Below are 72089 nucleotides of genomic sequence, written 5' to 3'. Positions count from 1 at the left end.
GGGAAAGCTTTAGAACCAGGCTGAAACTATAGGCTACCCCACCATTTTCAAACGTACCGGACGCGTCTCCAGGATCAAAATTCACATAGGTAAATCCAAACTCTCATTTTTCTTAATTATCTAGTGCCTGATTTCGATTAAAAATCTATAAAATATTCATGATAGGTTAGAAATATATAATTCCTTTTGCGTTAGCTTTATAATATTTCTAAGGACTGCAAGGCAAAATTTTAGAATTTTTGGAGCTCAAATGGATAGTTTTTGCAAAAGGGGTAATTATAGGGACTAAATTATAATTTTTCAAACTGTGGTTGTTGACTGTCTGGGTGAGCCCAGGAGGGGCCATGTGATGTGATTGAGTTGTGGATGTGTGACTTGTGGATATAGAAGTGCATTTTGAACCCTTTTGCAAGCTGGGTAGGTCCTAGGTATAGGGGAGACTCTGCCGGATTTTCGACATGATTTTGAGTGTCTTTGGTCTTTTCCAAGCTTGTATTGAGTAAAATATATTAAATAATTGTAATAAAATTTGTCAGGTAAATCGGGACAGTCTTCCTCCTCCACCCAACCGCTGCAGTGACCTTAGTTTAAGTCTGTGAGTAAAATATTAATTTTAATTATAATTTCAATATTATTATATGTTCAGACATGCCTATGCATCACTTATACATGTCTCTATGTAGTTAAACACTAGGCACGTTTTATATTGTATTCTTAATTGATGAAGTGCCATGGATGTGTTTGTGGTAATTTGGAGCAGTGTGCGTGTGTTAGCGTGCGTGTGGTGTGTGGTATCGGATATGGATAGGACGAGTAGACGCGGCTTGAGAGACACTTGCTGGGACCCGGTCCTTTATGGATAAGTCGGGGTAGGCACGGCTTAAGAGACATTCGCTGGCCCCCGCATTTGGTTTATTAAGCGAAAGTTCAGCTTGAGAGACACTCGCTGGCAGAAGTTGAATTAAGAGAGCTGTATAGGGGATCAACTCCCATATATGTACTGTTTGAACGTATTGGGTGTGTGAGTGCTCCAAATTACCTTTTTACTGTTATGATGTGATTTGTATGAAATTTATGATGATGTTGCATTCCATTCCTTAGGATGCATTAGCTTTAGATAGCTATAGAAATTGTGGTTAAAATCAGTATTTTACTCTCTGAGTCGAATGCTCACTCTTATTCATCTTACTTTTCTAGGCTACAGGAGGATTACTTAATGCGACTAACCTGCTCTTCTTCTTCACAGGTCAATTAGTAATATCTAATGTATTTTGTACAATTAAGTTAAATTTTAGACTCCGCATGTGTTAGAAGTATTTTAATTAATTTGGGTCTGTAATATAATATTGTATTGAATTTGTAAGAATATTAATTACATGCGTGACTGGATTGGATGAGGGAGTTGAGCTCCCATTGGACTTTATGAAATTATGAGTATGTGGAGGGTGAGCTGAACTCCCCAATTTATTATATATTGTGTTTATAGGTCGGGTGAGTGAAAACTCTCCGTTGAATGGTTCATTTTATGACCGGACTCTATCTAGTTAAATTCTTGAAATTGGGCCCAAATGGGCCTTAGGATTGGGTTGAGGAATAGTTAGGCTTACTACGAGCCTCGAGGGCTTTAGGCTAGCCTAGGTCCTAGTATCGGTCCGACTCACACGTTGGGTCATAACAAAATAAATAATAGAAAAAAAAAACACATTATTTTATACTGATTGAATATATAAAATGTACTATATTCATTTTCAAAGATTAATTAAGCAAAAGCCAAATGAATTATGGGTAGAACCGTAGAAGCATCTCTTGATGCTTGCATTAATCAATTCATAGAAAGGATCGATGAAACGCATCTTAACTAATTAATATAATTTATCATTACGCTTGTTCCTTTCTTCAACTTGACCCTCAAAGTATGCTTAACTTTTCTAAATTTTGGCGACATGCTCACCTTTTTCCACCAAATAATGATAATAATTTATTTTTCGTATTTTTGGCTTTTGGATATTGATAAGGTCCATATCTAATATAAGTTGGATTTCCTACGAAAATCAATTTAATAATTATTATATTAAATATTTGTATCAAAATTTTTATAAAATTATTAAAGTATATATAATAAATACTCAAATTTATTAAGATTCATATATATATATATATATATATATATATATATATATATATATATATTTCTTCTTTATTTATAAAAAATCAGATTGATTAAATAATAATTAATGAATTATATAGTTAAAAATAATCTTAATTTAATTTAAATTTTTATTTTTATTTTAACAATTATTGGGATTAGATAGACCCGATTAGTTTTAGTTTGAAGTTTCTAAGGTCCGAGATTGAATTAAAGGATATTTCAATTTTACTATCGGTTTCAATTGATATTAGTTTTGATTTGATTTTGGTTCAATTTAATCTGATTTAATTAAATTTAATAATTTTTTAATTTAAGTTTTCTTTTTTTAAAGAAATTTTATAATAATTGAATAATAATTAAGTTCATGCATAAAAATTCATATAAGAGAATATATATATAGTTTGAAAACATTACATCATTTCATTATCAGCTTACACTAAATACATCAATATCCATCCCTGTATAATAAATCATATCATTATCCTTTCATAAGATAAAAGATAGATTATTTCACACTTTCAATAGAAGACATGTATTCCTATATAGGAACTTACCAAGTCCATCTTAATTCAATATGCAATATATAAGATAAAATTTATATCTAGATTTTATGAGAAACTAGATTTAGATAAGTTTTTTCTTTCGCGTTTGGGAAATTCTTGGCAGTCTCATGAGTTTATTGCAGAACATATTTTCCTAATTTCACCATCAGTGCCTGTCTTCACTCCAGTGTTACTCATCTTAACCATGGATCTTCCAAACTCAACATTGAATGCAGCTAAACCAGTAATACCCAGGAAAGTTGAACATGTTAGAACCTAATTCAAATATGATTGATTTAGTTTTCGTAATATTCTTCAAAATTTTAGAGATAATAGGTTTTAAGGTTGTTGCATTTTAATTTTTAAAAATAATGGTCTAATCTTGACTAAGTGTTGAGATTTACATGGGATTTTATTATATTTAGTTAGACTTTTGCTATATAAATAGCACAATTAATAGTCTTTGGATTAATAGAGTTGTACAGATTGTTACTTTCTATGTTCTTTATTTTTCAGCATTTATTTTTGTTCTAACAGAACAACTGCTCTCGTCGAAGCATCAGTCCACAATTTCTGATCAGACTCGAGTATTCCTCGCCCATCTCTCAGGTTGTCGAAGAAAGATGCATCAAATCTGTTTTCACTACCTGTATCAAAAGCAACTCACTTTGTCCCATCTCCGTTCTGTGGACACAGTGCTTGTAGTTGAGGAAGTAATGAAGCATTAATGGCAGGATCAGAACTTGCGGTGCCATTGAAGTTGTATAATCTGTAACTAAAGAACTGGCAAGCTGTAGTTCCTATGGTGTCCTCCTGTATATAGAAGAAGACAAGTGTTACATTACTGGATCAAGCGCGTACATAACCATAGCAGAATCTAGGAAGGACATATTATAATGTTAAAGCTTACCAAAAAGTACGACAAGATCTTGTGTGTTAAGACCCTTGGCAGAGAACTTTTGCTTTTGGGAATCAATGGATTCTCTGAAGCCAGGCAAATCAGTTGTTTCAGATGACAATGACACCCGGCCGTCTCGACGTCCGGTAGGCACTAGCCAACTTCGTCCACCAGTCTGCATGAAAATTGAAGAAGCTAACTTGAGCAATAAGCATATGTATTTATATGCACATTGATCTATAACTCTGCTAAAATAATCATTTATAGTTTGAATGTCCTGATGAATTGCAGCATTATGATTAATTAGATGTGATGATTACCAGAACAACAGAGTCACGGGCTGCAAGTGCAAGAATATCAGCGCAAGAAACAATTCCAGGACATGCAGCTTCAAGCTGAGTCTTGGCATCGTCAATAACTTCATAGCCTCTCAACCCAAGATTTGGTGGGGCAGTTTTCTTAGTATTGGAACCATCAATAAGGACAGAAGCATCGCAACCTCGAACAAAGCAATCATGGAAATGCATCCTCAGCAAAGCAGGAGCAATTGCAGGGTTAGCTCGAAAATGTGTAGCAACAGTTGAGCTTACAATGGATTCAGCTCTAGGACAAGTAGTAGCATAGAAACCAACACGAGTGCCTTGGCCATGCACCAAGGTCGCAGACATAACAACAAAGACGCACATTAATATAATAATGTGTGTAATTTGGCTTGAAGAAGAAAAAATGTATCTCTCCATATCTTGGGTTTTGCTAGGTTTTAGTTTTGGTTGGTGGGTGTCCGATGCTAGTGAGTATTTATAACTGAATCAGGAGGTCAACATCATGAGACGATGGCCCCAAGTAAGAAAAGGCAGCTGCGAATTTTTCTCAATAAATACAAATGATGCCAGAACTGCGTTTACTTTTCTTTTGCGGATCAATATCCATTTCCTGTACCTCTCGTGAACAGCAAAGGAGATAATAATTGCTAAAATTCTTTATTATTATTATTATTATTATTATTATTATTATTTTGGCTTAGATTTGAGAATCAATCTACCAAGCTAAAACTAAGGAGAGATTATTAAATGCGTTCGGTGTATATGTATTATTTTTTATAATTATGTGAAATATACTCTCTATATTACAATGAGAACTTTTTTTTTTTGGTGTGAGATAGCACTATTTTTACATGCACCGGTAGTATTTTATAATCTTTCAAAACTAAGTATTTGTTTAACATTGAAAGTGTAAAGGCAAATCTAATTTTGAAAGAAAAAAATATTATTTTAGATACTGTTAGAACAAACAATTTGAAAAAAGTTATTTTGTTATTTTAGTATTTTTATGACTTATTAAATTTAATTTTAAATTATTTTTTAATACTTTCTAACTAGTTCTCAATAGTCATTTTAACGGTAATACTAAACATACCCTAAATTTGAAATCGCTAATCGACAGTTGACGTCCCCAATTAAGACATTTCCATAGAATGAATTGACCATTAAACATTGCTGGGAGAGGTAAACATCTTTTTAATTATTGATCCATACTTCATAATCCAAGTCCCAAGTACCAAAGTCAAGGAAAAAAACTTGCCTAAATCTAATTTATCATATATAAAAGAATTATAAGAATTATTTTATATGTGAATTTCATCATATATTTACGATAGATCGGACTATAAAAAAGAAAAGAAAGGACATATGAAACACATCCTATATAAATGATCATGACATCAATTAATTAGATTTTCTTATGTTTATATGAATTATTGAAATTTTATTAAAACATAATATTTATTTTTATAATTTGTAAAAACATCTTTGCTAGGAACCTTACACTAGTGTACTAAATTTTGACCATATTGATCATATGGGAATCATTTGAAGAATATTTTAAAATAATTATAATAATAATTTTTATTATTATTATTTTCAAATTATTGGAGAATTAAAATGCATTAATTAACTAGAAGATTCGAAACTTAAGTTAAATGATATCTAAGAAATATATTAGTTAAATATTATTAATAATTCATGTAAAAATAAATTTAACATATTTTAATTAATAAAATATTAAAATAATAGACCAACAAGTAGTTTGATGAGTGAAGTGAAATTGATTTTTAAGCAAATTTTACCTATAAGATTAGACCGAGAATAAGCAATGAAAGTATTATAATAGTGATAAAATTCATAATTAAAGACGAAATAATAGTTTATCTTATGAAATATTAAGGTATTTTTATTTTTTATTAATAAAAATTAAAAAAAATATGGAAAATTGAAAGCATACAATAAAATCAAAATTTATGAATATTTTAACATATTTTTTAAAAAATAAAGACATAAATATTAATTACGATATATTATAAAATTAAAAAATTATTAATTTACCCTAATTAATTTGCATGCATTAGATGAAACAAATTGTATTTATATATAAATAAATCTAAAAAATTATATTTATAAAAAGCGTTTTTTTATTTAATTCGTAATATTAATTTAATAAAACTATTTATTTACAATCAGTTAATGTTAGAACATTCACATATTGATTAACATTTCTATTTTTTTTAGTGAATTTAATAATGCAATTTATTATGGTATAATTTATTTAAATATTGAAATAAAATGAAAAACTATATTAATTTAATAGTATTGAAATTATTTTTTAAATTTATAAAATATTAAATTTAAATTTAAATTTAAATTTAAATTAAATTAATAAAAATAAAATAAAATACCAACAAATGATTGATCGGTGGCGTGAACATTCCCAACTCTCGACCAGTTGTGGATTTGTAGTCACTGTTGAGCCAAAAAGGGGACAAGGAATCTTGTCTAATTTTGACAAGTTGAGATCAAACGGCGACAATCGTAGGCCGACAAAGCCGCTAATCTGCGGGCAATATTTAGAACGGTGTGCGGTTCGATTTTATTTTAGGAATCAGAATTAAATTAAATTTAGGTGTAATTTCAATTAAATTATTTAATATTTTAATTATTTTTTTTTAGGATGACAGTATAAATCAGAAACAAACTAACTAAAAAATCTGCTTGTGAGAAACACTCTAGCAGTATTAATAAAATTAGCTACGAAAATTATCAGCCAAATATACTAACATTTTATAGGTAATCAGTAATTATCAATAATTTATCGACGAAATTTTTTTCTTCACAAATACTAATATACGTAATTTTTACCAACGAAAAAAATATTATCGCTAAATTTATCGAGGAATTATTTTATAACTAAATTTAAATTTTTTTATAGGTAATTTCATAAAAGATTTTAGTCTTATAAATTACCTACTATTTATCGATAAAATTTTTCGTTGATAATTATTGATGAAAATAAATTTTCGTAGCTAATTTTTATTTAATATTTTTAAATTAATTTTTTTTACTTTTTAATTTAATTTTTAATTTAAATTAACTTTTAAATTTAATTTAATTTAATTTAAATTTTAATTTAATTTAAAATTTTCAATTTAATTTTTTTAATTTTTAAAATAAATATTAAATATTAATTATTTTAATTTAAATGCAAAATTAATTTATAATTTTTTAAGATTTAATTGATTTAAAAAAAAAATTACTAGTGGGACTCAAAGTATGCCTCACATAGTGGCTATTCCATAATTGCCTTTATGTTGGGAAGCGATTTTCCTTTTATAGACAAACTCCCTCCCCTCCTAATGTGGAAATTTCAGAATTTTTTGTGATTTACCAATGAATTACCAACTAAACATATTTTGTTGGTAATTACAGATGAAAAAATTTTCGTAGGTATTTTTTTAAAATTTTATTTTCTATTTTCTCCTTAATATTACCTATGAAAAACATTTTGTTGGCAATTGCCGATGAAAAAAATTTGTAGGTAATTTTTAAAAAAATTTTCTCTCTATTTTTTCTTTAATATTACCTATGAAATGCATTTCGTTGCTAATGAAAAAATTTCATAGTTATTGTTTTTTCAATTTTATTTTTATTTTCTCCTTAATATTATCTACGAAAAATATTTTGTTTGTAATTACCGACTAAAAATATTCGTAGGTAAAATTTTTTGACCTTTTTAGAATTTTTTTTTTCTTTATTTTCTCCTTAATATTACCTACGAAAAGTGTTTCGTTGGTAATTACCGACTAAAAAATTCATAGGTAAAATTTTTTTACATTTTTAGAATTTTTCTTCTCTATTTTCTTCTTAATATTATTTACGAAAAGCGTTTCGTTGATAATTACCAATGAAAAAAATTCATAGGAAAAATTCTTTGAGCTTTTTAAAATTTTTCTTCTCTATTTCTCTTTAATATTACCTACGAAAAGCGTTTCGTTGATAATTACTGACGAAAAAAATTCGTAGGTATTTTTTTTAATTTTATTTTCTATTTTCTCCTAAATATTACCTACGAAAAGTATTTCGTTGATAATTACTAACAAAAAAATTCATAGGTATTTTTTTAAAATTTTATTTTTTATTTTCTCTTTAATATTACCTATGAAAAATATTTCATTGGTAATTACCGATGAAAAAATTTTTATAGGTAAAATTTTTTGAGCTTTTTAGAATTTTTCTTCTCTATTTTTTCCTTAATATTACTTGCGAAATGCATTTCGTTGGTGATTATCGACATAAAAAATTCATAGACATTTTTTCTTTAAATTTTATTTTCTATTTTCTCCTTAGTATTACCTACGAAAAGTATTTTGTTAGTAATTATCAACGAAAAAATTTTCATAGGTAAAATTTTTTGAGTTTTTTAGAATTTTTTTTCTCTATTTTTTCCTTAATATTACCTATGAAATGTGTTTTATTGGCAATTACCGACAAAAAAAATTCGTAGGTATTTTTTCTTTAAATTTTATTTTCCCTTTTCTCCTTAATATTACCTATGAAAATTGGTAATTACCGACTAAAAAAAATCGTAGGTAAAATTTTTTGACCTTTTTAGAATTTTTTTTTCTCTATTTGCTCCTTAATATTATCTACCAAAAGCTTTTCATTGGTAATTACCGACTAAAAAAAATTCGTAGGTAAAATTTTTTAACCTTTTTAGAACTTTTCTTCTCTATTTTTTTCTTAATATTATCTACAAAAAGCGCTTCATTGATAATTACAGACGAAAAAAATTCATAGGTATTTTTTTAAAATTTTATTTTCTATTTCTTAATTAATATTATCAATGAAAAGCATTTCGTTGGTAATTACCGACGAAAAAAATTTATAGGTATTTTTTAAAAAAATTTATTTTCTATTTTCTCCTTAATATTACCTACAAAAATCATTTCGTTGATAATTATCGACGAAAAAATTTTCGTAGGTAAAATTTTTTAAATTTTTTAGAATTTTTCTTATGTATTTTCTCTTTAATATTACTTATGAAATGTGTTTCGTTGGTAATTACCGATGAAAAAAATTCGTAGGTATTTTTTCTTTAAATTTTATTTTCTATTTTCTCCTTAATATTACCTACGAAAAACATTTCGTTGGTAATTGCTAAAGAAAAAATTTTCATAGGTAAAATTTTTTAAGCTATTTAGAAATTTTTTTCTCTATTTTCTTCTTAATATTACCTACGAAACGCATTTCGTTGGTAATTACTGACAAAAAAAATTCATAGGTATTTTTTCTTTAAATTTTATTTTCTATTTTCTCCTTAATATTACCTATGAAAAGTGTTTCGTTAATAATTATAAACTAAAAAAAATCATAGGTAAAATTTTTTGGCATTTTTAGAAATTTTCTTCTCTATTTTCTCCTTAATATTATCTACGAAAAACGTTTCGTTGGTAATTATAGATGAAAATTTTAGTCGGTATATTTTTTATTTGGTCGCTAATTTTATCGTCAATGTTAGGCACCACTCTACGAAAAAGATAGATTACTTCACACTTTCAATAGAAGATATGTATTCCCATATGGAAAGTTCTGGCGTAGACCTAAGTCCATCTTGAATTTAAGATGCAATATATAAAATAAAATTCATATATTTATATCTCGATTTTATGAGAAATTAGATTTCGGGTATGGGAAATTCTTGGCAGTATCATGAGTTTATTGCAGAACATATTTTCCTAATTTCACCGTCAGTGCCTGTCTTCACTCCAGTGTTACTCATCTTAACCATGGATCTTCCAAACTCAACATTGAATGCAGCTAAACCAGTAATACCCAGGAAACGTTGAACAATTGCCCTTGTCGAAGCATCAGTCCACAATTTCTGATCAGACTCAAGTATTCCTCGCCCGTTTCTCAGGTTGGCGAAGAAAGATACATCAAATCTGTTTTCACTACCTGTATCAAAAGGAACTCGCTTTGTCCCATCTCCGTTCTGTGGACACAGTGCTTGTAGTTGAGGAAGGAACGAAGCATTAATGGAAGGATCAGAACTTGCAGTGCCATTGAAGTTGTATAATCTGTAACTAAAGAACTGGCAAGCTGTAGTTCCTATGGTTTGTCCTCCTGTATATAGAAGAAGACAAGTGTTACATTACTGGATCAAGCGCGTACATAACCATAGCAGAATCTAGGAAGGACATATTATAATATTAAAGCTTACCAACAAGTACGACAAGATCTTGTGTGTTAAGACCCTTGGCAGAGAACTTTTGCTTTTGGGAATCAATGGATTCTGTGAAGCCAGGCAAATCAGTTGTTTCAGATGCCAATGACACCCGGCCGTCTCTACGTCCGGTAGGCACCAGCCAACTTCGTCCACCAGTCTGCATGAAATTTGAAGAAGCTACCTTTAGCAATAAGCATATGTATATATATAGACATTGACCTATAACTCTGCTAAAATAAGCACTTATAGTTTGAATGTCCTGATGAATTGCAACATCATGATTAATTAGATTTGATGATCACCAGAGCAACTGAGTCACGGGCTGCAAGTGCAAGAATATCAGCGCAAGAAACAATTCCAGGACATGCAGCTTCAAGCTGAGTCTTGGCATCGTCAATAACTTCATAGCCTCTCAACCCAAGATTTGGTGGGGCAGTTTTCTCAGTATTGGAACCATCAATAAGGACAGAAGCGTCGCAACCTCGAACAAAGCAATCATGGAAATGCATCCTCAGCAAAGCAGGAGCAATTGCACGGTTAGATCGAAAATGCTTGGCAACAGTTGAGCTTACAATGGATGCAGCTCTAGGACATGTAGTAGCATAGAAACCAACACGAGTGCCTTGGCCATGCACCAAGGTCGCAGACATAACAACAAAGACGCACATTAATATAATAATGTGTGTAATTTGGCTTGAAGAAGAACAAGTGTATCTCTCCATATCTTGGGTTTTGCTAGGTTTTAGTTTTGGTTGGTGGGTGTCCGATGACAGTGAGTATTTATAAATGAATCAGGAGGTCAACATCACGAGACGATGGCCCCAAGTAAGAAAAGGCAGCTGCGAATTTTCTCAATGAATACAAATAATGCCAGGGCTGCGTTTACTTTTCTTTTGCGGATCAATATACATTTCCGGTACCTCTCGTGAACAGCAAAGGAGATAATAATTGCTAATAATTGCTAAAGTTCTTTCTTATTATTATTATTATTATTATTATTTTGGCTTCCATTTGAGAATCAAATTACTGAGTTAAAACTAAGGAGAGATTATTAAATGCGCTCAATACATATGTATTATCTCTTATAATTATTTAAAATCTACTATATTATAAGGATGACACTATTTTTATATACATTGAAAATATTTTACAATCTTTTAAAACTAAGTATTTATTTAACATTAAAAGTGTAAAGGCAGAATTACTTTTGAAGGAAAAAATATTATTTTAGATACTATTGAAATAAGTAATTTAAAAAAATTATTTTTTATTTTAATATTTTTATGATTAAAATTTATTAAATTTAATTTTAAATTATTTTTTAATACTTTCTAACTAATTATTAACAGCAGTTTTAACGGCAATACTAAATATACCCTGAATTTGAAATTGCTAATAGCTATTGACGTCCCGATTAAGACATTTTCATAGAGCCTAAATCTTATTTATCATATATAAAAGAAATATATGAATTATTTTATATGTGAATTTTATCATACATTTAGGATAAATCAGAATATAAAAAAGAAAAGAAAGGACATATGAAACACATCCTATATAAATGATCATGATATCAATTAATTAGATTTTCTTATGTTTATATGAATAATTGAAATTTTATTAAAACATAATATTTATTTTTATAATTTGTAAAAACATCTTTGCTTGGCAGATTACACTAGTGTACTACATTTTCACCGTATTGATCATATGGGAATCATTTGAAGAACATATTAAAATAATTATAATAATAATAATTTTTTTTATTATTTTCAAATTATTGGAGAATTAAAATGCATTAATTATTCATCAAAATTTATGAATATTTTAATATATTTTTTAAAATATAAAGACATAATTATTAATTATTACATAATATAAAATTGAAAAATAATTAATTTACCCTAATTAACTTGCATGCACTAGATGAAACAAATTCTATTTATATATAAATAAATCTAAAAAATTATATTTATAAAAGCCTATTTTTTGTTATTTAATTCGTAATATTAATTTAATAAAACTATTTATTTACAATTAGGTAATGTTAGAACATACACATATTGATTAACATTTCTTTTTTTTTTTTAATGAATTTAATAATGCAATTTATTATGGTATAATTTATTTAAATACTGAAATAAAATGAAAATCTATAGTAATTTAATAGTATTGCAATTATTTTTAAATTTATAAAATATTAAATTTAAATTTAAATTGAAACTAAATTAATAAAAATAAAATACGAACAAATGATTGATCAGTGGCGTTAGCATTCCCAACTCTCATCGACCAGTTGTGGATTTGTAGTCATAGTTGAGCCAGGAAGGGGACAAGGAATCTTGTCTAATTTTGACAAGTTGAAGAACAAATGGCGACGATCGCAGGCCGACAAAGACGCTAATCTGCGGGCAGTATTTAGAACGGTATGCGGTTCGATTTCATTTTAGGAATCAGATTTCAATTAAATTTTTTTAATATTTTATTTTTTTTTTAAATGAGAGTATAGATAAAAAACAAAACAAACTAAAAAATCTTCTTGTGGGAAACACCTTAGCATCGCACAATAGTAAGGGGCAAAGGTCTACTTATTAGATACATCGGGAGCAATAAAAAATAATGTTTTCTCTCTTACAAAAAAGTGAATTCTCTTTATGACGTGGAGAGTAAGTCCCACATAATTGTTAGAGATGATATATGTGCACTGAGTGCACCTAATAATTTCTCCGAGCAAAGCCCTGCTAGAAGAACATCCAAAATCTGGACAGCAATAAGAAGAGATAAAATTGAACCAACAAGCCAATCAGCACAAGCATTAGCTTCTAGAAAAATATGAACAATGCTAACATTCCAATCAAGCTGAGGAAGATGAAGAATGGGATGAACCATAGATCGAAGGGTAGCAAGAGTAGGAGAAATACCCTCGACGATTTAAATAGCAGGCAAACTAAGTATCACTCTCAATAGAGATCCGACGATAACCACTTTGCTAGGCTAATTTAAGCTCCTCAAAAATAGATCATAACTTTGCCGAAATCCTCCCATATGAAGCTGTGAATTTTTTTAACCAATTCTGTATAGTTTTAATTTAAATTTCCAATTCTGTATAGTTTTAATTTAAATTTTGATTTTTTTAAAATAATTTTGTATATAATTATTGTCATAAAAAATCTTTTCTCATTTAAGTTTAGAGTTTTATATTAAAATAAATCTATCATATATAATATAAATTTTAGCAATTTTTAATTATATGATATTTAAATATGAAGCACACACACATATATAATTAAAGACTAAATATACTCTTAATTAAGAATTTTAAAGTGATTTAATAAAAAAATAACTAAAATTATTAAAAAAAAAATGGAACTAGAAGTCCACCTTGCTAATGATTTAGTTATGATTTATAATTACAATGATCTAATATGAAATTAAAATTAAATAAAAAAATTGGAATCAATTTAACAATATTTAATCTTAAATTGAAATAAATTTGTCACAATGAAATAAACAGACAAAATCTTACCATAAATTAGACTATCCAACAAAGAGTTTTTAACTCACCCCGACCTGTTATCATAATATATTAATATCTGGGGCGCTCAAGTCACCCTCACAATCCCCAAACAAACAGATATTAATCCAATGGGAGCTTAGCTCCCTAATCCTAAGCAAAAACTCATTCCATACATACTAACATAAACATACAATATGTTTACAACTTCAAAGAAATAAATTATTACAGTCCCAAATCAAAATTAGAACACTACTAACACATTCAGAGTTCTAGATTAGAAAATAAGAAAATAAAATCATAATAAGACTTTTACTGGTAAACCTGTGAGAAAGAAGGAAGTTAATTTCAAAGAGCCCTCCTGTCACCTGGGAAAAATAGTTGAACAGGAGTGAGCGATCGTCTCATAGGGTAAAATATTGATTTTAAATATAATTTCTATAACTATCTAAGACTAATACATTCCTAAGTATGAAGTACAACATATGCAAATATATTCAACTAAATTCAAAAATACTCGTACAAAAGATAATTTAGAGCACTCATACACCTGTATGTCACATCAGTATATATAAATATGCGAGCTAATTCTCTATACATCTCTCTTACTCCAATACCTGCCAGCGAGATCAACTCAAGCTGGATTTTCTCTTAATAATCTAAATGCAGAGGTCAGCGAGATCAACTCAAAACCATACTCACCCAGACTTATCCACAAAAAAGATTGGGTACCAGTGAGTCAAGGTCCAACCGTTCTACTTGTCTTACCTATATCTAATATCACACTACACGCACACCGACACATGCACACAACTCTAAATTACCTTAAGGTGACACTCACAACAATTTCATCTAATAAAGATGTAATACAAACCGTGCCTAAGATTTAGCTATATGTAAATATTTATAGGTGAATGCATGGGTATGCCTTAAATATACAATAATATTGAAATCATAATTAAAATTAATATCTACTCACAAATTAACTAGAGATCACTGAGGTGGCTGGGCTGAGGAGGAGGGTTGATCCGGATCACCTAAAAAATTATATTCATGAATTTATTAATATTAAAACAAAACAAGAAAGTTATACCAGAAATTTGACAGAATTTTCTCTGTACCTAGGACATACCTAACTTGTAAGGCAACTCAAACAACACTTCTACATCCAATGACCTCAGGCCCACATCACAACAATATCATATTGCCTTTCCTAGGCCCACCAAACCAGTCAAAAACATATAACTACACATAAAATAATTATTTAAAAATTCAGGATGTTACAAAAATTAATTGATCTAATATAATTCAATATGATTTGTTATCAATCTTAATTTTTTAAAAAAATTAATTATGAAATTTAATCAAAATCAAATTAAATTTAAATCTAACTTAAATTGAATTAAAATCAAAATTAAAGTAAGAACAAAAGAAAATCCTACAAATTGATTTAATCTCTTTGGATAGTTTGAAATTAGATCTTCTATGTTTGCAAATATTACGTCCACTATTTAGTCTCTTTAAATAAAAGAACTAAAATTATTGATTTTTAATTTGAAATCAGTGCAAACCATGGTTTTTAGACACAGCTTGGTCTAAAAATTGGTGTAAGCAGGGAGTTAAGAGTTTAAGATTCTTCTAGGATTGATCCAAACCACAACATAAAATTCTATATAAGAACATTATCAATTTAATGTAAATTGTAATACCCCTACATGCATAGTCCTGTGAATTTTACTGTTCCGGTGACCGGTGTCAATCCGGACAATTAAGAGGATTAGAACTATGTTTAAGTCATCTAGAAAAGTCTTGAATGAAAATAAATAGCCACTATATGATGATAAAATGAAAATTCAGAAAACAAAGCACAATGGGTTAAATGAGCCGGGGGTCACAGCGATGGGTAACCGTACCAGGAAGTGACTGCGAGATCAGTTATAACCTTATTTTCATACGGAGCATTGTGATACCGCGGGCCTAAGAATTATTGCAAAGTTAGGGAAAATATGAAAATCACATGAAAAGGTAGAGAACCAGATCAAATAATTAGATCAGAGTTCTGAAAGAAATATAGAATTATTGGTAAACCGGATTAGATCGGCGAGGGACAAATTGGTCAATTCACCCTTAGAGGTGACTCTTGGCCTAATTGTCCAATAAAATGTGAGAAATTAAAATTTTGAAATATAGAATTAAATTGAAGAAGTTATGGAAAAATAAAAGAAAAGAAATGAAAATTAAAACAATTTATGACATCATCATGATGATACAACTATGACTTCATAAATAATTATGAATTTAATTAACTAACTTGACTAAGTCAAAATAAGGATAAATACAATTAAATGAAAAAAAAAATGAAAAGGAGGGTCTTCTTCTTCCTAGTCGTTGCCCTCTCTCATCTCTCTCTCTTTTTATTTTCTCCACCATTTTTAAAGGATAAAAGCTTGAATTTCTTTGGTTCCGTTTCATAAATCCCCCAAATCCTAATACTAAATCTCACTCTTAGACCTAGATAAACTCTTTGGGAGTAAGAAGGAAGAGAAAAATTGGAGAATTGAAGAACTAGGGAATTCACAAATTGAGGTAAGTGCAACTTCAAGCTTAGATTCTTATCAAATTCATGGATTTAAGTTTAAATGTGATGATTTCATTAGAAATAAAGAAAACCATGCTTGAATAATGGAAGTGACAATTTGGCAGCCATGGGGTTAGGAGATGTTGAAGTGTTTTTGTTCAATTAATTATGTATGTAAGCTTGATTAAGCATGTAGAGATGATTAGAACACCTTAATTGCAAGAATTGAGGAATTTAGGAAATTAGGGTTCTTGGCCAATGAGGAATTGGAAAAAAAATTTGGAGATTTTTGAGATTGAGGCAAATTGACCTAATTGAGACTCAAAATGGTCAATTGGGGCCAATTAGGGTGTGTTGGAATGGTGAGGAATGACCTTGAATTCAGATTGGTAAGGGTCCAATTCTGGACAGCTAGACCTTGGTCCACTCCAAGGATCAAAACTGTAATTCTGGTACTCTAATTGGTGTGAGGCCAATTGGAGATAAAATTAGACATATAATGCCACAATTTTCATGTAGTAACCCTGCCCTGAAAATGACTTTAAGTTAATGAATAATTAGGTCAAACCCGAAATTGACACACTACCATTGTAGAAAAATGATCAAATGAACAATGGCCATAACTTGGTCTAGGCAGGTCTAAATGACTTGATTTTTAAACCATTATAAAGATGTGACATAGTGCTACAACTTTCATGAAGAGCACAAACTCAAATTCTGTCCATAACCAATTCAATTTGGAGTCACCAAAACTGCCAGAACCAGAAATTTTCCAGAATTTCTGGGGGGTTTATTACCAATCCGGCCAGTCTTAGAAAAATAGGCATAACTTGGGCTACAAAACTTCAAATGGAGTGATTCAAAAAGGAAATTAAAGCTAAGACAATAACAAACAACTTTTATTAAGGGTACTTAGCCAAATTCCTACAGTAATCAGATCAATGGAACAGTAAAAAATAGTGATCCAAAACTAAAAATTTACAATTTCTCTTAGAAAGCTTTGAATTTGAAATGACAATCAATGCTAACAAATTTGACACCCGAAATATGATATGTGGGTGCAATTAGAGTTAATAAACCTATTTAGTATGAAAAAGTCAACATTTTAACTTGAATAGTGTAATAAATAGTGCTACTACAAACAAAAATGTAAAGGACCCGAATTTATAAACTGTAACGGTAAGTCTACTGGATTTTTCTTGTTTTTAGTGATATGCGAGTTTTAAAGATAAATCAAAACGTTTGATAAATTGATTTAAAATTTTTACAATTCAACTGATTGGGTAGGTTTGTTTTTCAAAACCATGGTCCAGACCAAACCAACGGCCAGGTCTAACTAGAGGAATAATGCAAAATCAATTGGACAGAAACAAAAGAAACAAAGAGTGTTCTGTCTTTCTCACTTTTCAACCCAAAAGAAACCAAAAATAGATGTGTCTGAATTGCATTAATTATAATTATAATTAATTAATAGAATTGAATAATCGAATCTTATCTCATTATACTCTGTCCTTTTTTCAACTACGTCCTCAAATTATGCATAACCTTTTAGAAATTAGGTGAGATGCTCACCTTTTCCACTATATATACACCTTATGATATTTCAAATCTAATTTTTTTTAATAATTTTAATATTTAAATATTTTCTAAATTTAATTAAAATTTATTTTAAATTATTCTAAAGTGCTATTCAAAATCATTTAATTTTATATAGTTTTATTAATAATGTATATTTTAAAATTTAATGATACATACATGATACATCTATTATTGAAATAATTACATTAACAAAATTGCCAAATATATTTTATTTTGAATTAGGAGAGTGTTTGGCTAAGTACTTATAAATTAATTTGAACTTATAACTATTTAAAATTTTAAATAGTTTTGTATTTAATTAAAGTATTTATAAGCGGATGATAAATGGTTGACACGTTTCATAATAAAAAAAATTACTTATAAATATATTTATTATTAAAATAACTAAAAAAATATTAAATGATTTTCTCAAATAATAAAGTATATTAATTCGATATTTTATTATAATATTATCAAATTATATTTTATATCAAAATATATTTCAATAATATTAAAATATAATTTAATTTTAAATTAAATAAGCAAATATTTTATAGACCAATATTTTATTAAATTTAATAAAAATAATTTTTAAATTCATTAAAATTAATGTAAATAATTTATTTAAATTATAGCAAGAAAATAATTTTTTTAATATCAATATAAGAATAAATGCAATAAGGATGTATATGGTATGTTCAACAATATTAATTATTCTAATAGTTGTCAGCTATTTTAATAACTGTTAATTATTAATAGTTAGCTATTTAAAGCAAAAGTGTCAATTAAAATAACTGTTAAATTAATAGTTAAATGTAGAAATAGTGATACTTTTTTTAATAGTCAAAACACTGCATCAACCTTTAAAAATTAAGAGAAGTAATGTTCCATAAACCACTCTATCAATATCTAAACGTTAATATAAATATTATACTACCGAATAGCATAAATAAAAGAAACAGTGTTGTAATTTGAGTCAAAATACTAAACGTTAATTTAAAAGCTATTATTGAACAGGGCCATAATGAAATAATAAATTTAAATAAGGGTAACACAATAAAATATTTTTTCAAATTAACTTATAAATATCAAATTTATAAGCACCAAAACGAAAAGTTAGATCCCTCATTTTTTTTCTTTTAGCTTATAAGCTCTAAATATGTTTTAAACAAACAAATCGGCTTTGACCTACTTATTAGCTAAGCCACACTCTTAAAAAATGAAAGTATTTTTAAGGTATAAGAGGGGATGATATTCACACAGTTTTAAAAAGATAACAATTGGATTCAAATATCAAATAGACCCATGAATCATGGAGATCAAACAAGCAAATCAATAAGTTTTTCAACACATAAATCATATATAATTAAAATAAAATGTTAAAAAATATGTAACACCTCTAATTTTTAAATTAATTATTTTATGGGTAGATATTAATATTTTATTTTATTTAAATTTTGGAAAAAATTATTTGAAATTTTTTCAAAATTTTGAAATCGGATTCGATTTTTCAAAAATATAAAACTTTGATGATTTTTAAAAATTTATGAAATTTTTTTGAAATTGTTGGGCCTTGTTTTTGGTCTCAGGGCAGAGTGAAAATTCAATTTCGGGTATATTGAATCGAACCGGCCGAATCAAACCGGATCGGATTGGACCGATCAAATCGGACCGGCCCTTTTTCCTTTTCTTCTTCCTCTTCCGCCGCCCCCGACGCTCTCTCTCGTTTTCTCTCTCCTCTCTCCTCCTCTCGTCGCCCCACTGCTGCCCCAGCCTTCCCAGCTCGCTAGCGCACCTCCAGCACCCCTCCCTGCCACCGGTCGATGCTCCAGGCAGCCGGAAAATCGGCCAAAGCTCCCCCTATGCACTGCGCGACTTTTCACCTTCTCGCCCAAAATCTAGACGATCCGGCCTCCAATCGAACCTGGTCTTATCCCAAAACACATATACACCTCGAGAGCTTTCTATAGACACCAAGGACATAAAAATCTATCAAGTGGTTTTTCTAATTTTTGTCTGAGAAGTTTTAGCCTATTTTGACTTTCGGGCTAGATTTCTCGAAAACCGTAAACCCCACCAAAAATTTGAGAGTACCGAAGTGCTCCACTCGTCAAGAGCTTCGTGGCAATACCCATTTCAAATTTTTTCGATATCGTTTTTTGGTGGGTCCTGCGAGACTTCACAGTATTTTTTTGAGTATTAAATGAGTTTAGAAAATTTCATAAAAATTATATACTAACCCCCGTGTTGTAGGCTTCGCATAGGTACATTCAATTCCCTAAAATTCGACAGTTGCTTGGGTTTGTAATTTCAGGCTGGGCAGATAGACTATTGGAAAAGTTTCAAAACCGGGCAAAGAGTATAGGCTTCCCCACCATTTTCAGACGTCTCAGACATGTCTTCAGGGTCGAAATTGACATAGGTAAACCTGAACCCTCATTTTTCTTAATTATCTAGTGCCTGATTTCGATTAAAAATCTATAAAATATTTGTGGTAGGTTAGAAAAATATAATTCCTTTTGCGTTAACTCTATAATATTGCTAAGGACCGCGGGACAAAATTTTAGAATTTTTGGAGCTCAAATGGATAGTTTTTGCAAAAGGGGTAATTGTAGGGACTAAATTATAATTTTTCAAATTATGATTGTTGACTGTTTGAGTGGGCCCAAGAGGGGCCATGTGATGTGATTGAGTTGTGGATGTGTGACTTGTTGATATAGAAGTGCATTTTGAATCCTTTTGCAAGTTGGGTAGGTCCTGGGTATAGGGGATACTCTGCCGGATTTTCGGCACGACTTAGGATGTCTTTCGTCTTTTTCAAGCTTGTATTGAGTAAAATATATTAAATAATTATAATGAAATTTGTTAGGTGAGTCGGGACAGCCTTCCTCCTCCACTCAGCTGCTGCAGTGACCTTGGTTTAAGTCTGTGAGTAAAATATTAATTTTAATTATAATTTCAATATTATTATATGTTCAGGCATGCCCATGCATCACTTATACATATGTATCTATGTAGTTAAGCACTGGGCACGTTTTATATTGCATTCTTAATTAATGAAGTGTCATGGATATGTTTGTGGTAATTTAGAGCAGTGTGCGTGCATTAGCGTGCGTGTGGTGTGTTGTATCGGATATTGATAGGACGGGTAGACGCGGCTTGAGAGACACTCACTGGGACCGGATCCTTTATAGATAAGTCGGGGTAGGCACGGCTTGAGAGACACTCACTGGCCCCCGCATTTGGTTTATTAAGCGAAAATCCTGCTTAAGAGACACTCGCTGGCAGAGGTTGAATTAAGAGAGCTGTATAGGGGATCATCTCCCATATATGTACTGTTTGAATAGTATTGGGTGTGTGAGTGCTCCAAATTGCCTTTTTACTGTTATGATATGATTTGTATGAAATTTATGATGATATTACATTCCATTCTTTATGATGCATTAGCTTTAGATAGCTATAGAAATTATAGTTAAAATTAGTATTTTACTCTCTGAGTTAGAGATGGCAACGGGTAGGGTACCCGCGAAAATACCCTACCTGAACTCAAACCCGATTAATATTCTCAAAACCCGAATCAGTCCCAAACCTGATCAAAATTTATTCTCAACTACCCGAACCCGTCTCAAACACGATTGTTATTACCCAAAAAATACCCGAACCCGTTTAATTTTATATATTTAATTAATAATCTATATAAAAAATTATTTTTATTAATAATTTATATTTTAAAAATTTAATAATTTCAAAAAATATTTCAATTTTATTTTATTTCAATTTTATTTTATATAAAATAAAATTTATAAAAATTTATAAATATTATTAAAAAAAACATATATTTTATATTTAATTAAATATTTATGTAAACGGGTTCGAGTAATGAATACCCAACATATAAAACCTGAACCCGTCACAGGTATTAAATTTCAAATCCAAACCCTTCCAAAACCCGATTATATACTACCCAAACCCGTCCTATTAGGGTTCGGTTGGATCGGGTACCCGCAAAAACCTGACCCATTGCCACCCCTTCTCTGAGTCGAATGCTCACTCCTGTTCATCTTATTTTTCCAGGCTATAGGAGGATTACTTGTTGTGACTAACCTGCTCTTCTTCTTCGCAGGTCAATTAGTAATATCTAATGTATTTTGTATAATTGAGTTAAATTTTAGACTCCACATATGTTAGGATAGGAGTATTTTAATTAATATAATATTGTATTGAATTTGTAAGAATATTAATTACATGCATGACTGGATTGGATGAGGGAGCTGAGCTCCCATTAGACTTTATGATATTATGAGTATGTAGAGGGTGAGCTGAGCTCCCCAATTTATTATATATTATGTTTACAAGTCAGACGAGTCAAAAACTCCCCGTTGAATGGTCCATTTTATGACCGGACTCTGTCTGGTTGAATTCTTGAAATTAGGCCCAAATGGGCCTTAGGATTGGGTTGAGGAATAGTTAGGTTTACTACGGCCCTCAGGGGCTTTAGGCTAGCCCAGGCCCTAGTGCTGATCTGGCCCATAGGTTGGTTCGTGACAAATGTGGTATCAGAGCTTAGGCTTCAGATTCATATAGAGTATATGTCTAAAGTTATGGGAAGAGTCTAATAGGAGTCACATGCAGAGAATAGGGTTCCCATTTGTCCTTGCATTGTCATCTTTGCTTCTAGTTTCTGTTTTATATAATTGTGTGTAAATATGAGTCTATAGAGCTATGTAATATGCCGTTTTGAATTTTTGTGGGCTAACGCTGTTGAATTTCAAGAAAATGCATAGAAGTAGGAGAGCTGCCACTGCACTAGAATAGGATGTGCCAGACGAGGTGTTAGCACGGGATGAGGCACCTATCCCGAGGACGCAGGGCAGGAGACCTAGAGATGCTTAAGTAGAAAAGTAGCCGCCACCAGTACAGGAACAGTCTTTTGTGGCCCAAGGTCCTATGGACCCAATGGCAGCTACCCTAGTCGGATTACAGAGAGCCATTGATATGATGGCACAATTTATGGTCCACTCTCCATAACAGTAGTAGCCCACCACACCAAGAGGGGAACCTTATAAACAGATAATTAATTTTAAGAAGTTGGCGCCTGGTATCTATGATGTAACTGATGATGGTTATCGATTTTTGGACTCCTGCAAACAAGTAGGAGTGGAAATGCAGTTGATTGACAGGAGATTGGTAGAGTGTGTACAACATGTATTGGGGCCAGTGCCAAGGCAGTGGATGACAGACTACGTACTACCTCGCATTGAGGGATTGTCTTGGAACTAGTTTATGGAACTGTTCGTCAACAGGTTTGTGCCAGAAAGCTTCAGAGATCAAAAATAGTTGGCCTTTGAGGCCTTAAGGCAGAATGACAGATCCGTAGATGAATATGCTACAGAATTTTTGGAACTGAATAGGTATGCCCCACAGCAGTAGCTACGGAAAGTATGAAGGTAAAGAGGTTCCTAAAGGGGCTGGACAGGAAGTATACAAATCTGGCCATGATGTCTGATCAGTCTTTCGATGTGATAGTTGATCGAGCCCCACATATTGAAATTAGCTATACAGGGATAACAGCAGAAAAGGCAAAGTAGAATAGAGCAGAAGGTTCTTCAGGTGTTCCCTAAATGGGTACCACGGATAGTGGAGGCCAAAGTCATTATAGAGGAAGGAGGAAAAACAATAAGAAGGGTGGTTTTAAATATAGATCTCGAGGATTCAGACCAGGGTAGGGATCCAACAGTAGTCACAATTCGGGTTATAGCAGTTATGTCTGGTTCAAGATCCTCCGTGACACCTTGCATACAGTGTAGAAGAGGACATTCAGGACCTTGTATGATGGGTTTAGGAGCATGTTTCTGATGTGGCCAGTAGAGTCACTTTGCTAGAGAATGTCCAGTGTTCAGCGAGCCACAGATGGGGTCATAGGGTTCTGTTGCGAATGTTCCTCATCAATTGTATCTTGGTGCTTTCAGCATGGCAGGCAGTTAGTTCAGTGGCCAACAGGGCCGAGGATAAGGAGGACGTGGATTTGGAGGCAGGTCAGAAGGTAGAAGTCAACTTCAGGGATCTGCAATGCAAGGTAGGGGTTAGGCTCAGGTTTTCACTTTGAACCACCAGGATGCTCAGGCTTACAATGTAGTTGTGGTAGGTATTCTTCTAGTCTGTTCCTATGAGGCTCGTGTTTTGATAGATCCAGGTGCTACGCACTCATTTGTCTCCCCTAGTTTTGCCATGAGATTGGGTAGGAACCCTACAACTTTAGAATGCCCCTTTTTATAGCAACCTCTCTTAGTGACAACATAGATGTGGATATGGTTTTTCCAGGTAGACTAGTGGTAGTGGATGGAAGGGTCCTCTCCGCAGACTTGGTTCCTCTACTCATAATGGATTTCGATGTAATTTTGGGAATGGATTGGTAAGCAACTCATTATGCTACTTTAGACTGCAAGAATAAAAGGGTGTACTTTCATATACCTAGTGTGGAAGAGTTTAGCTTTGATGGTGATAGGAGCGTGGCTCTATATAACTTAGTGTCAGTAATTAGTGCTAGAAACATGTTGAGGCATAGGTGCCAATGGTATTTGGCATTGGTGAGATACATCTGTAGAAGGTGTTAACATTGAGAATGTTCCTGTTGTTAAAGAATTTATGGATGTCTTCCCTGAGGAGCTTCCAGGGTTACCACTAGGAAGGGAAATAGAGTTTTGAATTAAAGTTGTGCCAGGTACAAACCCCATATCAATGCCGCCTTATAGGATGGCACCAGCAGAATTGAAAGAGCTAAAGGAGTAGCTACAAGAGCTTTTGGACAAGGGTTTCATACGTCCGAGCACTTCACCCTGGGGCGCTCCTGTGACTCTGAAGACAGCTAAACAAGGTGACTGTGAAGAACAAGTATCTATTTCCTCAGATCGACGATCTGTTTGATCAGCTCCAAGGGGCTAGATTCTTTTCCAAAATTGACCTACGATCAGGCTACCATCAGTTGAGAATCAGGAATGAGGATGTGTCCAAGACAACATTCAGGACAAGATGTGGTCATTATGAGTTCTTGGTGATGTCTTTTGGACTCACTAATGCACCAGCGGCCTTCATGGACTGGATGAAGAGGGTGTTCAGGCCATTTCTAGACCGTTTTGTCATCGTATTCATAGATGACATTTTGGTATACTCTCGGACCGAGGAAAAACATGTGTGGCATTTGAGGATGGTGTTGCAGATTTTGAGGGAGAACCAGCTATATGCTAAATTTTCGAAGTGTGAATTTTGGCTAGAAAGCATCTCATTTTTAGGACACGTGATTTCTAGTGAAGGCATTCAAGTGGATCCCAAGAAAATTGAGGCGGTAACTGATTGGCTTAGGGCTATCATAGTCACTGAGGTGCGGAGTTTTCTAGGCCTAGCTGGCTACTATAGGCATTTTGTGTAAAATTTCTCCAGGATAATAACTCCTTTAACTAAGTTGACTTGGAAGAATGTTCTGTTCATTTGGACAGATGATTGTAAGGAGAGCTTCAAGAAGCTTAAGGAATGTCTAACTACAGCCCCTGTGTTGACATTACCGATGAGTGTGAAGGATATATCGTGTACTGTGATGCCTCCACAGTTGGTTTGGGATGTGTTTTGATGTAGCATAGGAAAGTAGTGGCTTATGCTTCAAGGTAACTAAAAAGGCATGAGTAAAACTACCCTACCCATAATTTAGAAATGGCGGCTGTAGTCTTTGCACTAAAGATCTGGAGACACTTTCTGTATGGTGAAGTGTGTGAGATATACGCCGACCACAAGAGTTTGAAGTACATCTTCCAACAGAAGGATTTAAACTTGAGGCAGAGGAGATGGATGGAGCTTTTGAAGGACTATGATTGTACCATCCAGTACCACCCTAGGAAGGCCAATGTAGTAGTAGATGCTTTGAGCAGAAAATCTTTTGGCAGCTCAGCGCACATATCAGCGGAGAAGAGGCCGTTAGTTGATGGATCAATGTCTGATCTTAGATATTTCAGATGAGGGGGCATTATTAGCCCATTTTTCAATGAGACCAGACCTGCTAGATAGAATCAGAGTTTTCCAGCACAGAGACTCGCAATTGATGAAGATTATAGAAAGAGTACAGCAGGGTGAAGGTGATGAGTTTGGATTTACCAATGATGGCGTTCTTATGCAAGGTTTCAGGATATGTGTGCCCAACGTAGACAATCTCAGGAGTGAAATCATGCGAGAGGCACACTATACACTATACAATGTCTGCCCAGGCTTCACCAAGATGTACCATGATGTGAAAGATAGCTACTGGTGGAATGGCATAAAGGGAGACATAACAGACTTTATGTCCAATTGCTTGACTTGTCAGAAGGTGAAGTTTGAACACCAGAGGCCGTCAGGGAAGCTGCAAGAGCTTCCTATCCCAGAATGGAAGTGAGAAATGATCACTATGGATTTTGTAACTGGGTTGCCTCGTACCACGTGGGGATATGATTCGATATGGGTAATTGTAGATCGTCTTACTAAATCAGCTCATTTCTTGCCTGTGAGAACCACCTATTCTATTGCACAATACACCAGGCTCTATGTTTGAGAAATAGTCAGATTGCATGGAGTTTCTACTTCCATAATATCTGACAGAGGGCTCCAGTTCACTTCTAGGTTTTGGAGAAAGCTACAAGAGGCACTTGACACGCAGTTAAACTTTAGTACCGCGTTTCACCCTCAGACTGACGGGGGGTCTAAAAGGGCAATTCAAACACTGGAAGACATGCTTCGCATGTGTGTTTTGGATTTTGGAGGTTAATGGGATGATCAGCTACCATTGGTGGAGTTTGCCTACAACAACAGTTATCATTCCAGCATCGGGATGACACCCTATGAGGTGCTATATGACAGAAAGTGTAGGTCTCCTCTATTTTCGATGGAAATGGGAGAAGCGAAGGTGCATGATGTAGACCTAGTGAAGTACACTTTAGAGATGGTTCCTTTAATCAGGGAACGATTGAAAACGACTTTCAGCAGACATAAGAGTTATGCAGATCCCAGACGAAGGGATGTAGAGTTTGCTATAGGCGCTTGCGTATTCCTGAAGGTTTCTCCATTGAAGAGAGTCATGAGATTTGGAATGAAGGGCAAGTTGGCACCTCGGTATATTGGACCTTATGAGGTTACTAATAGAGTTGGAGCAGTTGCCTATCGGTTAGAGTTACCACCTAGCCTTTCTCATGTTCATCCTGTATTTCACATCTCCATGCTCAAGAAATACATACCAGATCCCTCTCATATGCTACAACCAGATACAGTAGAGCTGAAAGAATACTTGACATTTGAGGAGCAGCCAGTAGCCATAGTAGACTACCAAGTGAGGCAACTAAGGTCGAAACAAATCCTTATGATTAAGGTTTTATGGAGGAACCAGTCAGTGGAAGACTGCACCTGGGAGTCAGAGCGGGATCGGACCGATCGTATCGGACCGACCCTTTTTCCTTTTCTTCTTCCTCTTCCGTGCGCCCTCGACGCTTTCCCTCTCTCTCTCATTTTCTCTCTCCTCTCTCCTCTTATCGTCTCCTCATTGCCTCCCCAGCCTCCCTAGCTCGCCAGTGCACCTTTAGTATCCCTCCTCACCGCCGGCCGACGCTCTAGGCTGCTGAAAAAAGGCCCAAAAGCTCTCCCTCCGTGCCGCTAACCTTTCTGGCCAAAATTCGACCGATTCGACCACCAATCGGACCGAGTTTTATCCCAAATATCTACACCTCGAGAGCTTTCCATAGACACCAAGAACACAAAAATTCATTGTGCAGTTTGTCCAATTTTTGCCCGAGAAGTTTTAGCTCATTTTGACTTTCGGGCTAGAGTTCTCGAAAACCATAAACCCCACCAAAAATCTAAGAGTACTGGACTAGTGCTCCACTCATCAAGAGCTTTGCGGCAATACCCATTTCAAATTTTTTTGACACCGTTTTTTGGTGGGTCCCGCGAGACTTCATAGTGTTTTTTTCAAGAATTTAATGAATTTAGAAAATTTCGTAAAAATTAAATATTAACCCTCATGTTGTGGGCTTCACGTAGGTATATTCAATTCGTAGAAATTTGATGGTTGCTCGGGTCTGCAATTTCGAGTCAGGCAGACAAACTACCGAGAAAGCTTTAGAACCAGGCTGAAAGTATAGGCTACCCCACCATTTTCAAACGTACCGGACGCGTCTCCAGGATCAAAATTCACATAGGTAAATCCAAACTCTCATTTTTCTTAATTATCTAGTGCCTGATTTCGATTAAAAATCTATAAAATATTCATGATAGGTTAGAAAAATATAATTCATTTTGCGTTAGCTTTATAATATTTCTAAGGACTACAAGGCAAAATTTTAGAATTTTTGGAGCTCAAATGGATAGTTTTTGCAAAAGGGGTAATTATAGAGACTAAATTGTAATTTTTCAAATTGTGGTTGTTGACTGTCTGGGTGAGCCCAGAAGGGGCCATGTGATGTGATTGAGTTGTGGATGTGTGACTTGTGGATATAGAAGTGCATTTTGAATCCTTTTGCAAGCTGGGTAGGTCCTAGGTATAGGGGAGACTCTGCTAGATTTTCGACATGATTTTGGGTGTCTTTGGTCTTTTCCAAGCTTGTATTGAGTAAAATATATTAAATAATTGTAATAAAATTTGTAAGGTAAACCGGGATAGCCTTTCTCCTCCCCCCAGCCACTGCAGTGACCTTGGTTTAAGTCTGTGAGTAAAATATTAATTTTAATTATAATTTCAATATTATTATATGTTCAGACATGCCTATGCATCACTTATACATGTCTCTATGTAGTTAAACACTAGGCACGTTTTATATTATATTCTTAATTGATGAAGTGCCATGGATGTGTTTGTGGTAATTTGGAGCAGTGTGCGTGCGTTAGCGTGCGTGTGGTGTGTGGTATCGGATATGGATAGGACGAGTAGACACGGCTTGAGAGACACTCGCTGGGACCCGGTCCCTTATGGATAAGTCGGGGTAAGCACGGCTTAAGAGACATTCGCTGGCCCCCGCATTTGGTTTATTAAGCGAAAGTCCAGCTTGAGAGACACTTGCTGGCAGAGGTTGAATTAAGAGAGCTGTATAGGGGATCAACTCCCATATATGTACTGTTTGAACAGTATTGGGTGTGTGAGTGCTCCAAATTACCTTTTTACTGTTATGATGTGATTTGTATGAAATTTATGATGATGTTGCATTCCATTCCTTAGGATGCATTAGCTTTAGATAGCTATAGAAATTGTGGTTAAAATCAGTATTTTACTCTCTGAGTCGAATGCTCACTCCTATTCATCTTACTTTTCTAGGCTACAGGAGGATTACTTAATGCGACTAGCCTGCTCTTCTTCTTTGCAGGTCAATTAGTAATATCTAATGTATTTTGTACAATTGAGTTAAATTTTAGACTCCGCATGTATTAGAAGTATTTTAATTAAGTCTGTAATATAATATTGTATTGAATTTGTAAGAATATTAATTGCATGCATGACTGAATTGGATGAGGGAGCTGAGCTCCCATTAGACTTTATGATATTATGAGTATGTGGAGGGTGAGCTAAGCTCCCCAATTTATTATATATTGTGTTTACAGGTCGGGTGAGTGAAAACTCTCCGTTGAATGGTTCATTTTATGACCGGACTCTGTCTGGTTAAATTCTTGAAATTGGGCCCAAATGGGCCTTAGGATTGGGTTGAGGAATAGTTAGGCTTACTACGGGCCTCGAGGGCTTTAGGCTAGCCCAGGTCCTAGTACTGATCCGGCTCACACGTTGGGTCATAACAAAACAAATAATAGAAAAATAAACACTTTATTTTATAATGATTGAATATATAAAATGTACTATATTCATTTTCAAAGATTAATTAAGCAAAAGCCAAATGAATTATGGGTAGAAGCATCTCTTGATGCTTGCATTAATCAATTCATAGAAAGGATCGATGAAACGCATCTTAACTAATTAATATAATTTATCATTACGCTTGTTCCTTTCTTCAACTTGACCCTCAAAGTATGCTTAACTTTTCTAAATTTTGGCGACATGCTCACCTTTTTCCACCAAATAATGATAATAACTTATTTTTCGTATTTTTGGCTTTTGGATATTGATAAGGTCCATATCTAATATAAGTTGGATTTCCTACGAAAATCAATTTAATAATTATTATATTAAATATATTATATTAAATATTTGTATCAAAATTTTTATAAAATTATTAAAGTATATATAATAAATACTCAAATTTATTAAGATTCACATATATATATATATATATATATATATATATATATATATATATATATATATATATATTTCTTCTTTATTTATAAAAAATCAGATTGATTAAATAATAATTAATGAATTATATAGTTAAAAATAATCTTAATTTAATTTAAATTTTTATTTTTATTTTAACAATTATTGGGATTAGATAGACCCGATTAGTTTTAGTCTGAAGTTTCTAAGGTCCAAGATTGAATTAAAGGATATTTCAATTTTACTATCGGTTTCAATTGATATTAGTTTTGATTTGATTTCGGTTCAATTTAATTTGATTTAATTAAATTTAATAATTTTTTAATTTAAGTTTTCTTTTTTTAAAGAAATTTTATAATAATTGAATAATAATTAAGTTCATGTATAAAAATTCATATAAGAGAATATATATATAGTTTGAAAACATTACATCATTTCATTATCAGCTTACACTAAATACATCAATATTCATCCCTATATAATAAATCATATCATTATCCTTTCATAAGATAAAAGATAGATTATTTCACACTTTCAATAGAAGACATGTATTCCTATATAGGAACTTACCAAGTCCATCTTAATTCAATATGCAATATATAAGATAAAATTTATATCTAGATTTTATGAGAAACTAGATTTAGATAAGTTTTTTCTTTCGCGTTTGGGAAATTCTTGGCAGTCTCATGAGTTTATTGCAGAACATATTTTCCTAATTTCACCATCAGTGCCTGTCTTCACTCCAGTGTTACTCATCTTAACCATGGATCTTCCAAACTCAACATTGAATGCAGCTAAACCAGTAATACCCAGGAAACGTTGAACTTGTTAGAACCTAATTCAAACAGGATTGATTTAGTTTTCGTAATATTCTTCAAGATTTTAGAGATAATAGGTTTTAAGGTTGTTGCATTTTAATTTTTAAAAATAATGGTCTAATCTTGACTAAGTGTTGAGATTTACATGGGATTTTATTATATTTAGTTAGACTTTTGCTATATAAATAGCATAATTAATAGTCTTTGGATTAATAGAGTTGTGCAGATTGTTTTTTCCTATTCAATAAAAATGTTCTTTATTTTTCTGCATTTATTTTTGTTCTAATAGTGGTATCAGAGCCTCAATGATCTTATGGGCAAATAAGAGAAATCTTTAAACACAAATTTATCATGAATTATTGGAGATAAGTGCTCCAAGAAAATTTGAAGTGCATCAATAATGAAGACATTGGAGAGAAGTGCTCCAAAAAAATCAAAAGCAAAGGTTGGTGAGAAGTGCATCAACAAATGGTGAGAAGTGCACCAAAATTGTCGGTTGGAGAGAAGTGCTCCAATCACAATAAAAAAAAAAAGTTGTTTTGAGTCCATGTTTGAATTAAGGGAGAGAATGTTAGAACCTAATTCAAACAGGATTGATTTAGTTTTCATAATATTGTTCAAGATTTTAGAGATAATAGGTTTTAAGGTTGTTGTATTTCAATTTTTTAAAATAATGGTCTAATCTTGACTAAGTGTTGAGATTTACATGGGATTTTATTATATTTAGTTAGACTTTTGCTATATAAATAGCACAATTAATAGTCTTTGGATTAATAGAGTTGTGCAAATTATTACTTCCTATTCAATAAAAATGTTCTTTATTTTTCAGCATTTATTTTTGTTCTAACAGAACAACTGCTCTCGTCGAAGCATCAGTCCACAATTTCTGATCAGACTCGAGTATTCCTCGCCCATCTCTCAGGTTGTCGAAGAAAGATGCATCAAATCTGTTTTCACTACCTGTATCAAAAGCAACTCACTTTGTCCCATCTCCGTTCTGTGGACACAGTGCTTGTAGTTGAGGAAGGAATGAAGCATTAATGGCCGGATCAGAACTTGCGGTGCCATTGAAGTTGTATAATCTGTAACTAAAGAACTGGCAAGCTGTAGTTCCTATGGTGTGTCCTCCTGTATATAGAAGAAGACAAGTGTTACATTACTGGATCAAGCGCGTACATAACCATAGCAGAATCTAGGAAGGACATATTATAATGTTAAAGCTTACCAACAAGTACGACAAGATCTTGTGTGTTAAGACCCTTGGCAGAGAACTTTTGCTTTTGGGAATCAATGGATTCTCTGAAGCCAGGCAAATCAGTTGTTTCAGATGACAATGACACTCGGCTGTCTCGACGTCCGGTAGGCACTAGCCAACTTCGTCCACCAGTCTGCATGAAAATTGAAGAAGCTAACTTGAGCAATAAGCATATGTATTTATATGCACATTGATCTATAACTCTGCTAAAATAATCATTTATAGTTTGAATGTCCTGATGAATTGCAGCATTATGATTAATTAGATGTGATGATTACCAGAACAACAGAGTCACGGGCTGCAAGTGCAAGAATATCAGCGCAAGAAACAATTCAAGGACATGCAGCTTCAAGCTGAGTCTTGGCATCGTCAATAACTTCATAGCCTCTCAACCCAAGATTTGGTGGGGCAGTTTTCTCAGTATTGGAACCATCAATAAGGACAGAAGCATCGCAACCTCGAACAAAGCAATCATGGAAATGCATCCTCAGTAAAGCAGGAGCAATTGCAGGGTTAGCTCGAAAATGTGTAGCAACAGTTGAGCTTACAATGGATTCAGCTCTAGGACAAGTAGTAGCATAGAAACCAACACGAGTGCCTTGGCCATGCACCAAGGTCGCAGACATAACAACAAAGACGCACATTAATATAATAATGTGTGTAATTTGGCTTGAAGAAGAAAAAGTGTATCTCTCCATATCTTGGGTTTTGCTAGGTTTTAGTTTTGGTTGGTGGGTGTCCGATGATAGTGAGTATTTATAAATGAATCAGGAGGTCAACATCACGAGACGATGGCCCCAAGTAAGAAAAGGCAGCTGCGAATTTTCTCAATAAATACAAACAATGCCAGAGCTGCGTTTACTTTTCTTTTGCGGATCAATATCTCTCGAGAACAGCAAAGGGGATAATAATTGCTAAAATTATTTATTATTATTATTATTATTATTATTATTATTTTGGCTTAGATTTGAGAATCCAACTACTAAGCTAATTTTATAATTATATAAAATTTATTTTTTATATTATAAGAAAGGTTTACTTTTGTATAAGATAGAGGATATTACTTTTATGTGCACCGTAAATATTTTATAATATTTCAAAATTAAGTATCTATGTGACATTAAAGGTGTAAAGGCAAAACTAATTTTGAAAGAAAAAAATATTATTTTAGATACTATAACAACAAGCAGTTTGAAAAAAATTATTTTATTATTTTAATATTTTTATAGCTAAAATTTATTAAATTTAATTTTAAATTATTTTTTAATACTTTATAACTAGTTCTCAACAATAGTTTTAATGGTATACTAAATATACCCTGAATTTGAAATCGCTAATCGACTATTGACGTCTCCAATTAAGACATTTCCATAGAATGAATTGACCATTAAACATCGTTTGGAGGGGTAAACATCTTTTTAATTATTGATCCATGCTTCATAATCCAAGTCCCAAGTAGCAAAGTCAAGGAAAAAACTTGCCTGAATCTTATTTATCATATATAAAATAAATATATGAATTACAGTTATTTTATATGGGAGTATCATCATATATTTATGATATATCAAACTATAAAAAAGAAAACAAAGGGCATATGAAACACATCCTATATAAAATGATCACGATATCAATTAATTAGATTTTCTTATGTTTATGTGAATAATTGAAATTTTATTAAAATATAATATTTATTTTTATAATTTGCAAAAACATATTTGCTAGGAAGTTTACACTAGTGTACTACATTTTGACCATATTGATCATATGGGAATCATTTGAAGAATATATTAAAATAATTATAATAATAATTTATTATTATTATTATTATTTTCAAATTATTGGAGAATTAAAATGCATTAATTAACTAGAAGATTCGAAACTTAAGTAAAATGATATCTAAGAAATATATTAGTTAAATATTATTAATAATTCATTTAAAAATAAATTTAATATATTTTAATTAATAAAATATTAAAATAATAGACCAACAAGTAGTTTGATGAGTGAAGTAAAATTGATTTTTTTTAGCAATTTTTATCTATAAAGTTAGACCGATAATAAGCGATGAAAGTATTATAATAGTGATAAAATTCATAATTAAAGACGAAATAATAGTTTATCTTATGAAATATTAAGGTATTTTTATTTTTTATTAATAAAAAATTAAAAAATATGGAAAATTGAAAGCATACAATAAAATCAAAATTTATGAATATTTTAACATATTTTTTAAAATATAAAGACATAAATATTAATTACGATATAATATAAAATTAAAAAATTATTAATTTACCCTAATTAATTTGCATGCATTAGATGAAACAAATTGTATTTATATATAAATAAATCTAAAAAATTATATTTATAAAAAGAGTTTTTTTATTTAATTCGTAATATTAATTTAATAAAACTATTTATTTACAATCAGGTAATGTTAGAACATTCGCATATTGATTAACATTTCTATTTTTTTTAGTGAATTTAATAATGCAATTTATTATGGTATAATTTATTTAAATATTGAAATAAAATGAAAAATATAGTAATTTAATAGTATTGAAATTATTTTTTAAATTTATAAAATATTAAATTTAAATTTAAATTAAATTAATAAAAATAAAATGAAATACCAACAAATGATTGATCAGTGGCGTGAACATTCCCAACTCTCGACCAGTTGTGGATTTGTAGTCACTGTTGAGCCAAAAAGGGAACAAGGAATCTTGTCCAATTTTGACAAGTTGAGAACAGACGGCGACAATCGTAGGCCGACAAAGACGCTAATCTGCGGGCAATATTTAGAACAGTGTGCGGTTCGATTTCATTTTAGGAATCAGAATTTAATTAAATTTAGGTGTAATTTCAATTAAATTATTTAATATTTTAATTATTTTGTTTTAGGATGACAGTATAAAGAAACAAACAAACTAAAAAATCTACTTGTGAGAAACACTCTAGCATTATGCAACAACAATAAGTAGAGGGCTGATTATTAAATATTACAAGAAATTAAAAAAAATAGCTACGAAAATTATCGATCAAATATATTAATATTTTATAGGTAATCAGTAATTATCGATAAATTATCGATGAAATTTTTTTCTTCACAAATATTGGCATACGTAATTTTTACCAACGAAAAAAATATTATCGCTAAATTTACTGACGAATTATTTCGTAACTAAATTTGATTTTTTTTTGTAGATAATTACATAGAAGATTTTAGTTTTATAAATTACCGACTATTTACTGATAAAATTTTTCGTTGATAATTATCGACGAAAATAAATTTTCGTAGCTAATTTTTATTTAATATTTTTTAAATTAATTTTTTTACTTTTTAATTTAATTTAATTTTTTAATTTAATTTTTAATTTAAATTAACTTTTAAATTTAATTTAATTTAAATTTTGATTTAATTTAAAATTTTCAATTTAATTTTTTTAATTTATTTTTAATTTTTTAATTTTTAAAATAAATATTAAATATTAATTATTTTAATTTAAATGCAAAATTAATTTATAATTTTTTAAGATTTAATTGATTTAAAAAAAAAATTACTAGTGGGGCTCAAAGTATGCCCCACATAGTGGCTATACCACAATTGCCTTTATGCTGGGAAGCAATTTTTCTTTTATAGACAAACTCCCTTCCCTCCTATCTATTTACAAATGACGTAGAAATTTCAGATTTTTTATGATTTACCAATAAATTACCAACTAAACATATTTTGTTGATAATTACATATAAAAAAATTTTCGTAGGTATTTTTTTAAAATTTTATTTTCTATTTTCTCTTTAATATTACCTATGAAAAATATTTCGTTGGTAATTACCGACGAAAAAAATTTATAGGTATTGTTTTAAAACATTTTCTCTCTATTTTTTCCTTAATATTACCTACGAAATGCATTTCGTTGGTAACTACTAATGAAAAAAATTCATAGGTATTGTTTTTTCAATTTTATTTTTATTTTCTCATTAATATTACCGAAGAAAAATATTTTGTTGGTAATTACCGACTAAAAAAATTCGTAGGTAAAATTTTTTGACCTTTTTAAAATTTTTCTTCTCTATTTTCTTCTTAATATTACTTACGAAAAGCGTTTCGTTGATAATTACCAATGAAAAAAAATTCATAGGTAAAATTCTTTAAGCTTTTTAAAATTTTTCTTCTCTATTTCTCTTTAATATTATCTATGAAAGGCGTTTTGTTGGTAATTACGACGAAAAAAAATTTATAGGTATTTTTTCTTTAAATTTTATATTCTATTTTCTCTCTAATATTACATACGAAAATCATTTCGTTTGTAATTACTGACTAAAAAAATTCATAGGTAAAATTTTTTGACCTTTTTAGAATTTTTCTTCTCTATTTTCTCTTTAATATTACTTATGAAAAGCGTTTCGTTGGTAATTACCGACTAAAAATATTCATACGTAAAATTTTTTGACCTTTTCAGAATTTTTCTTCTCTATTTTCTACTTAATATTACCTACGAAAAGCGTTTTGTTTATAGTTACCGACGAAAAAAATTCGTAGGTATTTTTTTTTAATTTTATTTTCTATTTTCTCCTTAATATTACATACAAAAAGCATTTCGTTGGTAATTACCGACAAAAACATTCATAGGTATTTGTCGCAAGGAGTTTTGCGGTCGCCTGAACGAACCCTCACCGAAGTGGGAAAGAGTGAAGAGTCGCCACTTTAATTTTGAGGGAAACTAAAGAAAACCATTTGTGAAAATAGATTGAAATGAAACCACTTCAAGACAGAGATTCTAGGTTCGGGGTCCGTAAACGGGTGGGGAAGGTGTTAGGCACCCCACCTCGTCCCTCAATAAGGGCAAGTAGATTTAACTTCGCATTCTTCATAAATTAGTTAGGAGGACTCGGATGGAAATGTTAATCCTTTTGTCAAAAGGAAATTTTAATTTTTCACTAAATTCGGATCACCCAGATACATAAGTAAATGAGACAACCTTAGTGAGTTATTGTTGTATGTTAATTTTATTTGAAAGGAATATTTTATTAAAATTTAATTTAAGAATCGAATAAGAACTCTTCTCCGAACTCTTTAATATTTATTAAAATCTTGAGTTGAGACCGGATAAGAACTCTCCCCCGATCTCTATTAAATATCTATTAAAATTCTGAGTTGAGACCGGATAAGAACTCTCCTCCGATCTCTTCGAAATTTGATCACAGCTATATATCTTAAGAGCCTAAGTTTAAGAGTTCTAGTATTTAAAGATGCCAAGAGTCGTAATAAGGCTTCCTTTAACTTATTGGTACTTTGTGACTAAATAAGGGATGCTGGACTGAATTTTACCGACCTCCCATGTGGTCGCCTTACCAGTATTCCCTCTGTTCCATTTTACTCATCTGAGATTTGATCTTTATTCCGTCTCATGGTGTTATGCCGACCTATCTTCTACGTCAGCCTAGTGATTCAATTTAGCTATTTCCCCTGATGTGTTATTTAGACCCTCTTTTTTCAAAGAGACCCCTAAAATATAGTTACCTATTTTATCCTAACCACTTATATATTATTCAGGACTAAATGACTTGCGTTCCAAAATAATAAAGATCAACAAAAATATGATTTAGCCGACGCAGAAGCCAACTGAAGCACGACCTACCTTTGCATTTTCAAGTGTGATATGACCTTAAAGAAAATAACATGCATGAAAAAGAAAGAAAAACGTAAAACAAGAACTAAATAAAATGGCAATATGAACACTGACCTGTAAGAAGTCGAATCTAGTGAGCTAACTACAGAATCACAGAACGTAATAAAATCGCAAGTTGGTAGCCAGAAGACTAAGGTCCGCCTTGGAACGAAGAGTACTTCACTAAATGCAATCGAGTCAGAATTATACCCGAGTTTAAATGAGATTGAACATGGACAACGGAAATAAAAATACAGATAACCAGGAACTGAAAAAATGGGAATGCTACTGGATAATGAACGAGCTGAAAATGAAAAGTTCCAGTGTTCAAAATCTTTTAGGAAAACACTTCAGGAAACTGGTTCCAAAAGCTCTTCTTATGAAAGCAGAATAACAATCTGAATTAAATTTCAGAGTTCTTCCACTATCGTAACAACCTTCTTTCTTTTTTTTCCCCCTCCTCCCTTGAACAGTTTTCATGCAGGTATTTATAGGAACCGGGTGCTCCCCATGAAGGGTCAGGATCTATTTTGAGGGAGATGGAGGGTCAGGATTTCGAAGGACATGATTTGAGGCTCAGGAATTAAAGAGGATCAGAACGGACGGCTAAGATCCTTTTTAGAAAATTTGTCATTTTCTTCTTCTAATCTGACGGTCCCAAATTCTCTTGTCCGGGGGGATCTGAGGGCTAGGAGTGAAAGGCGCTGGTTTTGTCGTCTTCCTCTTTGATCCAAGGGCTCTGAGCTCATCCTTACAAGTTGGATCAACGGTGGAGATTAGGATATACAGCGCATGTCAGAAACGTGGGTGATTCTGGGGCGTGCGGTTGAGATTTTACCTGGCAATGCTTTAACTACCTCGGTTCCGATTATGGTGATAGCAGTAGGCGCCCTTTCGTTTTCTGTTCTCTCTTGCTTTCCGATCCTCTCAACATGGTCCTTCTCCGATCTTTCATGCCGATCTTCCCTCTTCCGATCTCTATTATTCCAATACTTCCCTTATCCAGGCCCGGTCCGGTCAAAGCATTAATTCCCCTCAATTCCCGAAGCGTCCGCTTCATTTTCTGCTCAGCAATAAATGCTTGATTTCCCCCTATATATACCCCCTGATAGAAGAAACTTCCTTCATTCGATTTCCTTCTTTTCCTTCTTACTTTCCAGTTCTAGCTGCTCCGATAGAAGTTCCGGCCATGATTGTGGTTTTTGAACCCTTTCCGATAGACTTCTTTGTTCCTCGACTGAAAACTCATGACCCTGGTGATCGAATAATCGTGATGACCTTATCTGATGATGGTGAGAGAACTAAATCAATTAACCGATCTGGATTGTGGACCTCGATTGTATCGTTCTCGAGTCGTTCAACTGGCATAATCTGCGAACCGATTTTGACTGAGCAAATTGTTGATGTTCTGCCGACCCTTGACGGTTGCTCTTCCAAGTTTATTTGACTTCTCACCACATTGGGTGTTCCGACAGCGGCTTTCCTCCACATTGGGTGTTCCGACAGCGCCTCGGTTCTGGTCGGTGACACCCCTTTGGATCGGTCACAATGTTGACTATTGACACAGGCCTCTTTAGATAGGATGTTCCGCTGATCTTTTAGAGATCGGCCTTTTGATGTAATCAGATCTCTAATGTATTCCTGTCTTTAGATCGCCCAAATTATGTAATCTGACTTTTGGAAATGTATTCCGATCTCTTGAGATTGCCCAAATGATGTAATCCGATCTTTTGGAAATAAAGATTTTATTTTGTCAATTATTATCTTATTAATTATTTTCTGAGCTCTAATATGATTATCCGATCTTATTCTTTACCTGAATGACACTTATTCGATCCGTAATTCCAAACACCCGGATCTGCCGCTTTATAATTAACCGATCTCTTTATGGAATCTTAGGTAGAAGATTATTGGAGAATTAAAATGCATTAATTAACTAGAAGATTCGAAACTTAAGTAAAATGATATCTAAGAAATATATTAGTTAAATATTGTTAATAATTCATTTAAAAATAATTTTAATATATTTTAATTAATAAAATATTAAAATAATAGACCAACAAGTAATTTGATGAGTGAAGTAAAATTGATTTTTTTAAGCAAATTTTACCTATAAAGTTAGACCAAGAATAAGCAATGAAAGTATTATAATAGTGATAAAATTCATAATTAAAGACCAAATAATAGTTTATCTTATGAAATATTAAGGTATTTTTATTTTTTATTAATAAAAAATTAAAAAATATGGAAAATTGAAAGCATACAATAAAATCAAAATTTATGAATATTTTAACATATTTTTTAAAATATAAAGACATAAATATTAATTACGATATAATATAAAATTAAAAAATTATTAATTTACCCTAATTAATTTGCATTCATTAGATGAAACAAATTGTATTTATATATAAATAAATCTAAAAAATTATATTTATAAAAAGCGTTTTTTTATTTAATTCGTAATATTAATTTAATAAAACTATTTATTTACAATCAGGTAATGTTAGAACATACACATATTGATTAACATTTCTTATTTTTTTAGTGAATTTAACAATGCAATTTATTATGGTATAATTTATTTAAATATTGAAATAAAATGAAAAATATAGTAATTTAATAGTGTTGAAATTATTTTTTAAATTTATAAAATATTAAATTTAAATTTAAATTAAATTAAATTAATAAAAATAAAATGAAATACCAACAAATGATTGATCAGTGGCGTGAACATTCCCAACTCCCGACCAGTTGTGGATTTGTAGTCACTGTTGATCCAAAAAGGGGACAAGGAATCTTGTCTAATTTTGACAAGTTGAGAACAGACGGCAACAATCGTAGGCCGACAAAGACGCTAATCTGCGGGCAATATTTAGAAGGGTGTAGGGTTCGATTTCATTTAGGAATCAGAATTTAATTAAATTTAGGTGTAATTTCAATTAAATTTTTTTATATTTTAATTATTTTTTTTTAGGATGACAGTATAAATCAGAAACAAACAAACTAGAAAATTTGCTTGTGAGAAACACTCTAGCATTATGCAACAACAATAAGTAGAGGACTGATTATTAAATATTACAAGAAATTAAAAAAACTAGCTACCAAAATTATCAATCAAATATACTAATATTTTTGTAGGTAATCAATAATTATCGATAAATTACAGACGAAATTTGTTTTTCTTTACAAATACTAGCATACATAATTTTTACCAATGAAAAAAAATATTATCGCTAAATTTACGTATGAATTATTTCGTAACTAAATTTGATTTTTTTTGTAGGTAATTTTATAGAAGATTTTAGTCTTATAAATTATCGACTATTTACCGATAAAATTTTTCGTTGATAATTATCGACGAAAATAATTTTCATAGCTAGTTTTTATTTAATATTTTTTAAATTAATTTTTTTACTTTTTAATTTAATTTAATTTTTTAATTTAATTTTTAATTTAAATTAACTTTTAAATTTAATTTAATTTAAAATTTTAATTTAATTTAAAATTTTCAATTTAATTTAATTTAAATTTAAATTTAATTTAAAATTTTCAATTTAATTTTTTTAGTTTAATTTAAATTTTAATTTAATTTAAAATTTTCAATTTAATTTTTTTAATTTATTTTTAATTTTTTAATTTTTAAAATAAATATTAAATATTAATTATTTTAATTTAAATGCAAAATTAATTTATAATTTTTTAAGATTTAATTGATTTAAAACAAAATTACTAGTGGGGCTCAATGTATGCCCCACATAGTGGCTATACCACAATTGCCTTTATGTTGGGAAGCGATTTTGCCTTTTATAGACAAACTCCCTCCCCTGACGTGGAAATTTCAGATTTTTTGTGAATTACCAATTAAACATATTTTGTTGGTAATTACAGATGAAAAATTTTCGTAGGTATTTTTTTAAAATTTTATTTTCTATTTTCTCCTTAATATTACCTATGAAAAACATTTCGTTGGTAATTACCGACGGAAAAAATTTGTAGGTATTTTTTTAAAAACATTTTCTTTCTATTTTTCCTTAATATTATCTACGAAATGCATTTCGTTGGTAATTACTAATGAAAAAAATTCATATGTATTGTTTTTTCAATTTTATTTTTATTTTCTCCTTAATATTACCTATGAAAAATATTTTGTTGGTAATTACCGACTAAAAAAATTCGTAGGTAAAATTTTTTTACCTTTTTAAAATTTTTCTTCTCTATTTTCTCCTTAATATTACCTACGAAAAGTGTTTCATTGATAATTATCGACTAAAAAAATTCATAGGTAAAATTTTTTGACATTTTTAGAATTTTTCTTCTCTATTTTCTTCTTAATATTACTTGCGAAAAGCATTTCGTTGATAATTACTAATGAAAAAAATTGATAGTTAAAATTCTTTGAGCTTTTTAAAATTTTTCTTTTCTATTTCTCCTTAATATTACCCACGAAAGGCATTTCGTTGGTAATTACGATGAAAAAAAATTGTAAGTATTTTTTCATTAAATTTTATTTTCTATTTTCTCTATAATATTACATACGAAAAGCATTTCATTAGTAATTACTGACTAAAAAAATTTATAGGTAAAATTTTTTGACCTTTTTAGAATTTTTCTTCTTTATTTTCTCTTTAATATTACCTACGAAAAGCGCCTAGTTGGTAATTACCGACTAAAAAAATTCATACATAAAATTTTTTGACTTTTTCAAAATTTTTCTTCTCTATTTTCTCCTTAATATTACCTACGAAAAACGTTTCGTTGATAATTACCGATGAAAAAAATTCATAGATTTTTTTTTTAATTTTATTTTCTATTTTCTCCTTAATATTACCTACGAAAAGTATTTCGTTAGTAATTACCGACAAAAAAATTCATAGGTATTTTTTTAAAATTTTATTTTCTATTTTCTTTTTAATATTACTAATGAAAAATATTTCGTTGGTAATTACCGACGAAAAAATTTTTGTAGGTAAAATTTTTTGAGCTTTTTAGAATTTTTCTTCTCTATTTTCTCTTTAATATTACTTGCGAAACGCATTTCGTTGGTAATTACTGACGAAAAAAATTCATAGATATTTTTTCTTTAAATTTTATTTTCTATTTTCTCCTTAGTATTACCTACGAAAAGTATTTTGTTAGTAATTATCGATGAAAAAATTTTCATAGGTAAAATTTTTTGAGTTTTTTATAATTTTCCTTCTCTATTTTCTCCTTAATATTACCTATGAAACACGTTTCGTTGGTAATTACTGACAAAAAAAATTCGTAAGTATTTTTTCTTTAAATTTTATTTTCTCTTTTCTCCTTAATATTACCTATGAAAAATGGTAATTACCAACTAAAAAAAACATACGTAAAATTTTTTGACCTTTTTAGAATTTTTTTCTCTATTTTCTCCTTAATATTATCTACAAAAAACATTTCATTGGTAATTACCAACTAAAAAAATTCGTAGGTAAAATTTTTTGACCTTTTTAGAACTTTTCTTCTCTATTTTCTTCTTAATATTATCTACAAAAAGCATTTCATTGATAATTACCGACGAAAAAAATTCGTAGGTATTTTTTTAAAATTTTATTTTCTATTTTCTCTTTAATATTATCAACGAAAAGCATTTTGTTGGTAATTACTGACGAAAAAAATTTATAGGTATTTTTTTAATTTTATTTTATATTTTCTCCTTAATATTACCTATGAAAAGTATTTCGTTGGTAATTACCAAAGAAAAAATTTTTGTAGGTAAAATTTTTTAGAATTTTTCTTCTATATTTTCTCCTTAATATTACTTATGAAATGCGTTTCGTTGGTAATTACTGATCAAAAAAATTCGTAGGTATTTTTTCTTTAAATTTTATTTTCTATTTTCTCATTAATATTACCTACGAAAAATATTTCGTTGGTAATTACTAACGAAAAAATTTTCATAGGTAAAATTTTTTAAGCTTTTAGAAATTTTTTTTCTCTATTTTCTTCTTAATATTACCTATGAAATGCGTTTCATTGGTAATTGCTGACAAAAAAAATTCGTAGGTATTTTTTCTTTAAATTTTATTTTCTATTTTCTCCTTAATATTACCTATGAAAAGCGTTTCGTTAGTAATTATAAACTAAAAAAAATCATAGGCAAAATTTTTTGACCTTTTTAAAATTTTTCTTCTCTATTTTCTCCTTAATATTACCTACGAAAAGTGTTTCGTTGGTAATTATAGACTAAAAATTTAGTCGGTATTTTTTTTATTTGGTCGCTAATTTTACCGTCAATGTTAGGCGCCATTTTTACCTATGAAATTACATCGTCGGTAAAGTGTTTGTCAGTAATTTCGTCGGTAAAAATTGATTTAAATTTTATTTCTTTTTTTTGTCAGTAAAACGTTGGTAAATTACCAACGAAATTCTGTGGTCGGTAATTTTCGTAGTTATTTTTAACATTTCTTATGGTGAAATATATCGGAATTACTAAAAAATAGAGAGTGGATTCTACGTAATTATAAGAGATAGTACATGTGTATCGGGTGCACCTAATAATTTCTCCGAGCAAAGCCATGCCGGAAGAACATTCAAAATTTGGACACCAATAGGACGAGACAAAATTGAACCAGCAAGTCAATTAGTGCAAGCATTAGCTTCTCGAAAAATATGAACAATGCTAACATTCCAATCAAGCTGAGGAAGATGAAGAATGGAATGAACCATAGGTCGAAGGGTAGCAAGAGTAGGAGAACTACCCTCGACAATTTAAATAGCAAGCAAATTAAGTATCACTCTCAACAAAGATCCGACGATAAGCACTCTACTAGGCTAATTTAAGCTCCTCGAAAATAGACCATAACTCTGCCCCTAACAAAGAAACCCCCCCATATGAAGCTGTGAATTCTTTTAACCAATTCGGTATAGTTTTAATTTAAATTTTGATTTTTCAAAATAATTTTATATACAATTATTGTCATAAAAAGTCATATTTATTATTTAAATTATCATTTAAGTTTAGAGATTGATATTAAAATATATATGTTAGCTATTTTTAATAATATGATATTTAAATATGAAGTATACATATATATAATTAAATATTAAACATATAGTAGTACACTTATAATTAATTATTATAAAGTGATTTAACATAACTAAAATTATTACAAAAATATAAAGGAAAATAAAAGATAACAATCTGAATTGCATGTAAATATATATATATATATATATATATATATATATATATATATATATATATATATATATATATATATATATATATATATATATTTAAAAAAATAAAAAAAATGTATGTATAAAATTAATTTTTTTTATTTAATTTTGGTTTGATACTAGATAGATATCCTTAAGAACCATGCACACTCCGACTCGAAGTCCACCTTGCCAATGGTTTGGTTCTGATTTATAATTACAATGATCTCATATGAAATTAAAATTAAATAAAAGAAATTGGAATCAATTTAACAACATTTAATCTTAAATTGAAATAAAAATTATTGGTATAATATAATTCAATACGATTTCTTATCAATCTTAATTTTTTTTAAAAAAAATTAATTATGAAATTTAATCAAAATCAAATTAAATTTAAATCAAATTAAATTTAAATCTAACTTAAATTGAATTAAAATAAAGTAAAAACAAAAGAAAATCCTACAAATTGATTTAATCTCTTTGGAGAGTTGAAATTAGATCTTCTATGTTTGAAAATATTACGTCCACCACATAGTCTCTTTAAATCAAAGAATTAAAATTTTTGATTTTTAATTTAAAATGAGTCCAAACCATGATTAACCATGATTTTTAGACATAGCTTGGTTTAAAAATCGATAAAAACAGAGAGTTAAGAGTTTAAGATTCTTTCAGAATTGAACCGAGGTTGAACCGAACCACAACATAAAATTCTGTGTAATAATATTTTCAATTTAATACAAATGACCATATTCAATATAAATATCCACAAATCATGTTATACATCATATTTAATTAAAAAAATAAATATAATATAACTATCCATATAAACTATGTTCAATATAAGTCACCATAACATAATAACAACTTAAAAATAAAAGAATAAAATGAAAAAAAAAAAACAATAATGAAGACCCACTTGACCCGTTAAATCCACAACAGATCGATGGGTACCCGGCCGACCTGCTAGATTTTTCTTGGTTTGGGTGATATGTGAGTTTTGAAGATAAATCAAACCGTTTGATGAATTGATTTAAAATTTTTACAGTTCCACCAATTGGATAGGTTTGATTTTCAAAACTATGGTCCAGACCAAATCGATAGCCAGGTCTAATTAGAAGAATAATACAAAACCCAATTGGACAGAAACGAAAGAAACATAGAGTGTTTTATCTTTCTGACTTTTCTGCCCAAAAGAAGCAAAAAAAAAAAAAAAAAAAAAAAAAAAAAAAAAAAAGTCTTAATTGCATTAATTAATAATAAGATAAGATGCGATTATTCAATTTTATTAATTAATTATAATTATAATTAATTAATAAAATTGAATAATCGCATCTTATCTTATTATACTTTGTCCCTTTTTCAACTACGTCCTCAAATTATGCATAACCTTTTAGAATGCTCACCTTTTTCACTACATATACACCTTATGATATTTCAAAACTAATTTTTTTTAATAATTTTAATATTTAAATATTTTCTAAATTTAATTAAAATTTATTTTAAATTATTCCAAAGTGCTATTCAAAATCATTTAATTTTATTTTTTTTAATAATGTATATTTTAAAATTTAATGATTTAATTAAATTTTTAAAATTTATTTATTTAAAATGTAATATATATATATATATATATATATATATATATATATATATATATATATATCAAGTATTAGGTACTCAATAGATAGCTAAAATTTTTTTACATGTATTATTTTTCTAAATTTAATTTGTCTTAAATTTAACTGTACTATTATTATCCAAACTTGTTCTAATATGATTTAATTGGATTAAATATATTCAAAGATATCCAAATATTTGCTAATTATATGCAAAAGAAGCATACATGATACAATATTTTGAATTTGGAGGGTATTTAGTTAGGCACTTATAAGTTAATTCAAACTTATAAATATTTAAAATTTTAAACAATTACGTGTTTAGTTAAAATATTTATAAGCAGTTGATAAGTAGTTGACATGTTTCATAATAAAGAATAATTTATAAATATAGTTTTTATTAAAATAACTAAAAAAAGTACTAAATTATTTTCTCAAATAATAAAGTATATTAACTCGATATTTTATTATAATATTATCAAAATATATTTCAATAATATTAACGCATCATTTAATTTTAAATTAAATAAAACAAATATTTTATAGCCAATATTTTATTAAATTTAATAAAAATAATTTTTAAATTCATTAAAATTAATGTAAATAATTTATTTAAATTATCGCAGGAAAATAAATTTTTTAATATCAATATGAGAATAAATGCAATAAGGATGTATATGGTATGTTCAACGATATTAATTGTTGTAGTAACTATTAACTATTCTAGTAATTATCAGCTGTTGTAATAGCTGTTAATTGTTAATAGTTAGCTATTTAAAGCAAAAGTATCCATTAAAATAACAGTTAAATTAATAGTTAAATATAAAAATAATACTTTTTTTAATAGTCAAAACACTCGATCAACCTTTAAAAATTATGAGGAATAACATTTCATAAACCATTTCCTTAATATCTAAACACTAATATAAATACTATACTACCGAATAACATAAATAAAAGAAGTAGTGTGGTAATTTGGGTCAAAATACTAAACATTAATTTAAAAGATATTATTGAACAGGACCATAATGAAATTATAAATTTAAATAAGGACAACACAATAAAATATTTTGTCGAACTAACTTGTAAATACCTAGTTTATAAACATTAAAATGAAAAGCTCATCTCCTTCATTTTATTTTTTTAGCTTATAAGCCGTAAAAATGTTTTAAACAAATAAATCAGTTTTGACCAGTTTATAAGCTAAGATAAACTCTTAGAAAACAAAGTATTTTTAAGGTATAAGAGGGGATGATATTCACACAGTTTTAAAAAGATAACAATTGGATTCAAATATCAAATATACCCATTAATCATGGAGATCAAACAAGCAAATCAACAAGTTTTTCAACACATAAATCACATATAATTAAAATAAAATGTTAAAAAATAAATAATAAAAAAATAAAGACATTAATTTATAATGATTGAATATATAAAATCTACTATATTCATTTTCAAAGATTAATTAAGCAAAAGCTAAATCAATTATGGGTAGAAGCTTCTCTTGATGCTTGCATTAATCAATTAATAGAAAGGATCGATGAAACGTACCTTATCTAATTAATATAATTTATCATTACTCTTGTTCCTTTCTTCAACTTGACCCTCAAAGTATGCTTAACTTTTCAAAATTTTGGTGACATGCTAACCTTTTTCCACCAAATAATAATAAATTTTTTTTGTATTTTTGGCTCTTGGATATTGATAAAGTCCACATCTAATATAAGTTGGATTTCCTACGAAAAAAAATTTAATAATTATTATATTAAATATATTATATTAAATATTTATATCAAAATTTTTGTAAAATCATTAAAGTATATGTAATAAATACTCAAATTTATTAAGATTCACACACACACACATTATCATTTCATTATCAACTTAAGCTAAATACATCAATATTCATCCCTATGTAATAAATCATATCATTAGTCTTTTACAAGATAAAAGATAGATTACTTCACACTTTCAATAGAAGATATGTATTCCCATATGGAAAGTTCTGCTTAGACCAAGTCTATCTTAAATTTAAAATACAATATACAAGATAAAATTCATATATTTATATCTCGATTTTGAGAACTAGATTTAGATAAGTTTTTTCTTTCGGGCATGGGAAATTCTTGGCAGTATCATGAGTTTATTGCAGAACATATCTTCCTAATTTCACCATCAGTGCCTGTCTTCACTCCAGTGTTACTCATCTTAACCATGGATCTTCCAAACTCAACATTGAATGCAGCCAAACCAGTAATACCCAGGAAACGTTGAACAATTGCTCTCGTCGAAGCATCAGTCCACAATTTCTGATCAGACTCAAGTATTCCTCGCCCATTTCTCAGGTTGGCGAAGAAAGATGCATCAAATCTGTTTTCACTACCTGTATCAAAAGCAACTCGCTTTGTCCCATCCCCGTTCTGTGGACACAGTGCTTGTAGTTGAGGGAGGAACGAAGCATTAATGGAAGGATCAGAACTTGCGGTGCCATTGAAGTTGTATAATCTGTAACTAAAGAACTGGCAAGCTGTAGTTCCGATGGTGTGTCCTCCTGTATATAGAAGAAGACAAGTGTTATATAACTGAATCAAGCGCGTACATAACCATAGCAGAATATAGGAAGGACATATTATAATGTTAAAGCTTACCAACAAGTACGACAAGATCTTGTGTGTTAAGACCCTTGGCAGAGAACTTTTGCTTTTGGGAATCAATGGATTCTCTGAAGCCAGGCAAATCAGTTGTTTCGGATGCCAATGACACCCGGCCGTCTCTACGTCCGGTAGGCACCAGCCAACTTCGTCCACCAGTCTGCATGAAATTTGAAGAAGCTACCTTTAGCAATAAGCATATGTATATATATAGACATTGATCTATAACTCTGCTAAAATAAGCATTTATAGTTTGAATGTCCTGATGAATTGCAACATCATGATTAATTAGATGTGATGATTACCAGAACAACAGAGTCACGGGCTGCAAGTGCAAGAATATCAGCGCAAGAAACAATTCCAGGACATGCAGCTTCAAGCTGAGTCTTGGCATCGTCAATAACTTCATAGCCTCTAAACCCAAGATTTGGTGGGGCAGTTTTCTCAGTATTGGAACCATCGATAAGGACAGAAGCATCGCAACCTCGAACAAAGCAATCATGGAAATGCATCCTCAGCAAAGCAGGAGCAATTGCAGTGTTAGATCGAAAATGTGTTGCAACAGTTGAGCTCACAATGGATTCAGCTCTAGGACATGTAGTAGCATAGAAACCAACACGAGTGCCTTGGCCATGCACCAAGGTCTCAGACATAACAACAAAGACGCACATTAATATAATAATGTGTGTAATTTGGCTTGAAGAAGAACAAGTGCATCTCTCCATATCTTGGGTTTTGCTAGGTTTTAGTTTTAGTTGGTGGGGGTCCGATGATAGTGAGTATTTAAAAATGAATCAGGAGGTCAACATCACGAGACGATGGCCACAAGTAAGGCAACTGCGAATTTTTCTCAATAAATACAAATGATGCCAGAGCTGCGTTTGATTTTCTTTAGCGGATCAATATCCAGTTCCTGTACCTCTCGTGAACGGCACAGGAGATAATAATTGCTAATAATTGCTAAAATTCTTTCTTATTATTATTATTATTTTGGCTCGATTTGAGAATCAAACTACTAAGTTAAAACTAAGGGGAGATTATTAAATGCGCTCAATACATATGTATTATCTCTTATAATTATTTGAAATTCACTATACTATAAGGAGGACTTATATTTTGTAAGAGAGAGAGCACTGTTTTTATATATATTGAAAATATTCTACAATCTTTTAAAACTAAGTATTTATTTGACATTAAAGGTGTAAAGGCAGAATTACTTTTGAAGGAAAAAATATTATTTTAGATACTATTGAAATAAGCAATTTAAAAAAATTATTTTTTATTTTAATATTTTTATGATTAAAATTTATTAAATTTAATTTTAAATTATTTTTTAATACTCTCTAACTATTTATCAACAGCTGTTTTAACGGCAATACTAAACATTCCCTGAATTTGAAATTGCTAATAGCTATTGATGTCCCCATTAAGACATTTCCATAGAGCCTAAATCTTATTTATCATATATAAAAGAAATATATGGATTATTTTATATGTGAATTTATCATACATTTAGGATAGATCAGAATATAAAAAAGAAAAGAAAGGACATATGAAACACATCCTATATAAATGATCATGATATCAATTAATTAGATTTTCTTATGTTTATATGAATAATTGAAATTTTATTAAAACATAATATTTATTTTTATAATTTGTAAAAAACATCTTTGCTAGGAAGCTTACACTAGTGTACTACATTTTGACCATATTGATCATATGGGAATCATTTGAAGAACATATTAAAATAATTATAATAATAATAATTTTTTTATTATTTTCAAATTATTGGAGAATTAAAATGCATTAATTATTCATCAAAATTTATGAATATTTTAATATATTTTTTAAAATATAAAGACATAATTATTAATTATTATATAATATAAAATTGAAAAATAATTAATTTACCCTAATTAACTTGCATGCACTAGATGAAACAAATTCTATTTATATATAAATAAATCTAAAAAATTATATTTATAAAAAGCGTATTTTTTGTTATTTAATTCGTAATATTAATTTAATAAAACTATTTATTTACAATTAGGTAATGTTGGAACATACACATATTGATTAACATTTCTATTTTTTTTTAATGAATTTAATAATGCAATTTATTATGGTATAATTTATTTAAATACTGAAATAAAATGAAAATCTATACTAATTTAATAGTATTGGAATTATTTTTAAATTTATAAAATATTAAATTTAAATTTAAATTGAAATAAATTAATAAAAATAAAATACAAACAAATGATTGATCAGTGGCGTGAGCATTCCCAACTCTCATCGACCAGTTGTGGATTTGTAGTCATAGTTGAGCCAAAAAGGGGACAAGGAATCTTGTCTAATTCTGACAAGTTGAAGAACAAATGGCGACGATCGCAGGCCGACAAAGACGCTAATCTGCGGGCAGTATTTAGAACGGTATGCGGTTCGATTTCATTTTAGGAATCAGATTTCAATTAAAGTTTTTTAATATATATATATTTTTTTTTAAAATGAGTATATAGATTAAAAACAAAACAAACTAAAAAACCTTCTTGTGGGAAACACCTTAGCATCGTACAATAGTAAGGGGCAAAGGGCTAATTATTAGATACATTGGGAGCACTAAAAAATAATGTTTTCTCTCTTATAAAAAAGTGAATTCTCTTTATGATGTGGAGAGTAAGTCCCACATAATTGTGAGAGATGATATATGTGCACCGAGTACACCTAATAATTTCTCCGAGCAAAGCCCCACTAGAAGAACATCCAAAATCTGGACGGCAATAAGAAGAGATAAAATTGAACCAACAAGCCAATCAGCACAAGCATTAGCTTCTCGAAAAATATGAACAATGCTAACATTCCAATCAAGCTGAGGAAGATGAAGAATGGGATGAACCATAGATCGAAGGGTAGCAAGAGTAGGAGAAATACCCTCGACGATTTAAATAGCAAGCAAATTAAGTATCACTCTCAATAGAGATCCGACGATAACCACTTTGCTAGGCTAATTTAAGCTCCTCAAAAATAGATCATAACTTTGCCCTAACATAGAAATCCTCCCATATGAAGCTGTGAATTTTTTTAACCAATTCTGTATAGTTTTAATTTAAATTTCCAATTCTGTATAGTTTTAATTTAAAATTTGATTTTTTAAAATAATTTTATATACAATTATCGTCATAAAAAATCTTTTCTCATTTAAGTTTAGAGTTTTATATTAAAATAAGTCTATCATATATAATATAAATTTTAGCAATTTTTAATTATATGATATTTAAATATGAAGTACACACACATATATATAATTAAATACTAAATATACTCTTAATTAAGAATTTTAAAGTGATTTAATAAAAAAATAACTAAAATTATTAAAAAAATAAAAAAATGGAACTAGAAGTCCACCTTGCTAATGATTTAGTTATGATTTATAATTACAATGATCTAATATGAAATTAAAATTAAATAAAAAAAATTGGAATCAATTTAACAATAGTTAATCTTAAATTGAAATAAATTTGTCACAAGGAAATAAACAGACAAAATCCGACCATAAATTAGACTATCCAACAGAGAGTTTTTAACTCACCCTGACCTGTTATCACAATATATCAATATCTGGGAAGCTCAGGTCACCCTCACAATCCCCAAACAAACATATATTAATCCAATGGGAGCTCAGCTCCCTAATCCTAAGCAAATACTCATTCCATACATACCAACATAACCATATAATATGTTTACAACTTTAAATACATAAATTATTACAGTCCCAAATCAAAATTAGAATACTACTAACACATTCAGAGTTCTAGATTAGAAAATAAGAAAATAAAATCATAATAAAACTTTTACTGGTAAACCTATGAGAAAGAAAGCAAGTTAATTTCAAAGAGCCCTCCTGTCACCTGGGAAAAATAGTTGAACAGGAGTGAGCGATCGTCTCATAGGGTAAAATATTGATTTTAAATACAATTTCTATAACTATCTAAGGCTAATACATCCCTAAGTATGAAGTACAACATATACAAATATATTCAACCAAATTCAAAAATACTCGCACAAAAGATAATTTAGAGCACTTATACACCCGTGTCTCACATCAGTGTATATAAATATGTGAGCTAATTCTCTATACATCTCTCTTACTCCAATACTTGCCAGCGAGATCAACTCAAGCCGGATTTTCTCTTAATAATCCAAATGCAGGGGTCAGCGAGATCAACTTAAAGCCATACTGACCCCGACTTATCCACAAAAAAGATTGGGTCCTAGTGAGTCAAGGTCCAACCGTTCTACTTGTCCTACCTATATCTAATATCACACTATACGCACACCGACACACGCGCACAGCTCTAAATTACCTTAAGGTAACACTCACAATAATTTCATCTAATAAAGATGTAATACAAACCGTGCCTAAGATTTAGCTCTATGTATATATTTATAAGTGAATGCATGGGTATGCCTTAAATATACAATAATGTTGAAATCATAATTAAAATTAATATCTACTCAAAGATTAACCGGAGATCACTGAGGCGACTGGGCTGAGGAGAAGGGTTGACCCGGATGACCTAAAAAATTATATTCATGAATTTATTAATATTAAAACAAAACAAGAAAGTTAAATAGTCAAAGACATCCTAAATTTATGCTAGAAATTTGGCAGAATTTTCTCTGTACCTAGGACCTACCCAACCTGTAAGGCAACTCGAACAACACTCCTACATCCAATGGCCTCAGGCCCACATCACAACAATATCATATTGCCTTTCCTAAGCCCGCCAAACCAGTAAAAAACATATAACTATACATAAAATAATTATTTAAAAATTCGGGGTGTTACAAAAATTAATTGATCTAATATAATTCAATATGATTTCTTATCAATCTTAATTTTTTTTAAAAATTAATTATGAAATTTAATCAAAATCAAATTAAATTTAAATCTAACTTAAATTGAATTAAAATCAAAATTAAAGTAAGAACAAAAGAAAATCCTACAAATTGATTTAATCTCTTTGGAGAGTTGAAATTAGATCTTCTATGTTTGAAAATATTACGTCCACTATTTAGTCTCTTTAAATCAAAGAATTAAAATTATTGAGTTTTAATTTAAAATCAGTGCAAACCATGATTTTTAGACACAGCTTAGTCTAAAAATTGGTGAAAGCAGAGAGTTAAGAGTTTAAGATTCTTCTAGCATTGAACCAAACCACAACATAAAATTCTATATAATAACATTATCAATTTAATGTAAATTGTAACACCCCTACATGCATAGTCCTATGTATTTTACTGTTCCGGTGATTGGTGTCGGTCCGGACAATTAAGAGGATTAGAACCATGTTTAAGTGATCTAGAAAAGTCCTGAATGAAAATAAATAGCCACTATATGATGATGAAATGAAAATTCAGAAAACAAAGCACAATGGGTTAAATGAGCTGGGGGTCACAGCGATGGGTGATCGTACCAGAAAGTGACTGCGAGGTCAGTTATAACCCTATTTTCATATGTAGTATTGTGACACCATGGCCTAAGAATTATTGCGAAGTTAGGAAAAATATGAAAACCACAGGAAAAGGTAGAGAACCAGATCAAATAATTAGATTAGGGTTCCGAAAGAAATATAGAATTATTGATAAACCGGATCAGACCGGCAACGGACAAATTGGTCAATTTACCCTTAGAGGTGACTCTTGGCCTAATTGTCCAATAAAATGTGAGAAATTAAAATTGTGAAATATAAAATTAAATTGGGGAAGTTATGGAAAAACAAAAGAAAAGAAATAAAAATTAAAACAATTTATGACATCATCATGATGATGCAACTATGACTTCATAAATAATTATAAATTTAATTAACTAATTTGACTAAGTCAAAATAAGGATAAATACACTTAAATGAAAAAAAAAATGAAAAGGAGGGTCTTCTTCTTCCTAGCCGTAGCCCTCTCTCATCTCTCTCTCTTTTTATTTTCTCCACCATTGTTAAAGGATAAAAGCTTAAATTTCTTTGGTTCCCTTCCATAAATCCCCCAAATCCCAACACTAAATCTTACCCTTAGACCTAGATAAACTCTTTTTGGGAGCAAGAAGGAAGAGAAAAATTAGAGAATTGAAGAACTAGGGAATTCACAAATTGAGGTAAGTGCAACTTCAAGCTTAGATTCTTATCAAATTCATGGATTTAAGTTTAAATGTGATGAAATTTCATTAGAAATAAAGAAAACCATGCTTGAATAATGGAAGTGAAAATTTGGCAGCCATGGGGTTAGGAGATGTTGAAGTGTTTTAGTTCAATTAATTATGTATGTAAGCTTGATTAAGCATGTAGAGATGATTAGAACACCTTAATTGCAAGAATTGATGAATTTAGGAAATTAGGGTTCTTGGCCAATGAGAAATTAGAAAAAAAAATTGGAGATTTTTGAGATTGAGGCAAATTGACCTAATTGAGACTCAAAATGGTCAATTGGGGCCAATTAGGGTGTGTTGGAATGGTGAGGAATGACCTTGAATTCGGATTGGTAAGGGTCTAATTCTGGACAGCCAGACCTTGGTCCACTCCAAGGACCAAAACTATAATTCTGTCATCCCAATTAGTGTGAGGCTAATTGAAAATAAAATTAGACACATAATGCCACAATTTTCATATAGCAACCCTGCCCTGAAAATGACTTTAAGTTAGTGAACAATTAGGTCAAACCCGGAATTAGCACACTGCCACTGTATAAAAATGACTAACCATAACTTGGTCTAGACAGGTCCAAATGACCTGATCTTTGAACAATTAGAAAGCTATGACATAGTACTACAACTTTCATGAAGAACACAAACCCAAATTCTGTCTATAACCAAGTCAATTTGGGGTCACCAAAACTGCCAGAACCAGAAATTTCCTAGAATTTCTGGGTTGTTACCAATCTAGCCAGCCTTAGAAAAATAGGCATAACTTGGGTTACAAAACTACAAATTCCTAAGACACTAAGGAATTAAAGCTAAGACAATAAGGAACAACTTTGATGAAGGGTACTTAGCCACATTCTTACAGTAACCAGACCAATGGAACAGTAGAAAATAGTGATCCAAAACTGAAAATTTACAATTTCTCTTAGGAAGCTTTGAATTTGGAATGACAATCAATGCTAACAAATTTGATACCCAAAATATGGTATGTGGGTGCAATTAGAGTTAATAAATCTATTTAGAATGAAAAAATCAATATTTTGACTTGAATAGTACAATAAATAGTGCCACTACAAACAAAAATGTAGAGGACCTGAATTTATAAACCGTAATAGGTAGGATAAGTCTGCAAAAATGAAATTTTTGGAATTAGTTATAAAAAATGATTTGAGAAGGGATACTTAAGCACTTTAAATTTATGTGTTTTAGTTAGAAAGGAATCTTCGAAGGAAAAATGAAAATTGGAGTAAACTAAGTCAACAAAGAGGTTTGTGCACAACTAGTCTTCAATTTATAAGATTTTGCATATTTCATTTGCTTAAATGATTTTATTTTCTTTATGTATTATGTTTATCAAGTATTGAATTTATTTTATTCCAACAATTATTGAAATGTTTTACAGTGTGAATGAGTTTAGTTTTGGGAAATGGATAAGTTATGATTTTATTTTTGTTATAGATCGAATAAAATTTGCTTTGGAAAAATTTTGATTAGAAAATGATTTACATGGAAAAAGGACAAATTATGCTTTGAATTGTGATGTTGTTTTATATCTCACTATAAATGCTCGACATGTTATTACTCGTCCCTCATTTATTGAGGAGATACTGGAGTTAGCTTTGTTTTGATTACCATGGTATACCATGGTACGTGCACATGCTTAGATCTTCCTCTTATCAGAGGTTAGATCTAAGTTAAACTTGGCCCTTTTGGGAAGTAATTTGTTATGTATGTAATGTGCACGATTCGATCTCCTCGACCATAGGGAGTGAGAATCACTTTGAAGATTGGCCCTTACGGATTAGTCCTGCATAAAGTTAGTGAGATTAAGAATGGTTTTTGGAAAAATGAGCAATGGTGTTTTTAAAATGAGATTTGTGCATAATTGATTTTAGTGAAATTTACTCTTTATTTTCATAAATGGATGGGATTATTTTAAATGTCTAATTATGATTTGATAAATTGTGATTATTGATCAAGGTCATTTGAACAAATGATTTATATTATTGGCAGCGTTTATTTTGATTTTTGGAATTTTGATGAATTTAAGGATTTCCAAATTCTTCTTATAATTTTGTCAATGTATATTGTATTACATTTTAAATTATAGTTGTGCACTACTGAGTTCACCACTCAGCGATAGCTCTGTATGCTGTCGCAGGTCGAAGTAAGGATAGAGCAGCTGAGTGAGATCACTTGAAGCTGCACCTTGAAGACACATTGGGACTAGCTTCGGGTATATTATAGGTATACCTTTGTACATTAGATTCTGATGTAATCATGTAATTATATGTATGTAATTTCATTTGAGCAGTTGCATAAATACTTTTGTAATATTATTTTGGAATGTAATCAAATACAAATTACTGTAATATTAGTTTGAGATTTTAATTACTTATAAAGTTTTGTTATACTAATTTTAGTACTTCAATGAATGTAAATATTTAAATTCTTGTATTTTGTGAATGATAACTTTTTCCTTTACATTGAAAATTTGTGAGATTGAAATGAGATGGTTCAGTGTTGGTTTAAATCAAGTTGCGTTTGATTGCGAATTGAGCTTCTTGTATGGGATTGAATTGGGAGGTGAAATGGATTTTATTGGAGTTGTGGCTGAGAAAACATATTGGGAGTGTTTTTCTTTTTAGGTTTTGAAGAACTGTTTTCTCAAAATACAATCAGCACTCTGCCGAAATTCTGAAAAATTTTCGTAACACCAGATTTTAAGCGATAATTTAATCCACGATCAAAATTTCAATTAAAGGCTTTTTAATAAATATCCAACGTTCCGACCACTATAAAAATGATGGTAAATGATTTTAAAATCCCTTGTAGTTCATTTAATGGGTTACCAGTACGCGAAGTACGATAATTTATTAGATATACTACGGGATCATGTTACATCTTATGAGGAGTAGGGTGTGACATAAATCACCATATTCAATATAAATATCCACAAAAAAATAAATATAACATAATTGTCCATATAAATTATGTTCAAAATAAGTCACCATAACATAATAATAGCTTAAAAATAAAAGAGTAAAAGGGTTGGCAATTAAACTACATTTTTTTTGCCTTTAGAAATAACAAAACGATGTCATTTTGATTAAATTAGCTCAATTGAAAAACAATAATGAAGACCTGCTTGACTCGTTAAATCTGCAACAGATCGATGGGTATTCGGTTAGTCTACTGGATTTTTCTTGGGTTTAGTGATATGCGAGTTTTGAAGATAAATCAAAACGTTTGATGAATTGATTTAAAATTTTTATAGTTCAACTGATTGGGTAGGTTTGTTTTTCAAAACCATGGTCCATACCAAACCAACGGCCAGGTCTGACTAGAAGAATAACGCAAAATCAATTGGACAGAAACAAAAGAAACAAAGAGTGTTTTGTCTTTCTGACTTTTCAACCCAAAAGAAACCAAAAAAAGATGCGTCTGAATTGCATTAATTATAATTATAATTAATTAATAGAATTGAATAATCGAATCTTATCTTATTATACTTTGTCCTTTTTTCAACTACGTCCTCAAATTATGCATAACCTTTCAGAAATTGGGTGAGATGCTCACCTTTTCCACTATATATACACCTTATGATATTTCAAATCTAATTAATAATTTTAATATTTAAATATTTTATAAATTTAATTAAAATTTATTTTAAATTATTCTAAAGTGCTATTCAAAATCATTTAATTTTATATATTTTTATTAATAATGTATATTTTAAAATTTAATGGTACATACATGATACATCTATTATTGAAATAATTACATTAACAAAATTGCAAAATATATTTTATTTTGAATTAGGAGGGTGTTTGGCTAAGTACTTATAAATTAATTTGAACTTATAACTATTTAAAATTTTAAATAATTACATATTTAATTAAAGCATTTATAAGCGGATGATAAATAGTTGACACATTTCATAATAAAAAATTACTTATAAATATATTTATTATTAAAATAACTAAAAAAATATTAAATGATTTTCTGAAATAATAAAGTATATTAATTCGATATTTTATTATAATATTATCAAATTATATTTTATATCAAAATATATTTCAATAATATTAAAATATAATTTAATTTTAAATTAAATAAACAAATATTTTATAGACCAATATTTTATTAAATTTAATAAAAATAATTTTTAAATTCATTAAAATTAATGCAAATAATTTATTTAAATTATAGCAAGAAAATAAATTTTTTAATATCAATATAAGAATAAATGCAATAAGGATGTATATGGTATGTTCAATAATATTAATTGTTCTAATAGTTATTAGTTATTTTAATAGCTGTTAATTGTTAGTAGTTAGCTGTTTAAAGCAAAAGTGTTAATTAAAATACTGTTAAATTAATAGTTAAATGTAAAAATAGTGATATTTTTTTTAATAGTCAAAACACTCCATCAACCTTTAAAAATTAAGAGGAGTAATGTTCCATAAACCACTCTATCAATATCTAAATGTTAATATAAATATTATACTACCGAATAGCATAAATAAAAGAAACAGTGTTGTAATTTGAGTCAAAATACTAAACGTTAATATAAAAGCTATTATTGAACAGGGCCATAATGAAATTATAAATTTAAATAAGGGTAACACAATAAAATATTTTGTCAAATTAACTTATAAATACCCAATTTAAATGAAAAGTTAAATCCCTCTTTTTTTCTTTTTTTTTCTTTTTTTAGCTTATAAGCTTTAAAAATGTTTTAAACGAACAAATCGGCTTTGACCTGCTTATTAGCTAAGCCACACTCCTAAAAACAAAAGTATTTTTAAGGTATAAGAGAGGATGATATTCACACAGTTTTAAAAAGATAACAATTGGATTCAAATATCAAATAGACTCATTAATCATGGAGATCAAACAAGCAAATCAACAAGTTTTTCAACACATAAATCATATATAATTAAAATAAAATGTTAAAAAATATGTAACACCCCTAATTTTTAAATTAATTATTTTATGGGTAGATATTAATATTTTATTTTATTTAAATTTTGGGAAAAATTATTTGAAATTTTGTCAAATTTTTGAAATCAAGTTCGATTTTCCGAAAATATAAAACTTTGATGATTTTTAAAAATTTATTTAAAGACTAAATGACAAAACTAAAAATATATTTAGACTCTATGAATTTTTTTGAGTTTTATGAAAATTTTTTGAAATTTTTGGACCTCGTTTTTTGTCCCAGGGCAGAGTAAAAATTTAATTTTGGGTATCTTGAATCCAACCGGTCGAATCGAACTGGACCGGATAGGATCGATCGAATCAAACCGGCCCTTTTTTCCTTTTCTTCTTCCTCTTTTGCGTGCCCCCGATGCTCTCCCTCTCTCTCTCTCATTTTCTCTCTCTGCCGCCCCATCGCCGCCCCCTCCTCGCCACAAGACCTCCGGACTCCTCCTCGCCGTCGGCCGACGCTCCATGCCGCCGGAAAATGGCCCAAAAGCTCCCCCTATGCTCCGCGCGACTTTTCATTTTCTCGGCCGAAATCTGGCCGATCCGGCCACCAATCGAACCTAGTCTTATCCCAAAACACATCTACACCTCGAGAGCTTTCCATAAACACCAAGAACACAAAAATCTATCTAGTGATTTATCTAATTTTTGCCCTGAAAGTTTTAGCCCATTTTGACTTTCGGACTAGATTTCTCGAAAACCATAAATCCCACAAAAAATCCGAGAGTACCGGAGTGCTCCACTCGTCAAGAGCTTCGCGGCAATACCCATTTCAAATTTTTCCGATATTGTTTTTTGGTGAGTTCCGTGAGACTTCACAGTATTTTTTTGAGCATTAAATGAGTTTAGAAAATTTCGTAAAAATTATATACTAAGCCCCGTATTATGGGCTTCGCGTAGGTACATTGAATTCACGGAAATTCGATGGTTGCTTGGGTTTGTAATTTCGGGTTGGGCAAACAGACTACTAGAAAAGCTTCAGAATCAGGCTGAGAGTATAGGCTATCCCACCATTTTCAGACGTCTCAGACGCGTCTCCAGGGTCGAAATTGACATAGGTAAACCCGAACCCTCATTTTTCTTAATTATCTAGTGCCTGATTTTGATTAAAAATCTATAAAATATTCATGGTAGGTTAGAAAAATATAATTTCTTTTGCGTTAGCTCTATAATATTGCTAAGGACAGCGGAGCAAAATTTTAGAATTTTTGGAGCTCAAATGGATAGTTTTTGCAAAAGGGGTAATTGTAGGGACTAATTGTAATTTTTCAAATTATGATTGTTGACTGTCTGAGTGGGCCAAGGAGGGGCCATGTGATGTGATTGAGTTGTGGATGTGTGACTTGTGGATATAGAAGTGCATTTTGAACCCCTTTGCAAGTTGGGTAGGTCCTAGGTATAGGGAAGACTCTGTCGGATTTTCGGCACGACTTAGAATGTCTTTCGTCTTTTCCAAGCTTGTATTAAGTAAAATATATTAAATAATTATAATGAAATTTGTTAGGTGAGTCGGGACAGCCTTCCTCCTCCGCCAGCCGCTGCAGTGACCTTGGTTTAAGTCTGTGAGTAAAATATTAATTTTAATTATAATTTCAATATTATTATATGTTCAGGCATGCCCATACATCATTTATATATATGTATCTATGTAGTTAAATACTAGGCACATTTTATATTGCATTCTTAATTAATGAAGTGCCATAGATGTGTTTGTGGTAATTTGGAGCAGTGTGCGTGTGTTGGCGTGCGTGTGGTGTGTTGTATCGAATATTGATAGGACGGGTAGACGCGACTTGAGAGACACTCACTGGGACCCGATCCTTTATAGATAAATCGGGGTAGGCACGGCTTGAGAGATACTCAATGGCCCCCGCATTTGGTTTATTAAGCGAAAGTCCGACTTGAGAGACACTCACTGGCAGAGGTTGGATTAAGAGAGCTGTATAGGGGATCAGCTCCCATATATGTACTGTTTGAACAGTATTGGGTGTGTGAGTGCTCCAAATTGCCTTTTTACTGTTATGATGTGATTTGTATGAAATTTATGATGATGTTGCATTTCATTCCTTAGGATGCATTAGCTTTAGATAGTTATATAAATTATGGTTAAAATTAGTATTTTACTCTCTGAGTTAGGGATGGCAACGGGTAGGGTACCCGCGAAAATCACCCTACCCGAACTCGAACCCGATTAATATTCTCAAAACCCGAACCCATCCCAAACCCGATTGTTATTACCCGAAAAATACCCGAACTCGTTTAATTTTATATATTTAATTAATAATCTATATAAAAAATTATTTTTATTAATAATTTATATTTTAAAAATTTAATAATTTCAAAAAATATTTCAATTTTATTTTATATAAAATAAAATTTATAAATATTTATAAATATTATTAAAAAAACATATATTTTATGTTTAATTAAATATTTATATAAACGGGTTCGGGTAATGGATACCTAACATATAAAACCTGAACCTGACCTGAACCCGTCATGGGTATTAAATTTCAAACCTGAACCCGTCCCAAACCCGATTATATACTATCCAAACCCGTCCTATTAGGGTTTGGTCGGATCGGGTACCCGCAAAAACCCGACCCGTTGCCATCCCTATTCTGAGTCGAATGCTCACTCCTGTTCATCTTATTTTTCCAAGCTACAGGAGGATTACTTGTTGTGACTAACCTGCTCTTCTTCTTCACAGGTCAATTAGTAATATCTAATGTATTTTGTATAATTGAGTTAAATTTTAGACTCCGCATGTGTTAGGAGTATTTTAATTAATTTGAGTCTGTAATATAATATTGTATTGAATTTGTAAGAATATTAATTGCATGCATGACTGGATTGGATGAGGGAGCTGAGCTTCCATTAGACTTTATGATATTATGAGTATGTGGAGGGTGAGCTGAGCTCCCCAATTTATTATATATTGTGTTTACAAGTCGGGCGAGTCAAAAACTCTCCGTTGAATGGTCCATTTTATGATCGGACTCTGTCCGGTTGAATTCATGAAATTGGGCCCAAATGGGCCTTAAGATTGAGTTGAGGAATAGTTAGGCTTACTACGGGTCTTGGAGGCTTTAGGCTAGCCCAGGTCCTAGTGCCGATCCGGCCCATAGGTTGGGTCATGACAAATGTGGTATCAAAGCTTAGGCTCCAGATTCATAGGGAGTGTATGTCTAAAGTTATGGGAAGAGTCTAATAGGAGTCACATGCGAAGAATAGGGTCCCCATTCATCCTTGCATTGTCATCTTTACTTCTAGTTTCTGCTTTATATAATTGTGTATAAATATGATTCTATAGAGCTGTGTGTAGACACCATATTTTGGCCGACCTTCGAAGGCAAGGGTCTTTTAAAATTGAAACTTTATTATCTGCTCTCAATCGTTGTCCCCAATCACAGGTAGCTTTTTCGGACTTACCGATTGCTCATCCCTAGAACACATCCATCTCACGCTCAAGTTAGATTGTTTTCCGATCTCTTGGTCTTTGTCAGATGAGTTCGAGTCAATATCAGGTCTCCGAACCATCCAATCTTGCCTACTGATGTTCTCCGATCTTTCTATGTACAAATATCGCAGAACTTCACTTGACTAATGTTGTGATCGAGACTCTAGCTTGAATGCCCCAGATATTCCTCAAAATGAAGTTAAGGTTTTTATCCAGTCTAATAATGGTTTCAACCTTAAAAGTTTAAGCCAGTGTCAAATCTTTACAATTCTAATATTCTAAAGTTTCGTTCGGTATTTGGTCATGGCTCCATCCGATCTCATGTTCGCGTGTAATGTTTTTCCGATCTCTTATCTTTTGATTAATAGTTGCTCTTAGGTTTAATGTTCAACCACATTCAATCAATTAAGTACTCAAACAATTTGGTTTGGATGCTTTCCGATCTCATCAAGAAATTGAACATAAAAGACTTCAATTCATTTCAAAATAAAAATGTACAAGTCATTCGGCAGGAGGGTCTCCCCCAACCTGCTCTCCAAGTACATTATCAGTTCTATCATCCTCTCTCTCTCTCTCTCAGGCTCCTCCTCACTCTCCTCTTCACCTCTGGGGACAAGATCCACCATCCAAGAGAAGTCTTCCTCAGGATAGCACCTTATAAGCTCGGCTAGAAGATCACCATGAGCATTTACATAAGCACCAGCTTCCCTCGTCATGGCCTCTTCTTCTTTCACTCTAATCTCCTCGGTAAGGCGAGTGACATCGGCAGTTCGGCAGGCCCGAGCTTCTTCAAGTTCGGCTCGGTTCAGCTATCCTATCCTCATAAGATTTCGTCCGACCCTCAATCTCGGTGATGTAGTCCTGAGCAGACAAAAGTTGGGTTTTGGCAGAAGCAGCATCCTGGACCACTTTTAGAATTTCTTGCCTTAAGAGATGAGCATTTTCTCTGATTATATGTTGATTCATATGGCTCTCTACGCTCAAGCTCATCGTCTGAGCCAGGAGGTCGTCAATGCTATTCGGAGTTAGCCTATTCCGATCATCCTGAAAGCAAATGGTGGCACCCAAAACCTTGGCCACGCCAGGATTCCCCCGAACCGAGCTATTCTTCTCTAGTGAGTGGATGAGGACCTGGGCACCACGAGAAAGGGTCCTTACAGCAGGTTGGGAAGACCCTCCCTCTGCACTTGAAGAAAATGGTAGAGGTGGCGGTTCATCCTGTTGAGGAGGGGAAGGAGCAATCTCTATCTCTGGGGTTAGCTGTCCCGAAGGTCTGGACGAAGAGCCTAACATTTCTACCAAGTCTCGCCCTAGTGTCTAGGATACAGCAGCAATCTTCATTTCTCGCACCTTCCGGGTGACCTCCCTTTTTCACTTAAGGCTCTCCTTCGCGCCCTCGCCTCCAACCATACCTGCACAGAAAACAAGTTAGTGAGATCACCTAAGTCAGGAGGCTGAAGATTTAGGTTATACCGATCCCGGGTCTGAGGTCAAAGAGCTGCAGCTCATAATCCTCATGGGCGATCATCTGCATTAGCCACCACTTCAGTTTGGCCATAACTACATCTAGACATGAATACTTATGAGTAGCTGCCTGATCCTTCAATTCCTTTACCATGACGTCCTTGTCTCTATTTAGTGTGATTTTCTTTGGAACTGAAGGGACCAGGTACTGCCAACTACGTGGGATACCCTCAAAGCCATTCGGGATCTTACTCCTCAATATTAAAAACCAGTTCTTCCAATTCTTCAACGAAAAAGGGAGATCGGTAAAAAGCCCACAGTGTGGCTTAGCTTGAAAAAACCAATACTCGTCGTCCTTTCGTCGAGTGAGCCTATGCAACTCAGTGAAAACCTTGGCTGTAGGCTCGAGCTTTTTAGCTCGGCATAAGCCTGTAAAAGCCATCAGAATTCGCTAAGAGTTCGGGTGCACTTAGGTTACGCATACTTGATGGAACTTCAGAACGACTCTAAAGAATTCTTCCAGGGGGAACCGAAGCTCGGCCTTTATTTGTTCTTCATATACCATGATCATGTCATTTTCTTCAAAGAAATGATCAGCTCGGAGATCACCATAACATCTGATGAGCTCGAAGGAGTCAGACCAAAGGTTGTATTCTTGACTAATGGACTGCAGATTGGTTTCCTTGAGGACCGACGGCAACTCATCCACGGGTAAGTTTTCTTTCCCTGAAGAAGATGCTTGTTTTGATTGGGCCGCCCGACCGTGGGCTGATACAAAGGTTGTAGAAGGTTCGGGTCGCCCGCTCAGCCTGACCACCTCAACTTCGTCCGATGTCCATGAGATTTGAATAGAGGGAGGACTAGCAGCTCTCTGACCGTCGGTACCGCTCATTTTCAGAAAATAAAAAGGAAAATTAACTGAGAAAAGATCAAAACTCTTACCGAAGTATAAATCAGTGCCTGAAAACTTTAGAAAGTGAGAAGAAGTGTTGAAATCGCTACGGGAAGGTCTGAAAATGACATAAGGAAACAAATGACTCACCTTTCCCCTATTTATACCCGTCTGAGCATTAAATGCTCACGAAGTCCCAAGTGACGCATCAGTTAGCGGGACCAGACCGCCTCTTTGACATGTCACAAGAAGGTTCTAGAAACATAGTAAAAAAAATCGGATAAATGAGATCGGTCAACTAAGGTCATCGGGTTAAACAAATTTCCAAACCCACGGATCGGCAAATGGCGATTTGCCTAAGAATCAGATCGAGTACACTTATTGGAGATCGAAAAAATAACCAATGCAATAACAAAACAAAAACATTCAAATAAAATTTCATTTCATTTCCAAAAGATCAGATTACATCATTTGGGCGATCTCAAAAGATCTGATTATATCATTTGGGCGATCTCAAAAGATCTGATTATATCAGTTGGGCAATCTCAATTACATCATTTGGACGATCTCAAAAGATCTGATTACATCAGTTGGGCGATCTCAATTACATCATTTGGGCGATCTCTCAAAATCAGCACTACATTCTACCTAGCTTAAGACTACTCCAAAGCCCAAAATGCTGGCCTATGTCAAAGCCTAGTCTTGTGGCTGAATCAAAAGATGTGTTTGATCAAAAAGCCAGCCACAAATATTGGATAGATGTGCAGCTCAGATAGGGTGACTATGACTCTCATGACACTGAGCGGAGTCATCGCCGATGTCATTGACCAGAACCGAGCTGCAGTCGTGACGCTCGATATGGTTAGAAGCCAAATGAACTTCAAGAGGCAATCACCGACATCAAGATTGAAATTAGCAGTCCTCTTGTCCGAGATCGATCTACCGATTGTACCGATAAACCGATTCAAGATCGGCACAGCTGTCACTTTTGATCTTGATCGGTAAATTAGTCTGGTTCCCTCACTATCATTAGAGGTCATAAATTTTTAGGCGAGGGGCGAAGGAAACAGTCGAAAAAAGATCAAAATGGCCATCATAATTGGAATTATCACCGAAAAAGCTAGAATTGGGGAAGTGGTGCATTGAAAATAAACTGAGAAAGGAAAAGTGAAGTGTGAAGATGATTTCCTATTGCTGCATATATATAGGGCCTTAGCATTTATTGCATACAGAACCCAAAGCGGACGCATCGGTAACTGAAGAATTTATTGCTTTGACCAATGCAAGTTAGATAAAAAGAAAAAACCAGGAATGAGAGAGATCGGGAAATAAGAGGAGACTCGATGCAAGAAATAGAGATAGCAATAATGACTCTAAAAAGGGGATGGTCATAATGGGAAGATCGGAAAGGCAAGGAACGACCCGTAAAGATCGGAGAACTCAGGGAGTTGAATAACTACCGATCATGGCTTTTAATTAGCTTCCCCCCACCGTTAGATCTGAGTTAGTTAAAGCATTGCAGGCATGATCAGATCCTCACCACACATCTCATTCGCAAGGACACCCTCCTAGCCGCCAGATACCAAAACGGTTAAAGTAGCCCTGTACATCCCGATCTACACCATTGATTATAATTGTAAGGATGGATCTGGAGCCTTCAGATCAAAAGTAGATGACAGATTCGGCGCCTTTTATTCCCAGCCTTCGGATCCATTTCGTAAGGCGAGACCCTTGACCATTGGATTAAGGGGAGAGAGGACAGATATTCTGAATGGAATCCCGACCCTCCATTTCGATTCTCTTTAATTCTCAGACATCAGATTATGTCCTTTTGAATCTTAGCCTTCCGTCTCCCCCTAATAAGATCCTGACCCTTCATTTTGGACACCCATTCCCTATAAATACCTGCATGCAATACTGTAGAAGGAAGAAGGTGGTATTATCGTGGAAAGACTCTGAACTTTGATTTAGTCTTCCTACTTGTCATTCAGAGCTTTCAAAGTGTTGAGAAACTTTAGAAATCAGTTTTCTAAAGTATTTCATCCAAAGGAGCTCTAAATCCTGAGATTTTCATTTTCAGTTCCTGTGCATCACCCTGTGAAACCATCTTCACTCCGCCTCATTCCCACCGCCCTAGTATCTGTGCATTACTCTTTGAGCTCAACTTCGTCTCGATCTGTACTCATTACCTCAGATAAACTCAAGTTCTTCGGCTGTCAGCTTTTACCTCTGCAAGATTCGTAGATACCAGAGTCAGCTCACCTGTCTCCTCAACTTTCCACAGGTAAGCATCTAAACTGTCATTTTGTTGAATACCCTTGGTTTATTCTCTCCAGTTTTCTTTTAAAGTTTCTTTTATATCCAGTCACATTAAGTATCAGAATAGGTTATCTAGGCCAAGTGTTATTTCCTGTGCCTTCTTTTTCTATTCATTCGGAAATCCCATTTATGGTCACTTAGTTTTCATTCCCTTCGAGAGTAGACATTCAAGTCATAGGCGACTTGTAAATACTGTAAAGAATATAGGCAAGGGTACTTCAACATGAGAGTTTTTGGTATGAATAAATGAAAAATGATAAAGGAAGATAGGTGTAGTAAAGGTCGGATAGGTTGGAAACAAGATTAGGTCAAATAAATAAGTTATGAGATCGGGCCTTGGAACGAACCTAGTCGATAAGACAATAGATCGGGAATTAAGATAAGTTCGAATCCTGGGCGAGCGACTAAAAGAGATCGGATGTCGCAAATCAAAGAGCTCTGATAAAGCGATCATGCGGAAGATCGACAAAGAGTTCGGTCTTTCATCCACCATCTAGTTATAAGGTCCCGTAGGCTAGGAAAAGCTTTACACGGGTTTCCTGTGCCTTCAGTACTTAATAAAAAGGGTCAAGAAGGACCCTTTACCTGAATCCTTAATTCAAAGTTCTTATAAAACGCCATTCTAACAAATAAATGAAGAGATCGGAAGAGAGTTCTAACCCGAACTCAACCTAATTTTTTAACGCAACATATTAAGAGATCGGGAGAGAGTTCTTACCCGAACTCAATCTAATCTTTAATGCAACATACTAAGAGATCGGGGGAGAGTTCTTACCCAAGTTCTCAACTTAAACTCTCAACAATTAAGAGATCGGGGGAGAGTTCTTACCCGAGTTCTCAACTTAAATTCTTAACACTAAGAGATCGGGGGAGAGTTCTTACCCGAGTTTTCAACTTAAATTCTCAACAACTAAGAGATCGGGGGAGAGTTCTTACCCGAGTTCTCAACTTAAATTCTCAACAACTAAGAGATTAGAGGAGAGTTCTTACCCAAGTTCTCAACTTAAATTCTCAATATACTAAGAGATAGGGGGAGAGTTCTTACTCGAGTTTTCAACTTAAATTCTTAATATACTAAGAGATCGGGGGAGAGTTCTTACCCGAGTTCTCAACTTAAATTCTGAACACAAAGAGATCGAGGGAGAGTTCTTACCCGAATTCTAGGCCAAAATCTTAATAAAATATGTGGAGATCGAGGGAGAGTTCTTACCTGAAATCCTCCGCTTAAATTTTAAATAGAATACATTAAGAGATCGGGAGAGAGTTCTTATCCGAATTCTCTTAAGCTTAAATCCAAACCAAAATATCACAACTTCAATATTCGAATTAACCCCAACAAAAATCCATTACACAACACTGATGCATACATTTTGCATAATCATTTAGATTTAATTTCATAGCCATTTTTTTTTATTATTAGTCACTTTTAGCTAATTTCATTAGTTATTTAGTTAGTTTTTTTCATAATTGTCAATTTTGGATTAATTTGTAATTTTTAGTTTGTTTTGTAGGAAAAATGGTGTTTTTGAAGGACTTAAAAGAAATTTTGCCATTGAGGAGTGATCTCTACAGCCAAAGATGTCAAAAACAAGTTTCAAAGTTGAAATATGCATTGGCCAAATTGCGCATAACTTGCCGCATAACTTATGCAGATCTGCATAAGGAGAAGAAAAACTGTTCCAATACCTGCCAAATTGTGCATAAGGAGAGTGCATAGCTTATGTAGATTCACGCCCCCCTTATGCAATCTCACAGAATTGTGCATAACCTATGCGCCTGGTCATGCAGTTTCGCATAAGTAAACCAGAAACCAGCCGAAACTTGCATAAGGGACTGCATGACTTATGCAGTCCACTTATGTAGTCCCACAAAGACTTCATTAATGAGTTGGCAGAAGATTCCCTCAGAAAATCTCACCTCAAACACACCATTTTAGGGCTCCATGTCAGAAAAAGCTATAAAAAGGACCCTTATCCCATTTTAGAAGAGAGACAAGAAGGGAAGGAAGAAAAGGGAAAGGAGAAGGCAGCAGCTGAAGAGTCACAATCACCTCCACACCATTTCCAACTAGATTTGGAGATTTCTTTCTTTTCTTACATTTTTTCTACATTTCTAGTGTTGAGCTTTTTGTTTCTTAGTTTAGATTAAAGCTTTATTTCCATATAAATTCAGAATATCTTGTAAATATTATGGATAGTGAGTAGTTTACTTAGATTCTGGAGTAAGGGATGTAATATTTGAGATATTTTGTCGATTTTGATTGGGTAATCCATATTTTGTGGTCTTAATGAGTTTTATTCATTTCTTGTGTGCTTAATGACATGCTTAGTGTAGGATCCCATTAAGTGATGTTCCTAATCCATGGTTGAGGCACCGAAAGGAGAAGGCTTTGTGATAGATAATCAAGAAATTGGACTTAATTAACTTAGATCTAGAAATAGACTAAGGATTAAGAGGATTTACAGATTAATTAAGGAACTTAATGGGTCTTAATTAACTCTAACTCCATGAAAGTAGGATTAGATTGATTAAGGCACGCTTTGTCTCACTCGAAAGGGTATTCAAAGGATTTAAGAATTAATCTCCTTAAAACCCATAAGTTTCACAAGATTGGATAACCAATTTTAAAATCCCAAAATAGCTTGAATATGAAATCCCGAACTCCGGAATCGCCTTTTTATCATTGTTAATTCCTAATTGAATTTAATTGCTTGCCATTTTAAATTTTGCCATATTCCAACTTGCTTATTTTAATTTGATGCAATTTTAGTTTAATCATTACATTGTCGAATAGATCATTAATTTTACACATATAGAATTCATACTTCAATACCCATCAATTTATTGCTTTAATTTCAAAAATAGTTTAAATTAGGCAACTTTTTATATCAAAAATTCAATCATTAACACAACTCCTCGTGGGAACGATATCTTTTCTATATTACTTGTACGACCCGTGCACTTGCGGTTGGGCCACATCAAGTTTTTGGCGCCGTTGCCGGGGAGTTGTTTGTTTAAAATTGAATTCTTGATTATTTTAATTGTTTATAGTTTTATCTTTATTATCTTTTCATTTTGTGTTTGTTGTTCTTTTTCAGGTACTTTTAATATTTTATGAGAAGAGCTAGAAGCACAAGTGACACATCCTTATTGTTTAATCCTGAAATTGAGAAATTTTGTAAAGCCAACAAGAAAGAAACCAGAAAAAGGAAAGAAGCTTTGAGAGAAACTAAAATTGAAGCAGACATAGCTGATGAAAGAATTAGAATTGGTGGTAATGCTGGAAATGGTCGAAACAATGAAAATGTAGCCCAAGGTGAAGAAGTTGTAAATGCTAATGTGCCTAGGGGAAGTATGATGGATCATGCTATTCCTCGTTTTGATGACTTGAGAGAGAGTATAGCAAGACCAAGAATTGATGCAAATAGTTACAAGATGGATTTTGGGGTTCTTCAAATGATTCAAAATTCACAATTTGGAG

General features: G+C 31.4%; 2 protein-coding genes and 2 pseudogenes across 2 annotated transcripts; all 4 read right to left on the bottom strand.

The window, feature by feature from the left end:
- Positions 1 to 2793: 2793 nt before the first annotated feature.
- LOC131183448 (cationic peroxidase 2-like) lies at positions 2794 to 4468 on the bottom strand (annotated as a pseudogene).
- A 4996-nt stretch (positions 4469 to 9464) lies between these two features.
- Positions 9465 to 10911, bottom strand: LOC131183309 (cationic peroxidase 2-like). Its single transcript, XM_058154013.1, has 3 exons — positions 10447 to 10911; positions 10139 to 10301; positions 9465 to 10041 (listed from the first exon to the last, which is right to left on the bottom strand). Exons 1-3 carry the CDS (start codon positions 10864 to 10866, stop codon positions 9626 to 9628), a joined length of 999 nt encoding a protein of 332 aa, XP_058009996.1. The 5' UTR covers positions 10867 to 10911; the 3' UTR covers positions 9465 to 9625.
- Positions 10912 to 31679: 20768 nt separating this feature from the next.
- On the bottom strand, positions 31680 to 32895 carry LOC131183447 (cationic peroxidase 2-like; annotated as a pseudogene).
- Positions 32896 to 48454: 15559 nt separating this feature from the next.
- On the bottom strand, positions 48455 to 50032 carry LOC131183308 (cationic peroxidase 2-like). The gene is made up of 3 exons (XM_058154012.1): positions 49591 to 50032; positions 49283 to 49445; positions 48455 to 49185 (listed from the first exon to the last, which is right to left on the bottom strand). Exons 1-3 carry the CDS (start codon positions 50008 to 50010, stop codon positions 48770 to 48772), a joined length of 999 nt encoding a protein of 332 aa, XP_058009995.1. The 5' UTR covers positions 50011 to 50032; the 3' UTR covers positions 48455 to 48769.
- Between the last annotated feature and the right edge of the window lie 22057 nt (positions 50033 to 72089).

The sequence above is a fragment of the Hevea brasiliensis genome, chromosome 9 (genome assembly GCF_030052815.1).
Source record: "Hevea brasiliensis isolate MT/VB/25A 57/8 chromosome 9, ASM3005281v1, whole genome shotgun sequence".
NCBI classification, from domain to species: Eukaryota; Viridiplantae; Streptophyta; class Magnoliopsida; order Malpighiales; family Euphorbiaceae; genus Hevea; species Hevea brasiliensis.
This window is presented reverse-complemented; position numbering and strand designations above follow the sequence as displayed.

Excerpts from the sequence above, each read along its gene's own strand:
- LOC131183309 (XM_058154013.1), bottom strand. The coding sequence starts at position 10,866 with ATGGAGAGATACACTTGTTCTTCTTCAAGCCAAATTACACACATTATT. Across the intron at positions 10,302-10,446 it reads CCCGTGACTCAGTTGCTCTG|ACTGGTGGACGAAGTTGGCT; the intron begins GTGATCATCAAA and ends AATTTCATGCAG. Across the intron at positions 10,042-10,138 it reads AGATCTTGTCGTACTTGTTG|GAGGACAAACCATAGGAACT; the intron begins GTAAGCTTTAAT and ends TTCTATATACAG.
- LOC131183308 (XM_058154012.1), bottom strand. The coding sequence starts at position 50,010 with ATGGAGAGATGCACTTGTTCTTCTTCAAGCCAAATTACACACATTATT. Across the intron at positions 49,446-49,590 it reads CCCGTGACTCTGTTGTTCTG|ACTGGTGGACGAAGTTGGCT; the intron begins GTAATCATCACA and ends AATTTCATGCAG. Across the intron at positions 49,186-49,282 it reads AGATCTTGTCGTACTTGTTG|GAGGACACACCATCGGAACT; the intron begins GTAAGCTTTAAC and ends TTCTATATACAG.